This window comes from Bos grunniens, chromosome 6 (genome assembly GCF_055505025.1).
Source record: "Bos grunniens cultivar Pamir isolate PY7600 chromosome 6, Bosgru_T2T1.0, whole genome shotgun sequence".
Classification (NCBI taxonomy): domain Eukaryota; kingdom Metazoa; phylum Chordata; class Mammalia; order Artiodactyla; family Bovidae; genus Bos; species Bos grunniens.
The window spans coordinates 29612183-29684271 of NC_141170.1; positions in this window are offsets into that span (position 1 = coordinate 29612183).

The window sequence follows — 72089 nt, forward strand, 5'->3', positions numbered from 1 at the left end:
CCCTAATTCTGGGAAAGATTGAAGGCAGAAGGAGAAGGGGACGACAGAGGATGAGATGGTTGGATGGCATCACTGACTCAATGGACATGGGTTTAGGTGGACTCCAGGAGTTGGTGATGGACAGGGAGGCCTGGTGTGCTGCCATTCATGGGGTCACAAAGAGTCGGACACGAATGAGTGACTGAACTGAACTGAACTTGCTATGAGAATGAAGTCTAGGAAGGTCACCCTAGTTTGTGATATTTGAGCCTCTTTATTGGATATCTTATATCCTTTATCAGCTAGAAGGTTCAGGGTGGTTACAGTATTTTTGTCAGAGGCCTCTTTAGTATGAGAATGTCATCTGTGTACAGGAGGAGATCTGGCAGGTAGATCTTTTAGGTCTTTAGCTAAAGTTTCACCAAAGATGGTGGGGGAGGTAGAATTTTTGAACCATTGGGACAGGTCTTCTGCTGCATGCTTGGATCCTCCACTCAAAAGCAAAACATTTCTCATGACTCTGGAGCTAATGCAATGCAGAGTTATGGGTCTTTTAAATCTAACACAGATATCAGCTCCTGGTGGATAGTAGAGTGGCCAGTAGAATGTAGGGATTAGGGACTATTATATATATGTCCTAGTGGCTTCATTAACTGCCCCTGAGGTCCTGTACCACCCAGTATTCCCTACTGGGTTTCTTTACCCTTTTGGGGTATTACTGGCTGACTGGTATGGTCTAAGAAGGCCCTGGTGAATTAGATCCTGTCTAACAGGATCCACTCCACTCCAGTACTCTTGCCTGGAAAATTCCATGGATGGAGGAGCCTGGTAGGCTGCAGTCCATGGGGTCGCTAAAGTCAGACACGACTGAGCGACTTCACTTTTACTTTTCACTTTCATGCATTGGAGAAGGAAATGGCAACCCACTCCAGTGTTCTTGCCTGGAGAATCCCAGGGACGGGGGAGCCTGGCGGGCTGCCGTCTATGGGGTCACACAGAGTCAGACACGACTGAAGCGACTTAGCAGCAGCAACAGGGGCAGTGCCCAACAGGGCCTCCTGATGGAGAGGGTACCATTTTCTATTGAGACACATATGGCTGAATTTTAGATGGACTATTATGGGACTGGCTCCATCAGCTTGTCACACCTGTTCCTGGGCCCAGGCCTTGGGATTTATTTTATATACTTATTTTTTAAACTAGTTTCAAATATTTAGTATATTAGGAAATGACTTTTTATTTGTTAGGCTGCATTGGGTCTCAGTTGTGGCATGCAGGATCTTCATTGTGTCAAGTGGTATCTTTCATTGCGGTGCATAGACTCTCTCACTGTGATGCATGGACTCAGTAGTTGTGATGCAAGGGCTTAGTTGCTCTGTGGCATGTGGGATCTTAGTTCCGCATCCAGGGATCAGACTTTCATCCCCTGCATTGTAAGATGGATTTTTAATGGCTGAATCCCCAGGGAAGTCTCCAGACCTTGAGGTTTACTCCAGGTAGATTGACTTGCTCTATTTGTGGAGGTTTGTCCTCAGCCATTAACATTATCAGGCTTCCCAGGTAGTACAGTGGTAAAGAATCTGCCTGCCAATGCAGGAGATGTGGGTTTGATCCCTCGATTGGGAAGATACCTTGGAGAAGGAAATGGCAACCCACTCCAGTATTCTTGCCTGGAAAATCCCATGGGCACAGGAGCCTGTGTTATAGTCTGTGGGGTTGAAAACATTGGACACAACTGAACACAAGCACACACACATTAATATTATCACCTTGTGCACTTTGTCTAAGGAGATGTCCATCTCCAGTTTGTCTCCTATTAGGTGGATAGTAGTCCCCAGTTTATGTAAGCTGTCCCTTCCTAGCAACAGTAGAGAGCATTCAGGAATGTATAGGAAGGAATGGATGAGAATGTGTTCATCTGATTTGCATTCTAATGGCTCTGTGAATGCCCATTCTTGAAACTTTCCTGATACCCTCATAATTCTGTGACCGAGTTTGCCTGATCTGGTGTTCGGAACTAACTAAGCTCCACCAGAGTCAACTAAGAATTTGACAGGCTTTCCCCCAGTGTCCAGTGTCAGCTGGTTCTCCTCGAGGGTCATTTAGAGTGTCAGCTTAGGAGCCGACTGACCCATCATTCTTCATCTGTTTAGAACATCTGCCATCAAGGCTAGAGGTTGGGATTTACATCCTTCTTTGGGGCCACTGAGGACATTCTCTTTTCCAGTGTCCCTCTTGTTTATATGGGGTCCACTGACTTGGTCCTTGGTTTGCTATCCCTTGGAGGGGACTGGGGGTCATTCACCAGAGTTGAGAGTCTTTGTGAGCAATTAGTCCACATTCCCGCGCCAAGGAAGGCAATAGCCGGTAGGTGGGCTTGCTGCTGAGCCTTTTTATCTTCTACCTTTTTTCCCTCTACATCTTGGTTATTGAATACCTGGTAAGCAACCTCAATTAAGTAAGATGTAGGTTGTGTTATCTGGGTCTATTTCCAGTTTCTGAAGTTTATGCCTAATGTAGGGGGCACCTTGGGAAGTGAAATACAACCTCAGGATTGTATCCCCTTCCAGTGACTCAGGTCAATGGTAGACCAACTTGGTCTGTTAGGTAGTGGCACAGCTGTCTGAACAGGGTCTTCTCTTTCCTCCTTTTGGACAAAAAGGAGGAGTTTTCAGTCTTCCTGCCAGGTGAGGGCTAAAAGCACGAGGGATTCTCACGGGGTAACTCACCAGATTGCTGGAACAGCTGGTATTCCATGCTGATAGCAGGAGAGGAACCCATGGAATCTTGGTTGATAAAGAATCACCCAAGGTTCACCAGACAAGCATAAAGGGGAGGGGAAGTCGGGTGGTGGGTGTTTCCTGTTCTGTTCAGCATCTCACAGGGCTTCCTGAAATGGGGTTCATAGTCTTGTGGGCGGTTCATAGGGCTTCTCAGCTCATTTCAGAGAAACTAGTGTTGACAGGAAGAGGTCAAGTTGCTACATTAAAACACTTCTGCACTTAGGTGTCCCAGATGCTTTTTCCTGAACTCAGATCCTGCAGCCTCATTCATTCATTTTGTCTTTACCTGGACCTTTTCACTGTTTGGCTTCTTGGCTCAGGGGTGGCCTTTTTTCCTTACCAAACAGAAAGTGACTGTGGAAAATGGTACTGTTGACCCCTAGAGGTCAGAAAGAAGAGCAAAAAGCCTTGTAAAAAGTGTGGCTGCTGCTGCCTTGTACAGGGATCAAGAGGATGGCCCGACTGGCAAGAGAGCAAGCAGCACCACCAGGGCTCCCTCTGTTCCATAGGTGCTACCATCCCGGAGCATCTGGCGCCATGAGAAGGCAGCAAGAGCAGCAGCAGACATGTATGATTTTTAGTTTTAGACTCCCAGTGATGCCCCAGTGTGATCTCCTTGGGGGGCATGGTCCAGACTGCTCTGGGAGCTATACTGTGGGTGTACCACACCCAGGTACTGCATGCTGGGTTGTATTTGGTTGAAGGGTGTTGATGTTCTGCCTCATCAGAGCGTCCTCAGAGAACAGAGTCAATCCTCACCTGAACCTTCCAGAGCCTCTACTGTCCTCCTGCTAGAGCAGGGGCAAGTCCAGACTTTAGTGGATAGGTGCTAGTGAAAAAGGCCATCTGGCTTGCCAAAATTTGTTATTAACCTGCTTGAGTTGGGCACCCAAAAGGGTCCTCCTGCCTGGTGTTGTTCCAGGCAATAAAACAAGACCGAGTTCAGTCCAGAAGCCAAGGAAATCTTTCTTCTTTGATCAAAGAATAGAGAGGTGTGAGTTCATGCTCTAGAGCATACATTCTCCCTGAAAGGCCATCAGCAGGGAAGCTTTATAGGGTTCTTGTCAGCAGGGAGGGGGAAGGGCAGAATTCTTGCAAGTCAGGTGCAGCTATTTTTCTCACAGCGCAGCACTCCAGATTGCAGAGATGAGTATACTATCTCTGTACAATCCTGCCAAGCTAAAGTATTAGGCACAATCATTTCACACTAGAAACTCTGGTGTGAACTGCCAAGTGCAAGGCCTCTGTACACGGCACCCAATGAGCAGGTAAAATTAGACTCAGCACAAAGGAAAAAAAAATAGATTTTATTTTATTACCCAGATTCTATTTTTGTTTCCTTGGAATTGTTAATGGGCTTTGCCAGTGACACATCTCATTGATTTTCTTTCTTTATCAAAAACATTTGCTCTTGGACATTGATCACAAGAAAAGCCTGCTTTATATTTATTTCACCCAACAAATCACTTTGCATTAAAGATGCTCCTTAATGGAGTGCTTAGTTGCATATCCCAAAATATGTTCTGCAAATTTTAAATTCTGAACCCTGGTTTTTAGGATGGGAATAGTTTTTATTTAATGACTTCCCTAGTGGCTTAGATGGTAAAGTGTCTGCTTACAATGTGGGAGCCCTGGGTTCGATCCCTGGGTCGGGAAGGTCCTCTGAAGAAGGAAATGGCAACCCACTCCAGTACTCTTGCCTGGAAAATCCTATGGATGGAAGAGCTTGGTGGGCTACAGTCCATGGGGTCGCAAAGAGCTGGACAAGACTGAATGACTAAACTAAAAAAAAAAACACCTAAAAATGAAGATCTTTTATGATTAAGTAAGTTTGAGTGATTCTAGGAATGTAGAATGTCTTTCTCCTACTTCCAATTTAAAGTTACTTAGGTCTCTTGAGCCAGGTATCTGTTGGACGTGTGGGTCCTGGGGTGCGGGTGAGGCTTTAAGCACTGTTCGGTCCTTTGGTGAAAACTGGTTCAGGGTTTGCTTGGATTACAGAGTACTTTGTAAGTACTTTGTCTGAAAGTCAGGCACTCAACCCTGGAAAATTTGGGGGGAAGATATACCTTAATTTCAGGTGAGTGTGCTAAGTCTCCCCTCCCTAAGCGTCCACAGAACAAGAGAGAGCTAAAAGGCTAATCTGCACCAGACCTGCCATTCAGGGCAGGAGGTTGCAGAGAAATTCCACATGGCTAGTGCCCTGCCTTTTCTTTTCACTACAGGCCCCAGGTCTTAAGAACACTTTGCCTCTCACTGCCCATGAGTCTCACTGTCCTTTATGGTATCTCAACAATAAAATCTAAGTCCCAAAAAAAGCTACAGAGAAAGATAGCAGCCCAGTCAAGAGGGACCAGCTGCCCAAGAGGGAAGGAACAAGTTGAATCATCAGAGCACATGCCATGGAAATATAGAAATAGAAATACTAGGGAGGAGATTTCAGTTCAAGATGGTGATGTAGGAAGATCCCAGTCTCACTTTCTACTGGGAGGATACAGGAAATCTGTAACTATATATGGAAGGGCATTCTCTGAGCAACTGAGCAACTTCTACACATGTAGTGAATGAAGGAGGGCCCATATTAAAGCTGGTAGGAGAAGCTGGAACACAGTATTGCCATGAGCCCCATAGCCAGTACAGCAACCCACAAATGGGGAGGAACTCAGAACCTGGAGTTTTCCCCTGAGGAGTGAAGGCTTTGAACCCCACTTTCAGATCAGATCAGATCAGCCTCTCAGTCGTGTCCGACTCTTTGCAACCCCATGAATCACAGCACGCCAGGCCTCCCTGTCCATCACCAACTCCCGGAGTTCACTCAGACTCATGTCCATCGAGTCAGTGATGCCATCCAGCCATCTCATCCTCTGGTGTCCCCTTCTCCTCCTGCCCCCAATCCCTCCCAGCATCAGAGTCTTTTCCAATGAGTCAACTCTTCGCATGAGGTGGCCAAAGTACTGGAGTTTCAGCTTTAGCATCATTCCTTCCAAAGAAATGCCAGGGCTGATCTCCTTCAGAATGGACTGGTTGGATCTCCTTGCAGTCCAACGGACTCTCAAGAATCTTCTCCAACACCACAGTTCAAAAGCATCAATTCTTCAGCGCTCAGCCTTCTTCACAGTCCAACTCTCACATCCATACATGACCACAGGAAAAACCATAGCCTTGACTAGATGGACTTTTGTTGGCAAAGTAACGTCTCTGTTTTTTAATACTGTCTGGGTTGGTCATAACTTTCCTTCCAAGGAGTAAGTGTCTTAATTTCATGGCTGCAGTCACCATCCGAACTGATTTTGGAGCCCAGAAAAATAAAGTCTGACACTGTTCCCACTGTTTCCCCATCTATTTCCCATGAAGTGATGGGACCGGATGCCATGATCTTCGTTTTCGGAATGTTGAGCTTTAAGCCAACTTTTTCACTCTCCACTTTCACTTTCATCAAGAGGCTTTTTAGTTCCTCTTCACTTTCTGCCATAAAGGTGGTGTCATCTGCATATCTGAGGTTATTCATATTTCTCCCGGCAATCTTGATTCCAGCTTGTGTTTCTTCCAGTCCAGCGTTTCTCATGATGTACTCTGCATATAAATTAAATAAACAGGGTGACAATATACAGCCTTGACATACTCCTTTTCCTATTTGAAACCAGTCTGTTGTTCCATGTCCAGTTCTAACTGTTGCTTCCTGACCTGCATACAGGTTTCTCAAGAGGCAGATCAGGTGGTCTGGTATTCCCATCTCTTTCAGAATTTTCCACAGTTTATTGTGATCCACACAGTCAAAGGCTTTGGCATAATCAATAAAGCAGAAATAGATGTTTTTCTGGAACTCTCTTGCTTTTTCCATGATCCAGCGGATGTTGGCAATTTGATCTCTGGTTCCTCTGCCTTTTCTAAAACCAGCTTGAACATCAGGAAGTTCACGGTTCACACATTACTGAAACCTGGCTTGGAGAATTTTGAGCATTACTTTACTAGCGTGTGAGATGAGTGCAATTGTGCAGTAGTTTGAGCATTCTTTGGCATTGCCTTTCTTTGGGATTGGAAGGAAAACGGACCTTTTCCAGTCCTGTGGTCACTGCTGAGTTTTCCAAATTTGCTGGCATATTGAGTGCAGCACTTTCACAGCATCATCTTTCAGGATTTGGAATAGCTCAACTGGAATTCCATCACCTCCACTAGCTTTGTTCATAGTGATGCTTTCTAAGGCCCACTGGACTTCACATTCCAGGATGTCTGGCTCTAGGTCAGTGATCACACCATTGTGATTATCTGGGTTGTGAAGATCTTTTTTGTACAGTTCTTCTGTGTATTCTTGCCATCTCTTCTTAATATCTTCTGCTTCTGTTAGGTCCATACCATTTCTGTCCTTTATCGAGCCCATCTTTGCATGAAATGTTCCTTTGGTATCTCTGATTTTCTTGAAGAGATCCCTAGTCTTTCCCATTCTGTTGTTTTCCTCTATTTCTTTGCATTGATTGCTGAAGAAGGCTTTCTTATCTCTTCTTGCTATTCTTTGGAACTCCGCATTCAGATGTTTATATCTTTCCTTTTCTCCTTTGCTTTTCCCTTCTCTTCTTTTCACAGCTATTTGTAAGGCCTCCCCAGACAGCCATTTTGCTTTTTTGCATTTCTTTTCCATGGGGATGGTCTTGGTCCTTGTCTCCTGTACAGTGTCACGAACCTCATTCCATAGTTCATCAGGCACTCTATCTATAAGATCTAGGCCCTTAAATCTATTTCTCACTTCCACTGTATAATCATAAGGGATTTGATTTAGGTCATACCTGAATGGTCTAGTGGTTTTCCCTACTTTCTTCAATTTCAGTCTGAATTTGGCAATAGGGAGTTTATGATCTGAGCCACAGTCAGCTCCTGGTCTTGTTTTTGCTGACTGTATAGAGCTTCTCCATCTTTGGCTGCAAAGAATATAATCAATCTGATTTCGGTGTTGACAATCTGGTGATGTCCATGTATAGAGTTTTCTCTTGTGTTGTTGGAAGAGGGTGTTTGTTATGACCAGTGCATTTTCTTGGCAAAACTCTATTAGTGTTTGCCCTGCTTCATTCTGTATTCCAAGGCCAAATTTGCCTGTTACTCCAGGTGTTTCTTGACTTCCTACTTTTGCATTCCAGTCCCCTATAATGAAAAGAACCCCACTTTAGGCACCCCACATTTAAGACCTACACCTAAGAGATGAGCCCCAAAGCATTTAGCTTTGAAAATCACCAGGGCTCATGTTCAGAAGACTCACAAAGCTACGATGATCTATGAAACAACCCTTAAAGGCTGGCACACTTGGGCTCATCTGCACCAGGACTCAGTGCAGAGGCAGCCCTTTGAGGGGCCCTGACTGTGTGAATGAGGCTCATTTAGTAACTTTGAAGTGTCAACCTGAAGGGCAGACATCTAACTCAGTACACATCTAGGGGCCTGCTGGCTGGTGGACACCATCTATATGCTCTCCCTCTGCATCATTCCAGCTGATAGGCACCTCTTTACACTCTCCATCTGCAGCTCTCCCATGCTCCAAAATACCAGTATCTCTCAGAGGGGAGATTTATATGCTTCTGGTGCCTTGGTTTTGTGGCTGCCACTCAGGGAACAATTTTTGATTGCTTGTGTTTGGAGGCCAGGGGTATTATGGTCTTGGGTTCCACAGGACTGTAATAATTGGAGAGACAGTTCTTGACAGACTACCATACCATTCATGGCACTGCATAGATTGCAGACTGAAACACACTCCCAGTCTTTCTGTGAAACAGACTTATTTGCTTGTCCAGAATCTTGGGTCTGAAGGGTAGGCTTCTGGTTTACCATACATCTAGAAGTCTACAGAGGTGCCCTCAGGAAACAGAGGCTGGGGGACATAGTTTCTGCACCCTTCCTCTTCTTAAATACAGCTCTCTAGTCTTTCCAGAAAGGAGCTTACATACCCACTTGTAGCCCATGTTTTTGCAACTGCTAAACAGGTGATGTCACCAGATTGCCTGGGTCTGGTAGCCGACAGTTCCACAGGATTGTATGTAATATTTAAAGTTGCTGCCTAAAAGTTGGGTTTCCTTTCAGTCTTAACCTAGATGCTGACTGAGATCCTCTAGCTTTGGGACATTGATAGGTCTTGGCCTTCCTCAACTACTGGGAGCTATTAAAAAATAATAAGGCTGCTTGGGAAATCACAAAGGTTTGAGAGACAGCCAAGACCAGGGCAGAGTTGAGTAATAAGGTTCATCTACTACAAAAGGCCAACCCTTTAAGACTGGGCAAGGTGACAGTGTTAGCTAATGCATAGAAACCAACACAGAGAGTTAAACAAAATGAAGATGTAGAGGAATATGTTCCAAAGGAAAGAACAAGATAAGACCTCAGGAGAAAAAACCTTAATGAAAGTTAGATAAGGAATTAACCTGACAAAGAGTTCAAAGTAATGGTCATAAAGATGAACACAGTGTGAACTTCAACAAAGAGATAGAAAATATAAGAAAGCACCAAGTAGAAGTTACAGATATGAATAGTACAATAATTGAACTGAAAAAAATACACTGAGTGGTTCATTAGGAGACCTGCTGAAGCAGAAGAAAGAATCAGTGAACTCAAGAACAGGACAGTGGACCTCACCCAATCAGAACAGCAAAAAGGAAGGACAGATAAGTACTAGAAAGGAGATAAACACCTGAATTAAATTATTAGGGTATTTTAGGTGATTCATATGCTATATAGAGAAGAATTTTATAGCTTAAAAATATGACTTAAAAACAAAAATATTCAGGACTTCCCTGGTGGTCCAATAGTTAGGAATCTGCCTGCCAATGCAGAGGACACAGGTTTGATTCCTGGTCTGGGAAGATTCCACATTCTGTTGGTCAGCTAAGCCCATGTGCCACAACTACAGAGCCTGCACTCTCGTGCCCACGAACCCACTACTGAACCTACGTGCTGCAACTACTGAAATTCACATGCCCTCACAATGGTGTGATCATTGACCTAGAGCCAGACATCCTGGAATGTGAAGTCCAGTGGGCCTTAGAAAGCATCAGTACGAACAAAGAATTCCAGTTGAGCTATTCCAAATCCTGAAAGATGATGCTGTGAAAGTGCTGCACTCAATATGCCAGCAAATTTGGAAAACTCAGCAGTGACCACAGGACTGGAAAAGGTCCGTTTTCATTCCAATCCCAAAGAAAGGCAGTGCCAAAGAATGCTCAAACTACCGCACAATTGTACTCATCTCACACGCTAGTAAAGTAATGCTGAAAATTCTCCAAGCCAGGCTTCAGCAATATGTGAACCGTGAACTTCCAGATGTTCAAGCGGGTTTTAGAAAAGGCAGAGGAACCAGAGATCAAATTGCCAACATCTGCTGGATCATGGAAAAAGCAAGAGAGTTCCAGAAAAACATCTATTTCTGCTTTATTGACTATGCCAAAGCCTTTGACTGTGTGGATCACCACAAACTGTGGAAAATTCTTCACGAGATGGGAATACCAGACCACCTGATCTGCCTCTTGAGAAACCTGTATGCAGGTCAGGAAGCAACAGTTAGAACTGGACATGGAACAACAGACTGGTTCCAAATAGGAAAAGGAGTACCTCAAGGCTGTATATTGTCACCCTGCTTACTTAACTTATACGCAGAGTACATCATGAGAAACACTGGGCTGGAAGAAGCACAAGCTGGAATCAAGATTGCCGGGAGAAATATGAATAACCTCAGATAGGCAGATGACACCACCCTTATGGCAGAAAGTGAAGAGGAACTAAAAAGCCTCTTGATGAAAGTGAAAGTGGAGAGTGAAAAAGTTGGCTTAAAGCTCAACATTCAGAAAACGAAGATCATGGCATCTGGTCCCATCACTTCATGGGAAATAGATGGGGAAACAGTGGGAACAGTGTCAGACTTTATTTTTCTGGGCCCCAAAATCACTGCAGATAGTGATTGCAGCCATGAAATTAAAAGAGGCTTACTCCTTGGAAGGAAAGTTATGACCAATCTAGATAGCATATTAAAAAGCAGAGATGTATACCTGTGGCAGATTCATTTTGATATATGGCAAAACCAATACAATATTGTAAAGTTAAATAAAATTTTAAAAAAAAGAAAAGAAAAAAAAAAAAAGCAGAGACATTACTTTGCCAAGAAAGGTCTGTCTAGTCAAGGCTATGGTTTTTCCAGTGGTCATGTATGGATGTGAGAGTTGGACTGTGAAGAAGGCTGAGCACCGAAGAATTGATGCTTTTAAACTGTGGTGTTGGAGAAGACTCTTGAGAATCCCCTGGACTGCAAGGAGATCCAACCAGTCCATTCTGAAGGAGATCAGCCCTGGGATTTCTTTGGAGGGAATGATGCTGAAGCTGAAACTCCAGTACTTTGTCCACATCATGCGAAGAGCTGACTCATTGGAAAAGACTCTGATGCTGGGAGGGATTGAGGGCAGGAGGAGAAGGGGACGACAGAGGATGAGATGGCTGGATGGCATCACTGACTCAATGGACGTGAGTCTCAGTGAACTCCGGGAGTTTGTGATGGACAGGGAAGCCTGGCGTGCTGCGATTCATGGGGTCGCAAAGAGTCGGACACGACTGAGTGACTGAACTGAACTGAACTGAACTGAGAGGCCGTGCTCTGCAACAAAAGAAGCTGCCACGTTGAGAAGCCCATTCACTGCAACTAGAGAGTAGCCCCTAGTCACTGCAACTAGAAAAAGGCTGGAATGCTGCAACAAACACCCAGCACAAACAATAAATAAATGTTAACAAAAAACAAAAAAATATTCAGCACATGAATAATGGTCCCTGTTGAGACACAGGTTAGTGATCCAGAAAACCAAGTGCAAGAAGTAATATCAATACATAGAGCAGAAAGCTAGATGAAAATTATGAAGAAAAAGATAAGAGATTGGAGGGTAAATCTTGAAAAATGAACATATGGATAATAAGCATTGAGAAGGGGAAAATCTCTTCTCCTTTCCCCTTCTCAATGCTTAAACAGATGGAGGAGAAGTGGGATCCTCCTATGTCTGAGATCCTCCCCTTTGGGACATTGATAGGTCTTAATTAAATTCTAGGGCTAAACTAAGTCTTTTAAGATTTAAAGCACGCAAGGTTCCAGGATGGACTTATAAGAAAAGATATTTATCGCATTTTTTTCTGATAAAACTCCTGATACTTTAATAGATAAAGAAAAACTTTTTATAATCTTCCAGGAAGAAAGATTAAATAATAATACGATCTGCAAACAAAGGAAACTAAAAGACAAATGAGTGACATCAGAGGAAAATGATAGAACCTCAAGAATGCTATATCCAGCAGAAGTATTTACCTGCATAAAAATATTCACAAATAGGCGACAAAGCAGAATCATTCAAGAAACTCCTCTGAGCAAAATACTTGAGCTAATCTGAATACAATATAGATGAGTTCAAATTAAGAACTCAAAGCAGAGAAAAGATGAAGAGGATGGAAATAAAAGATGAACAATGAGTTTTGCCATATGAACAGATTCATTCAGTGACTATTTATTGTGTTCCTAATATATGCCAGCATGATTCAGCCACTTGGTGGCTCAGTTGGTAAAGAATCTGCCTGCAATGCAGGAGGCCATCTGCAGTGCAAGAGACCTGGGTTCAATTCCTGGGTTGGGAATATCTCCTGGAGAAGGAAATGGTAACCCACTCTAGTATTCTTGCTTGGAAAATCTCCTGGACAGAGGAACCTGGTTGGGCTGCAGTCCATGATGTCACAACAGTTGGACACAACTTAGAGACTAAACCACCAATATATGCCAACATAGTTTCTGACAATTAGGATATTTTTGTGGATAAGATAGATAAGAAATAAATCTTAATGGATGAAAGTGATTTGTCTGGGAATAAAGTAATGTTAATTGAGGATGACTGAATCACAGGGAACACGCTATAATGGATATTTAAATAAATGCTAAGATATGCCTGTAAAGCATGAGAAAAGGGGTGGGGATGAGTGAATGCGTTCCAAAAGCTTTGTGGAGGAGAGGGAAATGACAGGTGCTGAGGACTGGAGAAGTGGAATTAGAAGTATTCTAAAGAACGTTTTCGACTGGGGAGAAGTGAAAGAGTAGTTGTTTTACTTGCAGACATCAGCTGTGGTAGGCTGAAATCTAAAGATGCCCCCTCACAATTTCTTGCCCTAATCCCCAGGACTTTGAATATGACAGGATATCATGCAGTTATCTTGCATGGCCAAGGAGTTTTGTAGAGGTAACTAAAGTTACCAATCAGCTGACTTTGAGTACCTCAAAAAAGAAATCATGGGATAGACCTAATCTAACTCCTCGAGTACCACAAAAGCAGAGTTTTCTGTGCTGGTGGCAGAAGAGGAAGTCATTCAAAACACAAGAAGGATTTGATGCACTGTTGGTTTTGAAGATGGAAAGGGCCACATACAAGAACTGGAGAGTGGCTTCTAGTTATTGAGAGCAACCTCTGAGGAATAGACAGAAAATAAATGAAGATCTCAGTCCTACACATGCAAGGAACTGGATTCTAAAAGTAATGTGAATGAGCCTGGAAGTGGATTCTTCTCAAATCCTTCAGGTGACTCCACTATGGCCAACCTCTTGATTTTGGTCTGTGAGTGATTCCAACTGCCCAGACATCTGACATACAGAACTGTGAGCCAATAAATGAATGTTGTATTATACTGCTGAGTCTGTGGTAATTTGTAGTACATCAATACAAGACTAATACACCAGTTTCTAAAAGGATTAACTGACATTTGATTTTTATTACACATTTGAATGATTTTAACTAATAATTTTCTAGTTAAAATTTAATAGCGTTTAAATAATTAGTTTGTAATAACTAATATCTAAACTGAAATAAATACTAAAGTATTTGGAAGCCCTTTGTAGATCAAGGAATGTAATATATTCTGTAGAGTGTATAGAGAACTTTAAGGCATGAATACAGAGCCTTATTCTTCAGTTCGTTGACTCACTCCTCATTATGTCTCTTGTTAACATTAAATGTGTTAACTCAAATAGAAAATGACCTTTGACTAAATTAATATGAGGTTTTTTTAATGCAAAACTTTAACACAGAAAGTTGCTATATGCCTTTTGCAGACATTTGTCTGGTTAATAGATTTTTATCATGTTTTATCACCTTAACCTTTTATATTTAGGTATATATTTTTTAATTTAAGTTTTCATCATGTCATTCTCTTATCTTCAGCTTTGTTTTCACTTTTATTGTTTATATCCTCCTCAACTTTTACAGGGACTTCCCTGGTGGCTCAGATGGTAAAGAATCTGCTTACAATGCAGGAGACCTGGGTTTGATCCCTGGGTTGGGAAGATCCTCTGGAGAAGGAAATGGCAACTCACTCCAGTATTCTTGCCTGGAGAATTCCACGGACAGAGGAGCCTGGCAGGCTACAGTCCATACAGTCCATGGGGTCACAAAGAGCTGGACACAGCTGAGTGACTAACACTTCCCCTTTTCTTTCAACTTTTACAAATGCAAATTAACTGTGTTATTCTTGTCTGTGGAATATAGAATATAGTATTTCTCAAATAACTAAGATACTATTTCTGGGTTTACTTAATCTCACAGTTTCTTACTTAGAAGATATTTCAAAGTTATACAAAGCTGGAGAGGCAGTGTGGAACAGTGGAAAGAATGTTATACAGTATTAGAAGATGGAGAACTGAGTTCAGTCTTCAGACTTCCATTAGCTAGTATTGAGTACTTTTGACAAATGTCTTCTCTTTCCTTTCAGGCTCTACCTTTTAAATCTGAAACTCAAGGGAATGGTTTTCATGCTGCAGAACCCTGATTTCCCCCAATTTTGCTCTAGAGATAAGAAATCAGGAACCAGCAGGGTGGCTTTGGGTTGGCTACTCCTATTTTAATTGATGTTCAGTTCAGTTGCTCAGTCATGTCCGACTCTTTGCAACCCCATGAACTGCAGCACACCAGGCCTCCCTGTCCATCACCAACTCCCGGAGTTCACCCAAACTCATGTCCATCGAGTTGGTGATGCCATCCAACCATCTCATTCTCTATTGTCCCCTTCTCCTCCTGCCCTCAATCTTTCCCAGCATCAGAGTCTTTTCCAATGAGTCAGCTCTTCACATCAGGTGGCCAAAGTATTGGAGTTTCAGCTTCAACATCAGTCCTTCCAATGAACACCCAGGACTGATCTCCTTTAGGATGGACTTGTTTGATGTAATTTTTAAAAAGCTATTTCATATAGTGGCTTCTGTATCCTATTGGCTTCCCATAGCTCAGTTGGTAAAGAATCCACTTGCAATGCAGGAGACCCCAGTTTGATTCCTTTGTTAGGAAGGTCTGCTGGAGAAGGGACAGGCTAACTACTCCAATATTCTTGGGCTTCCTTGTGGCTCAGCTGGTAAAATATCTGCCTGCAATGCAGAAGACCTGGGTTCGATCCCTGGGTTGGGAAGATCCCCTGGAGAAGGGAAAGGCTACCCACTTCAGTATTCTGGTCTGGAGAATTCCATGGACTGTATAGTCCAAGGAGTCACAGAGTTGGACACGACTGAATGACTTTTATTTGACTTTGCTTTTCTGTATCATATTTCATTTCAAGAAATAGCTGTATGGCTTATTAAATATGAACACCTGGGGATTAAATGGTTTCTAAGATTTACCCTAGTTTAAATATAGATTTTCTTCTCTACTGAAATCTCTTTTTAGAATTCAGTAAGTTGAACAGATCAAATGTAAGGAAAAACAACATACTATGTATTAGTCATACTCCATAGGAATAGACCCAATAGGATATGTTTATTTTAAGGATTTGACTCATGTGATTGTGGAGGTCTTTAAGTCCAAATCTTCAGGGTAGGTAGGCTGGAAACTAAGGAAAGAGTTCCTTTTTGAGTCCAAAGGCAGTCTGCTAATAGATTCTCTTCATGGTTTTCATGGGCTGTTTTTGGTGGTGGTGTCTGCCTTTGTTCTATTAAGGCCTTCAAATGATTGGATGAGGCCCACTCATATTTTGGAGGGTATCACAAAGAAAGGCAATGCCAAAGAATGCTCAGACCACTGCACAATTGCACTCATCTCACACGCTAGTAAAGTAATGCTCAAAATTCTCCAAGCCAGGCTTCAGTAATACGTGAACCGTGAACTTCCGGATGTTCAAGCTGGTTATAGAAAAGGCAGAGGAACCAGAGATCAAATTGCCAACATCCACTGGATCATGGAAAAAGCAAGAGAGTTCCAGAAAAACATTTATTTCTGTTTTATTGAGTATGCCAAAGCCTTTGACTGTGTGGATCATCACAAACTGTGGAAAATTCTTCACGAGATGGGAATACCAGACCACCTGACCTGCCTCTTGAGGAACCTATATGCAGGTCAGGAAGCAACAGTTAGAACTGGACATGGAACAACAGACTGGTTCCAAATAGGAAAAGGAGTACATCAAGGCTGTATATTGTCACCCTGCTTGTTTAACTTCTATGCAGAGTACATCATGAGAAACGCTGGGCTGGATGAAGCACAAGCTGGAATTGAGATTGTTGGGAGAAATATCAATAACCTCAGATATGCAGATAACACCACCCTTATGGCAGAAAGTGAAGAGGAACTAAAGAACCTCTTGAAGAAAGTGCAAGAGGAGAGTGAAAAAGTTGGCTTAAAGCTCAATATTCCAAAAACAAAGATCATGGCATCTGGTCCCATCACTTCATGGGAAATAGATGGGGAAACAGTGGAAACAGTGGCTGTTTTTATTTTTCTGGGCTCCAAAATCACTACAGATGGTGACTGCATCCATGAGATTAAAAGATGCTTTCTGCTTGGAAGGAAAGTTATGACCAAGCTAGACAGCATATTAAAAAGCAGAGACATTACTTTGTCAACAAAGGTCCATCTTGTCAAAGCTATGATTTTTCCAGTAGTCATGTATGGTTGTGAGAATTGGACTATAAAGAAAGCTGAGTGCTGAAGACTTGATGCTTTTGAACTGTGGTGTTGGAGAAGACTCTTGAGAGTCCCTTGGACTGCAAGGAGATCCAACCAGTCCATCCTAAAGGAGATCAATCCTGAATATTCATTGGAAGGACTGATGTTGATGCTGAAACTCCAATACTTTGGCCACCTGATGCGAAGAGCTGACTCATTTGAAAAGACCCTGATGCTGGGAAAGATTGAGGGCAGGAGGAGAAGGGGACAACAGAGAATGAGATGGTTGGATGGCATCACCAACTCAATGGACATGAGTTTGAGTAAACGCCGGGAGTTGGTGATGGACAGGGAGGCCTGGTGAGCTGTGGTCCATGGGGTCGCGAAGAGTCCAGCATGACTGAGCGACTGAACTGAACTGAACTGAACTGAATCTGCTTTACCCCTAATCCACCAATTTAAATGTTAATTTTGTTCAAATCACACCTTCACAGAAACATCCAGAATAATATTCGATCAATTGTCTGAGCACTGTGGCCCAGTCAAGTTGACACACACAATTCACCTTCATATATTATAAACAGAAATAAAAATTGTAGCTCTACAGTTATTCTTATGCCATTAGACGAGACTATGTACTGATTAGATAAAATACTAAGTGGGTTTTATTTTATGGAAGATAACAGAATTAGAAAAAAAATCAAAGTTTTTTCCAGGAAGAAGTAAAGCACACTATTTTGTGAAGCTAAAACAGCTTCAGATTTTTTAGGTAAGTTGCTTTGAAAAAAATTTCTGTCCTTTGAGTAAACTGTGGACATAGTATTATAGAGAAGCATCTGCTCCCAAGTGAGACCTACTTCTTCAACCAAAGAAATATCTCATGGTCCTTAGAGGTCCATGGATTCAATTGCCCAGTCTTAATCTCTGCTCCTTTCTGAATCTTTTCTTCTCAAATCTATTTACTGTTTCCCTTTGTTTTTGTTCATATGTTGCTATTATCCTCATAACATTTTACAAGAAATAATAAACATGATCTTGGTAGATTGTGCTATATAAATAGTATATCTTTAAAAATATAAATTTATTATTTATTTGGCTGCACCTGGTGTTAGTTGTGGCACTCAGGATCTTTGATATTCGTTGTGGCATATGGGGCGTTTAGTTGCAACATGTGAGACCTAGTTCTCTGACCAGGGATTGAACCCAGGCCTCCTGCATTGGGAGCTCAGAGTCTTAGCTACTGTACTACCAAGGAAGTCCCAGTTGGAAGTATCATTTTTTACATTTTTTTCATCTGGTAATTTTTCAACAGGAAAGGGCAAGGTAATTCATTTTATAGAACAGTAGAGAAATGAGGAAGTTGTTCAGATTTACTGATAAACATTATGAATAACGAAGGTTCCCATTTCTCTGAGGTCCAAATGAAATTTACATAATTTAGTAACATGTATCATAAAATAAAAATAGCTTGTGTAGTGCTGGAGTTTCCCTTGAAATAGATATTTCAGTAGTACATTTTTATTGCTTATTTAATCATCTTGTTATCTGTGTCTTAAGAATTCTAGAGCTATCTAGATGTTAATATACATTTTTTAAAAAAGGAGCATTTCATTGTGAAATGACATGCATGATACATTTGCTTATAATCACACTATATTGCCAAATTCCCAAAGCAGCAACAGCAAAGTTTCTCAAGCCCTCCTAACAACTCATTTGTATTCTTTCAACATGAATCCTTGATTAAGCACTATTTCCTTGTGTTGGGCCAAGGTTTTAACTGATTTATAACAGATTTTGCAGCCTCAGGAAGAAAACTGTATTTTATCACTTAGAAAAAAAAGATGAATGAGAGTTTCAATATTTTTTAAGACTGAAAGATCTGACATAAAACTCTGGAATAGAGAGTAAAGATTTTTCATGCTCCCAAAGTAACTAAATTCAAGGAAAAAGGAATTGGTCAAAATGAGAAGTGAAGACAACAACCTGATGAGCAAGAGTGCCCCCTCCATCTTTCAGGAAGTGGTCAAGCGGTGCTCAAAATATCACCAGATTTTTGGAAAAACATCACCTGCTAACCACCCTGGTTTGAGTCACTTTAGAAAAGAGAATAGTGGCTCTGAGTTGCCCTTGAAATTGTTCTAGAAAAAACATTCACTTACTGCCAGAGGTTAAAGGAGAAAGGAACAGATTTTAAAAACTTGAATATATAGTGTTTTACACTTGTACTTCTCTGGCAACAGGAATATTTCCTTCCCTTCTGCTTCCCAGATTTATTAAGACAAGGACTGTGTTTTACTTATTGTTGTGTATCTGGAACCTCACATTGGTGTTGGGATAGGATTGAATGCTAAAGAAACATTTATTATGAGCAGACCAAACTAATTTCTTACTATTTGTATGTTATATTTTTTCCAAATTTGCTTATTCTGCTCTACTGAGGGATCATAGAATCACTATGTCATTCTTTTAAAACTCAGAGAGAAGCAACTAAACAGCAGTGTCATCTAAAGTGACATCATCTGCTTTTATGAATCAACATAGAGAAGAATACTTAGAGGCAAACTTCAGGTTTAAATATAGAATGTTCATTTCCAGTGAGTTCAGTCCATTACTTCCTCAGAATTTCTTTCCTAAACTTTCTCTTAAAGCCAACTAACGAATAGCTATGCTCCTCTGTACTTCAGTTCAGTTCAGTTCAGTCGCTCAGTCATGTCCGACTCTTTGCAACCCCATGAATCGAAGCACGCCAGGCCTCCCAGTCCATCACCAACTCCCGAAGTTCACTTAAACTCACGTCCATCAAGTCGGTGATGCCATCCAGCCATCTCATCCTCTGTCGTCCCTTTCTCCTCCTGCCCCCAATTCCTCCCAGCATCAGAGTCTTTTCCAATGAGTCAACTCTTCGCATGAGGTGGCCCAAATACTGGAGTTTCAGCTTTAGCATCATTCCTTCCAAAGAACACCCAGGACTGATCTCCTTTAGAAGGGACTGGTTGGATCTCCTTGCAGTCCAAGGGACTCTCAAGAATCTTCTCCAACACCACAGTTCAAAAACATCAATTCTTCGGCGCTCAGCCTTCTTCACAGTCCAACTCTCACATCCATACATGACCACTGGAAAAACCATAGCCTTGACTAGACAGACCTTTGTTGGCAAAGTAATGTCTCTGCTTTTCAATATGCTATCTAGGTTGGTCATAACTTTCCTTCCAAGGAGTAAGCGTCTTTTAATTTCATGGCTGCAGTCATCACCTAAACTGATTTTGGAGCCCCTCAAAATAAAGTCTGACACTGTTTCCACTGTTTCCCCATATATTTCCCATGAAGTGATGGGACCAGATGCCATGATCTTTGTTTTCTGAATGTTGAGCTTGAAGCCAACTTTTTCACTCTCCTCTTTCACTTTCATCAAGAGGCTTTTTAGTTCTTCTTCACTTTCTGCCATAAGGGTGGTGTCATCTGCATATCTGAGGTTATTGATATTTCTCCTAGCAATCTTGATTCCAGCTTGTGCTTCTTCCAGCCCAGTGTTTCTCATGATGTACTCTGCGTATAAGTTAAGTAAGCAGGGTGACAATATACAGCCTTGAGGTACTCCTTTTCCTATTTGGAACCAGTCTGTTGTTCCATGTCCAGTTCTAACTGTTGCTTCCTGACCTGCATACAGGTTTCTCAAGAGGCAGATCAGGTGGTCTGGTATTCCCATCTCTTCCAGAATTTCCCACAGTTTATTGTGATCCACACAGTCAAAGGCTTTGGCATAGCCAATAAAGCAGAAATAGATGTTTCTCTGAAACTCTCTTGCTTTTTCCATGATCCAGCAGATGTTGGCAATTTGATCTCTGGTTCCTCTGCCTTTTCTAAAACCAGCTTGAACATCTGGAAGTTCACGGTTCACATATTGCTGAAGCCTGGCTTGGAGAATTTTCAGCATTACTTTACTAGCATGTGAGATAAGTGAAATTGTGCGGTAGTTTGGGCATTCTTTGGCATTGCCTTTCTTTGGGATTGAAATGAAAACTGACTTTTTCCAGTCCTGTGGCCACTGTGGAGTTTTCCAAATTTGCTGGCATATTGAGTGCCGCACTTTCACAGCATCATCTTTCAGGATTTGGAATAGCTCAACTGGAATTCCATCACCTCCACTAGCTTTGTTCGTAGTGATGCTTTCTAAGGCCCACTGGACTTCACATTCCAGGATGTCTGGCTCTAGGTGAGTGATCATACCATCGTTATTATCTTGGTCATGAAGCTCTTTTTTGTACAGTTCTTCTGTGTATTCTTGCCACCTCTTCTTAATATCTTCTGCTTTTCTTAGGTCCATACCATTTCTGTCCTTTATCGAGCCCATCTTTGCATGAAATGATCCCTTGGTATCTCTAATTTTCTTGAAGAGATCTCTAGTCCTCCCCATTCTATTGTTTTCCTCTATTTCTTTGCATTGATTGCTGAGGAAGGCTTTCTTATCTCTTCTTGCTATTCTTTGGAACTCGGCATTCAGATGTTTATACCTTTCCTTTTCTCCTTTGCTTTTCGCTTCTCTTCTTTACCCATATATTAATATCTTGCTTTATCACCTGCATTTGGTTATTTATAACATTGACCTTATGAGCAGATAGAACTAGAATCAGAAGTTGCAAACTGATGGTCTGCACCCAAATGTGGCTCTCATAGTTGGTTTGTTTTGTTTTTTTAAAAATTAGTATTTGTGTTTGGAGGGGTTCCTGAAACCACTCTCTGGTTCTATGAGTGATTTACTAGGATTTACAGAACAAAGAAAAACTGTTATACTAATGGTTACAGTTTATTACATCAAAAGGATTAAAGATTAAAATCAGCAATGAAAAAAAGTGTGTAGGGCAAAGTTCAGGAGACACCAGGCCCAAGTTTCTAGTTGTCCTATCCCAGTAGTCATGGGGACAGTGTTCAGTTCTTCCAGCAACAACTTGTGACAGCCTGCTTGGTATATTGCTTTGTTGTTGTTGTTTAATTGCTCAGTCATGTCTGGCTGTGACCCCACAGACTGCAGCACACCTTGCTTGCATGTCCTTCACCATCTCCTAGAGCTTGCTCAAACTCATGTCCATTGAGTCAGTTATGCCACCCAACCATCTCATCCTCTGTTGTCCCCTTTCCCTCCTGCCTTCAATCTTTCCCAGCAACAGAGTCTTTTCCAGTGAGTCAGTTCTTTGCATCAGATGGCCAAAGTATTGGCGCTTCAGCTTCAGCATCAGTCCTTCTAAAGAATATCCTTTAGGATTGACTGATTTGATCTCCTTGCAGTCCAAGGGACTCTCAAGAGTCTTTTCCAACATCACAGTTTGAAAGCATCGATTCTTTGGTGCTCAGCTTTCTTTATGGTCCAACTCTCACATCCATACATGACTACTGGAAAAACTATAGCTTTGACTATGTGGACATTTGTCAGCAAAGTCATGTCTCTGCTTTTTAATATGCTTTCTAGGTTGGTCATAGATTTTCTTCCAAGGAGCAAGTGTCTTTTAATTTCATGACTGCAGTCACTGTTCACAGTGATTTTGGAGCCAAAGAAAAGTGTCACTGTTTTCCATTGTTTCCCCGTCTATATGTCATGAAGTGATGGAATCAGATGCCATGATCCTAGTTTTCTGAATGTTGAGTTTTAAGCCAGTTTTTTCACTCTCTTCTTTCACCTTCATCAAGAGGCTCTTTAGGTCCTCTTCACTTTCTGCCATAAGGGTGGTGTCATCTGCATATCTGAGGTTATTGACATTTCTCCCGACAATTTTGATTTCAGCTTGTGCCTCACCCAGCCTGCATTTCGTATGCTATAATCTGCATATAAGTTAAATAAACAGGTTGACAATATTTAGCCTTGACACACTCTTTTCCCAATTTAGAAGCTGTCTGTTGTTCCATGTTCGATTCTAACTATTGCTTCTTGACCTGCATACAGGTTTCTCAGGCGGCAGGTAGGATGGTCTGATATTTCCATCTCTTGAAGAACTTTCCACAGTTTGTTGTGATCCCCATGGTCAAAGGTTTTAGTGTAGTCAATGAAGCAGCAATAGATTTTTTTTCTGGAATTCTCTTGCTTTTTCTATGATCCAATGTTTGTTGGCAATTTGATCTCTGGTTCCTCTGCCTTTTCTAAATACAGCTTAAACATCTGGAAGTTCTCAGTTCACTCTTGGTACTGTTGAAGCCTAGCTTGGAGGATTTTAAGCATGATCTTGCTATCATGTGAAATGAGTGCATTGTGTGGTAGTTTGAGCATTCTTTGGGCATTGCCTTTCTTTGGTATTGGAATGAAAACTGACCTTTTCCAGTGCTATGGCCACTTATGAGTTTTCCAAATTTGCTGGTATATTGAGTGCAGCACTTTCACACCATTATCTTTTAGGATTTGAAATAGCTCAGCTGAAATCCATCACCTCCACTAGCTTTATTTATGGTGATGCTTATCAGCATAGTTATCTGAACCTTGGTATCTAGTGCTTTTCTTGGGTGGTCATGTAGGTATGACTGACAACCTATGTGGCAGGCCTTATTCTCCATTCTCTCTAGAGGTCAAGCTGATATCACATGACCCTAAGTCCCTATCATAAATCATATTGTTAGCATAGACTCTCTGATGTGGTCCAAGGTCCTTAGATAAACAAAGTAGTCCTATCAGACACGGTATTCCAAGGCTTAGAGGTTACTTTCTAGGAGCCAAGGGAAGCCAAATTCTTTTTTGGAAGGTAAAGAGTATATAGTCAACTCAGATCTGTTGAGTCAATACTCTGCTGCACAGTATTAATTATAAACATAGGAGCTTCAAGAGATTTCACATTAAGTATGGATTTTTGTGCTCTCTTGAAAAACCAGATGATCTGGCCCATATGTTAATCTGACATATTAATCAGATTAATCAGCCACTGACGGGAGCTGAGCCACATTCTTTGCTTTGGAAAAGGCATGTGCTTTCTAAAGATTACCAGAGTCCTGCAGTATTACACCCAGTTTGTTTCACAGAACAGTATTGTAACTGAAAGTGGGGGCTGACTGCTCACTACTCAAAAAGCAATAAAGAGGCAAGCTTGGTGGAAAAGAAAGTTTGCTTTATTTTGGAGGCCAGCAGTCAGTGGGGAGGGAAGACTTGTATCCAAAGGCTGTTCCCGTACCTGGTAATCACTGGGCAAGAGCTTTCATAGATGGAGGGAGGGGCCACATACAGAACAACACAACCAGTTCTGACAGTCATCTTGAAATTGGTCATTGGTGGTCTGACCAGCATCACCTGATGGTTTTAAGTACAGTTAATATTCAGTTCCATGGTTGCTGTGTTCCCATTTCTTTGAGGTGAATTTTCATAATGGTGGCAGCTTATGTGATGGCTCCAGTCTGGTCATCATGTAGTTAACTTCTTCCACGTGGTAGGGATTTCAGTATCCATCCAGGATATGGATCAGAATGATATCTATTGACCTTGGGGAGGAACTAAAGGTCCTTGACTATGCTTAATGACTGCTGCTTCTAAGTCACTTCAGTCGTGTCCGACTCTGTGTGACCCAATAGATGGCAGCCTGCCAGGCTCCTCCGTCCCTGGAATTCTCTAGGCAAGAACACTGGAGTGGGTTGCCATTTCCTTCTCCAATGCATGAAAGTGAAAAGTGAAAGGGAAGTTGCTCAGTCGTGTCTGACTCCTTGTGACCCCATGGACTGCAGCCCACCAGGCTCCTCCGTCCATGGGATTTTCCAGGCAAGAGTACTAGAGTGGGGTGCCATCACCTTCTCCGATGCTTAATGACTACACTATTATAATTTAGTCTTGCTGAACTGTTTTCCTTTGTTTCTGCATTTTTTCACTTCTCTGATTAAATTTATTCTTTGGCTATAGTTTTTCCACAGACTAGGCAGGAAGAGGACTTGCGGGAAGGACCAGAGGGTCTTATTTCATTTCAAAATGACTTGCATGGCTCTTAAAAGCATTGGGTTATAGATGGTTTGCAAACTAAGAGATTTGTTGAAGACTGAGAATCATAAAAAAAAATATTATTCTTTTACCTCCTGGATTTGTCATGCATCTCTTCGGGGTGCTTTTCTATGCTACTCTGTTCATCATTTCTTTGCTTAACCCATGGGGTAAATTGTTATTCTGAGAAACATTGTCATTATCCAAATAAAAGAATCAGAAGATTAGAGTAATAGTTTAAATTTCTTGTTTTAATCTGCAGACTAAAAATAATTTCTTTGCAGTTGTCTATTTCTTATAAACTCATTCATTCCTTTCTCTTACTACTCTTACCAGAATTAAAGAAATCAATATTGTTGTTTATTTTAGTCAACATCACGTAAAAGTTTTAGCTTGGGAACCAGGACATCAATTTTAGATTGCATATGACTACTGGTAACACTTTTTGGGGAGAACTGTCATAAGTTCAGTTCAGTTCAGTCACTCAGTTGTGTCCAACTCTTTGCGACCCCATGCAGCATGCCAGGCCTCCCTGTCCATCACCAACTTCCGGAGTTCACCCAAACTCATGTCCATTGAGTCGGTGATGCCATCCAACCATCTCATCCTCTGTCGTCCCCTTCTCCTGCTCCCAATCCTTCCCAGCATCAGGGTCTTTTCCAATGAGTCAACTCTTCGCATGAGGTGGACAAAGTATTGGAGTTTCAGCTTCAGCATCACTCCTTCCAATGAATACCTAGGACTGATCTCCTTCAGAATGGACTGGTTGGATCTCCTTGCAGTCCAAGGGATTCTCAAGAGTCTTCTCCAACACCACAGTTCAAAAGCATCAATTCTTTGGCACTCAGCTTTCTTCACAGTCCAACTCTCACATCCATTCATGACCACACATGACCACACCATAGCCTTGACTAGACAGACCTTTCTTGGCAAAGTAATGTCTCTGCTTTTTAATACGCCGCCTAGGTTGGTCCTAACTTTCCTTCCAAGGAGTAAGCGTCTTTTAATTTCATGGCTGCAATCACCATCTGCAGTGATTTTGGAGCCCCCCAAAATAAAGTCTGACACTGTTTCCACTGTTTCCTCATCTATTTCCCATGAAGTGATGGGACCAGATGCCATGATCTTAGTTTTCTGAATGTTGAGCTTTAAGCCATTTTTTTCACTCTCTTCTTTCACTTTCATCAAGAGGCTTTTTACTCTCCTGCAATCTGGCTGCTGCTGCTGCTGCTGCTGCTAAGTCGCTTCAGTCGTGTCCAACTCTGTACGACCCCATAAACGGCAGCCCACCAGGCTCCGCCATCCCTGGGATTCTCCAGGCAAGAACACTGGAGTTGGTTGCCATTTCCTTCTCCAACGCATGAAAGTGAAAAGTGAAAGTGAAGTCGCTCAGTCATGTCTGACTCCATGGACTTGCAGCCTACCAGGCTACCAGACTACCCCATGGACTTGCAGCCTACCAGGCTCCTCCATCCATGGGATTTTCCAGGCAAGAGTACTGGAGTGGGTTGCCATTGCCTTTTGCAGAACAAAAATGCCACACATTCAAGTATTTGTTAAATAGGCATTCTTCAGAAAATAGGCACAAAATGATTGTTTGGTAAACTTGATGAGTCCCAGTCCTGTGTTCTTTCAGATTCTTTTGTTGCCTTAATCATAAGAACATTTTGTTAAGGCACACACCCATCAGTACCGAGGCAGGAGTAAGGCAACTGAATTCCTTCTAATCCAAGGCATCCAAGCAGGACCTTTAGGGAGCAAGCCTGAGCCCTACTCAGAAAGGTGCAGGCCAGAAGCTTCCAAGATTCTCCGTCTCTGTTCAAGTATGTTTGAGGGTCATGAAAATAATTCATTTAATACACGTCTCGAATACCTTGAGCTCATTTCTAACATTTGTCTTGCTAATTAACAAACCAATAATTTCTCCAATAAAAACCATTTCTGATGCTTACTTCACTAGTTAACAAAGCCTCAGCTGTTGATGGAGATGTGGCTAACCAAATTGCCTGTAGTGGAGTGTGGCTTTTCTGAAATAACACTGACTGACTCTCCTTATAGTTTGAATTTTACAGAGTGATTGTAGAATTGAAGCTTGAACTGACTGGCACATTCATAAGAGCACACTGTCTCTGCTGAATTATTGTAAAATAAATTACAAATATCTTAACACCTTTCCAGATTTCTAGTGGTAATGATTTCTATATTACTCCTTGAAAAAGAGATATGACCTGTCCCCTACTCTGAAGCAGGAGTTGCACTTAAAATATTCACATCCATAGATGTCTGTCATATTCTTAAACTCTGGGATCCTTGTGAAGAAAGGAGAGACTGTGTTAGTGAGTTGGTGGCTTTTACAGTTTAACTCTTTTGCTGATATTTATTTTAAGAAAAAAAATGCCAAATTTTAAACTTAAAAAGTAATGATTAATAAAGGAATATGACTTATATTACATAGAGCTTAAGGTTGTTAAGCAATAACTCATAATGAAAAATTAGCACCCAGAATGTAAGGTAAAAAAATCACAGGTTGCAGCAGCTTATTTGACTGGCTTTGAGATTTGCTCTTCATAACAATGGGCAAAACAATTATTAAAAAATCTAAGAAATATTGTGTTAATCTTAGTGCAGTAATGTAAAAGCAAGGTCTTTCCCTTGAGTTAGTAATTATCAAGAAGTGAAAGTTCCCTTTATAGCTATGTCCTTAGAGCCATTAAAAAGTCAGCTTTATTACTGAAAGTCCTGCAGGAAAGTTAAATTTGTTATTAAGGCTCTGGAATTCTCTAACTCTCAATCTCTTTTTCCCTCCATTAAAACCGTTATTTTTACAGCATGGTTTTGGGTAATTGTTTTTTAGGAACATAAGGATCACATTATAGTAGAAGAGATGGTATTTAATGCAACATTAACAGTATATATAGGACTAGAAAGAGGAGGAGGATTTCTGAATATTTGAGTCATTTCCTTTAAACCTTGTGATTTCATCTTTCAAGTAGACTTTTATCTTATTTATGGTTCATTCTTTCGATGTTTAAAAACAGAATGATTTTTCTTTCTTAAAACTTATATCACACAATGGGTACTTGAGCTTACTGTTTGTTATAAACACAATATTAAATATTACATTTTGTATATTTGTACAGTCAGTTGTGTATAATACACATATGGTTATACCCTTGCATATACCCAGTTGTGAATCTAGTTTTCTTCTCCAAAGAGTTCTTCCTTCACATGTTCAAATTAAATCCATTTTAGGATTTCTCCTCTTTGCCTGCTCATTCAACAGCATTCACATTGAAAGATAAAAGTGATTTGGAACATATATAAAATACAGTGGGTAAAGGAGCAGTGAAAAAAAAAAATTGGAAAGAAATTCTGTCAGGAAAAGGGATGTTTTATGTGCAGGAACTCCAGAAGGCAGTAAGATGTTGGGTAGTATTTCTCCATCATTTGAAGGAAAGTCATAAAATGTGTTAATCATTAAGGGAACCAAACCCTTTTGGATACCTCATTCATGTGCTATCTTTAAATAAATCTGAAGCTGGTGCTTGTTCTGTTAGTGATTTCCTGTTTACAATGGGGAAAAGAGGTACTATTTTAAATTATGTTATAGTGAAACCCTTGTTGGTAGGGCACATTGCCTTCGAGAACCACTTTGCTATTTTGATTTCAGGGATGTTAACAGTGTATTTTATCAGTTTTGAAAGGTTTCCAGTTAAAGGTTTAATGAGGGTGAGGCTGAAGGGTGAAAGGGACAAAATGGAATAGGTCCCCAAATTCTCTTTCCAACACTAGCTAGAAAGCGCTCTGTACTTTGAATTCTCCCTTTAGGAAAAAAAAAAAAAAACAGAGAAACTGTGATGTGTGGTTGTTTTTTTTTTTTTTAATATTCATCAACTGAATAGGAAAAAACAGAATTCCAGGTTTTTTTTCTTTTTTTAAAATTTTATTTTATTTAACTTTACAATATTGTATTGGTTTTGCCATATATCAAAATGAATCTGCCACAGGTATACATGTGTTCCCCATCCTGAACCCTCCTCCCTCCTCCCTCCCCATACCATCCCTCTGGGTCGTCCCAGTGCACCAGCCCCAAGCATCCAGTATCGTGCATCGAACCTGGACTGGCGACTCGTTTCATATATGATATTATACATATTTCAATGCCATTCTCCCAAATCATCCCACCCTCTTCCTCTCCCACAGAGTCCAAAAGACTGTTCTATACATCAGTGTCTCTTTTGCTGTCTCGTAAGCTGGAACAAGGAACTAGCCAGTTTTTTTTTCATATAAAACTGTAAAGTCCCAGTATTTAGAAAAAAAGCCTCCAAGTTCATATTTAGATTAAGCCCAATGAATATATATCCATTGTTTGTATATTAAATTTTATTTCTCTCCCAAGTACATCCCTTTACATAACCAGATACATTTCCTGAAAACTTCTGGCACATACATATAACTGGTAGTCATCTGTAGGATGATGATGGTGATGATCTGAAATTTTATTTTTGTAGGTGATCCATTGTAGAGTCTGGTGGTTATTAAATAGGTGATCCACTGTAGAGTCTGGTGGTTATTAAGCTACTTATCAGTTTCACAAAGGTTGGGGAGAAGTGAACAAAACTGTGAGCTCTGAGATCTTCATCATCTTCATCTTTGTATGACGAAGGTACCCTGGTATGGTTCCTGGTATTTACATAGTAGGGATTCAATAAATGTTTTAGATTGAGTAACTGGAAAAGAGGAATTCATAAATGGTGATCGACACCAGCATGAGACAAAAGCTTTGTCTCATTGAATGCTCAAACCTTTGAGGCAGATAACATTTTTATCTCAGTTTTATTAAGGAGGAAACCTTGACTGGTGAGTTTCTGTAGCTTGTGCAGCATCACATAACATAAGAAATGGTGGAGCTGAAATTTGAAGGTACATTCTCTAACTGCCTGTTATACTAAATTGCTTTTGCCATGGCATTCTGAATACTTAAAAATTTTTAGAAGGAAAAAGTGAAAGTGGAAGTTGCTCAGTCGTGTCTGACTTATACAGTCCATGGAATTCTCCAGGCCAGAATACTGAAGTGGGTAGCCTTTCCCTTCTCCATGGGATCTTCCCGACCCAGGGATCAAACGCAGGTCTCCCTCATTGCGGGTGGGTTTTTTTTTTTACCAGCTGAGCCACAAGGGAAGCCCGAGAATACTGGAGCAGGTAGCCTATCCCTTCTCCAGTGAATCCTCCTGACAAAGGAATCAACCGGGGTCTCCTGCATTGCAGGTGGATTCTTTACCAACTGAACTATCAGGGAAGCCCTTAGAATGAAAGGGGAATTTCAAAGTTGGCCCTGAGAGTACTTTTGAGACCTAGTGGTTCTGCTATCCCAGCACAGTGATTGGTGCATAAAGATTTTAAATGATGTTTGAATGCTTTGAGTTTTTGCTTTGGGCAGGAGATTTTTTCTTTTTTTCCTTTTTTAATGCAAACATTTCCAAATGGGAAAGGCAGAAAAAAAGTCTCAGAAATCTTTCTCCTGTCTTGAAGAGTCTTTTGGAAACATGGGAAGAAAATTTCCAGCCCTGTGAGGCAGGGGCTTGCATGTAGATACCAGCAATTGTTAGAGCCGATTACCACATTATGCTAATAACAACATCAACTTATTGTCTTTCAAATTTCTATGCAATTTTCAGTCTAAGTTTAGATTTTTGTTACATTAAACTGTTTCTGAAGCAGTTTCTAAGGAAACCTCCCAGGCAAGGCACTTTAGTTAATAATTAGAAAGTCATAATGTGTAAATTCAGTGAAACAGGCTGTGTGCCTAGAGGAAAATAGACAGGAAGGGGCGGTTTCAAAGGTATCAGCTAGAGGGGCTGCTATGTTTGATCCCTTTCCCAACAACCCTCCCGATAAACAAGTTTTCCAAGGTCCCCACGAATCTTTAAGGTCAAAACATAGGAACAGTTTTTCAGTTATCAAAATTTGCGTGCCAGCTCTGACCCCCAGCGATCTTGGAGCCTCGCTTCATCCCTGAACCCTCTCTCTTTCGGTCACCCCCTTCCTCCCCACCTCCCCACCCCCACACTGCACACAGGTGATTTCAGTGGTGGGATGGGGAATGTGTGAGAGTGTCAGGGCTTGGATATTCTCCAAGTATGCCAGCTCTGGGATTATTTTATCTGTTAAATTTCACTGAAATGCATGCAATCCCCCATTCTTTAACCTCACATCTTATGTCTGGTGGGGATGCAAAACAGTTCCTAATATTTTGGGCAAAATAATTTTTTTTTTTTTTGTTATCGGGCAACGGGATAATGCAATATCCCTGACCACCCCTAGCTCTGAATTCCTGCCTCTACCCTTCTGAACTCTCTCTGCTCTGTATTTTGCTGTTCTCCATTCTATTCTTTGCTGACTTTCCCCAGATCAAAAACTACATCCTATTCTGTGATTCACAGCAATTCGATTTTCTGCAGCCATGACTGTGAATGTAACTCTAGACCTACTTATGCATATTTAAAAAAAAAAAATCAACAAATCTTGCTAAATGTAACTTCTGCGCTGTTAGCAGCATGAAGCACCCTCAGAAGCTTTGAAATCAGTTTTTCGTTTATCTTGGGCCAGCCCAAGTTCTTGGGCAGGACTTTCTCCTCCCTAGGAAGGCAAAAGGCCACAGTCCGTATTGTTTATTTTGTTAATAAAGAATACTCATTTCCCACGTTTCTTGTTTCCAGGCATAGAAACATTCAGTACTGCAGGGGAGGAAATTTTTTTTCCTCTCCCCTTCTTTGGCTGGTGTAATAATCAAATTAACAGAACAGTTTGGACTGATTAACAGGACCAAACCAATTTAATTACATATGTACACGGCCTCATAAAAATATATGACCCTCAGGTAGTCAGACAGTTGAGGCTTATATGACATCCGGAGTTAAGGAAAAGTAAGTAGGGGTCTGGGACTTCAAAATGGAAGAAGACAATTCACAGGGAGATGGGAAAAGTTAATGTTTGGTCAACAAATATTTACCATGCATGCCATGCAGAGACAATGGAACACAGAGAGAAATTTGATCTTGAGACTTGGCCAGCTCCCCTCCAGCTTACCACATCTAGCCCATATTCTTAGTATTATAGCCATCTATGGTGATAGTGCTTTTCCTGGACCAGGCCTTCTATCTAAATTCTAGGCAGTTAAGGGAGAGGTAAAAGTTTTTCTCAAATCTGCTGGGTCTTGGTTATTTTCAGCTCAAAATAGTCTCCATACCAAAGTGACACATTTTGGGGAGACTTGTTCTGATCCTCGTAATTATGGTAATACATTTGACCTCTCTTTGTCCCTTCATTTTGTTCTTTGGTGAATCTGGGACAAGCGACTGGGCTTGAGTGGCCCACATCCTTCCTCTGAGTCTCGGTGTTTGTGTTTGCCTGCCTAGAAGGACTGTACATCCCGCATTGGTCCCTCACCACCGCGGTCATGTTCCATTATTACCAATATCCTAAATCCCTAATGCCTGTTCCTCTCCCCTTGCAGTCTCAGAAGACAGTCTAATCTCTTTCAAAGGGAAAATCAAGCCAGTTGTGTCTTCCTTTGCCTTAAGTCATAAAACTCCTTCCCTTCTTTCTGCTAGCCTTCAAAGAAGGAGCTGCTCCACTCTTGGTGTAACCTCTTTACATTGTTTTTAAACGAGGTTATTGATTGCTTTAAATTAATATTATTTAAAGCAATAAATTAAAGCTGAGGTTATTGATACTGCTTCTGGAAATCTTGATTCCAGCTTGTGCTTCATTCAGTCCAGCATTTCTCATGATGTACTCTGCATATAAGTTAAATAAGCAGGGTGACAATATACAGCCTTGATGTACTCCTTTCCCAGTTTAATATTTAGAAATTTAATATTTATTGCTTTAAATAACCTCATGCCCTCAAGCTTGCCCTCAATAATAGGACATTACTCCATCAAGACAGTATATTAAAAAGCAGAGACATTACTTTGCCAACTAGTCAAGGCTATGGTTTTTCCAGTGGTCATGTATGGATGTGAGAGTTGGACTGTGAAGAAAGCTGAGCACTGAAGAATTGATGCTTCTGAACTGTGATGTTGGAGAAGACTCTTGAGAGTTCCTTGCACTGCAGGAGATCCAACTGGTCAATCCTAAAGGAAATCAGTCCTGAATATTCACTGGAAGGACTGATGCTGTGAAACTCCAATACTTTGGACACCTGATGTGAAGAACTGACTCATTGGAAAAGACCCTGATGCTGGGAAAGATTGAAGGAGGGAGAAGAAGGGGATGACAGAGGATGAGATGGTTGGATGGCATCACTGACTCGATGGACATGAGTTTGAGCGAGTTCCAGGAGTTTGTAATGGATGTGGAAGCCTGGCGTGCTGCAGTCCAAAGAGTAGACTAGGGTTGCTTGCTGGGGTTGTAAAAAGTTGGACACAACTGAGTGACTGAACTGAACTGAATGCATTTATTCTGATAAAAGTCTCCACTGAATTCTTAATTACAAAGTCCAGTGAATCTTTTCCATTAATCATTCAACTTTCCTCTTTGCATCAACTCATTTACCAACTCTTTCTTGAAATCCCTTCTTGGGTTTCATGGCACTACTCCACTGTGTATTTTCTGGAATCTATTAGACTGGGGTTTCCATTCTACCTCTACCACTTGTTGTGAGGCTTAAACTTTCAAAAACTCAGTTTCACCATTTGTAAAATAGTGGTAACAACAGTATCCTTCTAATAGAGTTGATGGGAGAATAAAATAGAAAACAATTAGGGTGACACGCTAAGCTGTCACCCTAGTCCATGGTACTAAAAATCTTCAGTCCTACTGCTCCACTGAAATGGTACAAGGTAGGGCTCTGTGTCATTGAATCCCACACATTTTTCATGGTTATCATTTTGAATTATCATAATATTCAATACTTTTGTAAACCTTTAAAACATTCTCTTCTCTTGGTTTCCTGGATACCATAAGCTCTTGGTTTTCCTCCTATCCCTCTGCCCCCACTCCCACCTTCCCCTTCCAGTCATCTTTTCTGACTCATTTATTTAATATTCAAGTGGTTAGAGTTTCTTTTTTTGAATACATTATTATTATCATTTTGGCTGTGCCAGGTATTTGTTGCAGCATGCAGGCTCTTCATTGCTGCATGTGGGATATTTCTAGTTGTGGAGAGGAGGGGTTACTCTCTAGTTGAGGTGCAAGGGCTTCTCTTGCTGCACAGGCAGTAGGGTGCGAGGGCTCAGTAGTTGCAGCACACAGGCTTAGTTGCCTCATGTCATGTGGGATCTTAATTTGTGGACCAAGGATCTACTATGTGTTTCCTACATTGTCAGGTGGATCCTTAACAACTGGACCACCAGGAAAGTCCTTGCTGCTACTGCTGTTTAGTCGTTAAGTTGTGTCTGGCTGTTTGCAACCCCAAGGACAGAGGAGCCTGATGGGCTACTCTAGCCCACCAGGTCCCTCTGTCCATGGGATTTCCCAGGCAAGAATACTTGGATGGCCATTTCCTTCTCCAGGGGATTTTCCTGCCCCTGGGATTGAACCCGGGTTTCCTGTGTCATCTGCTTGACAGGCAGATTCTTTACCACTGTACCACTTGGGAAGTCCCAGGGAAGTCCCTAGAGTTTCTTAAAACCCTCTTGTCTTCCCATGCCGTATTCTCTACCTAGGTGATTTCATCCATATTCATAAATTCAGTTCTCATCTATCCACTGATGACTCTTAAATTTATTTTTTCTAGCTAGCCCTGTCCTCTGAGCTGTAAAGCTATATATCAATCCATGTACTCCTGTATATCACAGGGTGTCCACAGACTCTCCACGTCTCAAACAAAACTGAAGTTGTTCTCTTCCCTCACCAAACCCTGACTTATCCAGAGTTTTCTAATATCACTGTTTTTCCCCAGAAATCTTTTCCACACTCATTAGTCTAGATCAAGCTCCCTGTTTCAGTGTTCTCTGTTTCTCTATCATAATATCATTACAGCCTTAATTGCATAAATAGTCATGCGGTATCTTCTTTCCCAGATAGTGCAAGCTGTATGACAGCTAATGTGTCTTCTTGTTAACAACTAAATAAACAGCTTGCAGCCTTTTACCTTATATAAACAGTTTTTTTAATTTTAAGGATAATTCAATTATCTGATAATTGCTTTACAGAATTTTGTTGTTTTCTGCCAAGTATCAACATGAATCAGCCATAGGTATACATATGTCCCCTCCTGCTTGAACCTCCCTCTCATCTCCCTCTCCATCCCACCTGTCTAGATTGTTACAAAGCCCCTGTTTGAGTTCCTTGACTCATACAGCGAATTCCCATTGGCTGTCTATTTTACATATGGTGTTATACGTTTCCACTTACATAAACGTTTAATAAAGAGGTGAAATAATAATATGTGAAAAGAAATTTACTGTTTCCTGACATACAGCTATTACTCAAAAATGTTAGCTATTACAATTTTAGCCCCCATCCTTTTTTTAGCCCCCAATTTTTAACTTCTCTTTTCTTCTCTAGCCCTTTAAATATTGGCATTTTCCAGTTTTTTTTTTTTTTCTCTTATTTGATACTTTACATATCCTTTCTAAGCAGTATACTCTGTTCTGTGGTTTTTAATCTGTCCTCATTGTGCTGATGTTATGATAAGGCACTTAATTTATACTAAAAGACCAGGGAGAGATCTCTGAGGAGTGACAGTAAGTGTTGAGACCTACAAGCCAGAGGGTGTACAACCACTGTGGGAATTAGTAGCTCTGGAAAAGGCTGCTTTGATTTTAAGTCAGCCACAAAGTATGAGGATCTGAAACTTGGCATTCCAAATAAGTCCCCCACGTACTACTACTGCTGTTTCTCCTTGTATTAAATTCCCCTTCTCTCTGATTTGCTGAAGCAGTGCCACTCAGCTTGACTCTGGCTTCATCTTCTGTTGCCTTCCAGGCAGGTCATTCATTAAACTGCAGTGATTCTTCAAGATGCTGAGAGGAAGAATGCATCTCACCCAGGTTCAGTGTTGTAAACAGTTAAGATGAGACACACCTATATGGTTCTGGGCTCCCACTGTTAAATCTCTTTTACTGAAAGTCACTCATTCAACCCTTTTTAACAAAGCAAAAATTATTAATAACATTTCCTTTCACTCTCAAAAATGTCTAGATTTGAATGATGTGCTATATGACCACCGTCCTTAAAGTCCACCCAACCTAGAGTGATTGGGTGATTGAAGAAAGAGAAAGGGTTCTATTTCTAGCCACTTAATATGCCCAAACCTAACCTCCCTCATACAACTGAGGCCCTGGCATTGAGCCAAGTTCATCAATCTTTGACCATCTCTTTCATCAGTTTGAATGCCTTCTTCAGAACCTTTAGTAAACTTTATAGACAGCTGGCCTCATCAGGGACCTCATCAGTGCTGTGGTTCTCTGTTTACATTGAATCCTAAAAGATGGGGAATAAATTTCAATCTCTTTCATACATGGGAGCTCTCAATCTCCTAAAGTGAATTCAAGCACTTTTTTTTTTTTTTCTGGGATCCTTTAATTCTGCATACCTGGAAGCCTAGAAGTTCTAATTTTACCTTTTACTTGTAAAACATGATTAAAGTAGTCCACTGATAAGATTCAGCTAAGAATGAAGATCTGTCCAAGGTTACAGATTATCATTACAGAGAGACTTAGAAGTGACTTACAACTTTTAAATGGCAAATTCTTGAGATTTTATTTATGCACATATATTTATATACCATACATGCACACACTCATGTATATAAGTATAGAAAGGTGCTTCAGAGTTATTTATGAACTGGTAAACTGGAAAAGCTGTTTTCAAGTCAAACTGAAGAATAAAGGCACACATAGAGATCATCCTGCTTACATTTTCCTCAGCAAACACTTTCTGAATACCAGCTACATGATTGCTAGGCATTGTGTGAAGAACTGTCTTTTAAATAATATAAGCAATAAAATGCTGTAATTTGGAGAAAAGTTGATCTTTCTTGTAGTTTGTAGTTCCTTGACCAAATTCTGCTGCTGCTGCTAAATCACTTCAGTCGTGTCCAACTCTGTGCGACCCCATAGATGGCAGCCTGCCAGGCTCCCCTGTCCCTGGGATTCTCCAGGCAAGAACACTGGAGTGGGTTGCCATTTCCTTCTCCAATGCATGAAAGTGAAAAGTGAAAGTGAAGTCTCTCAGTCGTGTCTGACCCTCAGCAACCCCATGGACTGCAGCCTTCCAGGCTCCTCCGTCCATGGGGTTTTCCAGGCAAGAGTTCAGTTCAGTTCAGTCGCTCAGTCGTGTCCGACTCTTTGCGACCCCATGGACTGCAGCCTACCAGGCTCCTCTGTCCATGGGATTTTCCAGGCAAGAGTACTGGAGTGGGTTGCCATTGCCTTCTCTGTCTGACTAAATGAATTGCACATTTATTTTTATGCCATAGAACATCATACTCACTCCCAGGATAACACACATCACAGTGTATTACAGCTATTTGCTTCCATTTCTATCGCCTCTGACAGGCTGATCTTCTTGAGTAGAAACTATCTTTTCATCTTTATAATGCCAACTACTGGCTCAATTTCTGGACTATAATAGGTGCTATTTTTTCCTCTTGATGCTAGATTCTTAACTCTTCTTTATATAAATCAATTTACAGCTAAAATAACTGAGTGGAGTTGAAAACTGTGTGGAATAACTTTAGCAGCAAACTAAGAAAAAAAACACCAAAATAACTTATTAAGTTAACTGAACTGAAAATAAACATATAAACCTTGATTTAAAATTAGTTTGGAGGACAATGTGTAAGTTTCAAAATAATGATGAAAAGTGAAAGTGTTAATTGCTCAGTCACATCCAACTCTTTGCGAACTCTTGGTCTGTAGCCTGCCAGGCTCCTCTGTTCATGGAATTCTCCTGGAAAGAATACTGGAGTGGATTGCCCTTCTCTTCTCCAGGGGACCTCCCTGATCCAGGGATTGAATCCAGGTCTCCTGTAGATTCTTTACACCAGGGAAGCCCCAGAATGATGACAGGTTCCAACACATTTATTAGAATTGGCATATGATGAACTTTATTTTGAGTAAGAACCATGTTTTATCATATCTGTCGAGTCCACCTAGATAATACCTTAAGGTAGGTGCTAAATAAATGCTCATAGAATAAATTGGCCTACATGTAAAGAATTTTCATTAAGTGTTCTGCTACAAGTAGCATTTGTTTTGGTGTTAAATACTTATCTAATAATAAGGAGTGCTAATGCTGAACTCCGGGAGTTGGTGATGGACAGGGAGGCCTGGCGTGCTGCGATTCATGGGGTTGCAAAGAGTAGGACATGACTGAGCGACTGAACTGAACTGAACTGAACTGAATGTTGATTATTAAAAGATGCTTACTCCTTGGAAGGAAAGTTATGACCAACCTAGATAGCATATTAAAAAGCAGAGACATTACTTTGCCAACAAAGATCCATCTAGTCAAGGCTATGGTTTTTCCAGTGGTCATGTATGGATGTGCGAGTTGGACTGTGAAGAAAGCTGAGCGTCGAAGAATTCATGCTTTTGAACTGTGGTGTTGGAGAAGACTCTTGACAGTCCCTTGGACTGCAAGGAGATCCAATCAGTCCATTCTAAAGGTGATCAGTCCTGGGTTCACGACTGACTGATTGAACTGAACTGAATGTTGATTATAAATAAAGCATATACTTAGAAGTTAATATTTCCTTATGAGCAGAGCAATTATTAAGCAATTATTTGGCAAAATAAAAAAATCAATTGACCACAGTGCTCTTCTCTGTGACTGGTCTAGCGAAATTGGGTATTTTTCCTATTGTTGTTTCTTCGTTTGTATCTGTTGTAGTTTTTATTTTTATGGCCAGGATTGCTTATACAGTAGTCCCCTCATTATTCATAGGGGATTATTCCAAGACTCCCAGTGAATGCTTGAAACCTTGGGTAGTACAAACTCTCCATATATTTTCGGTTTTTCCTATACATACATACTGAAAGTTTAATTTATAACTTAGGCACAGTAAGAGATTAACAACTGATAAAATAGACCAATTATAACAACATACTGTGATAAAGGTTATGTGAATGTGGTCTTCCTCAAAATATCTTATTATACTGTACTCACCCTTCTTGTGATAATGTGAGGTGACAAAATGACTGTGGGATGAGATGAAGTGATGTGAATGGCATAGGCATTTTGACTAGTTTTAGGCTACTACTGACCTTCGGAAAATGTGTCAGAAGGAGGATCATCTGCTTTGAGTGATCCTGGATCATCACACCATGACAGTGTAAATGGGATGTCAGGAGCTGACAACGTTAATGGTGGGGAACCCTGGACAAGACAGTGGGAGAGCAAGAGATTTCTGCACTCTACTTAGAATGGCATGTAGTTTAAAACATATAAATTGTTCATTTCTGGGATTTTCCACTTACTAGTTTTGAACTGCAGTTGACTACAAGTAACGGAAACCTTGGAAATTGAAGCCAGTGGATGGGGTGGCGAGGAATCTGCCATGGTTGATTTTCTCACCTGTTGACTTTATTCACTGTGGGCCCTTCAAGGGGCCAGTGTGCAGCTGCCTGAGACTGTGGCCCAGCTTCATCCTGGCTCTACGTCCTTTGATTCATTATTCAACTTCTGAGAGTCTCAGTTTCCTTGTCTATAAAGTAAATAATACCTTACCTCATAGGACAATTTTGGAGATTTATTGGGATTTTATGAATAAGCTGCTTCATGTCACCTTGATTTGAAGATATGTGAAGTCAGATTTTCTATTAAAAAAGTACCGACTCCAGTCAGATAAAGTAGGAAAACCAACGCCTTCCTAATATTTCTGTGGATTCCCAAGCAATGTTTGAGGAGGAGCTTCCATTCTCCTCCTGACACTTGAAGTCTGTGCTCCAGGCTTTTCCCCCATCATAACTTCAGCTACTATTCCCTGTCTTTTTCCTCAAGTTGCTGACCTCTCTCCATCCCTATATGAACATCTTCCCTTTTCTCCAAAACACCATTCATATGTCAGTATTGCAAATACCAGATTTTCAGTGGTTTTCTTGCTGATTTGGAGATAATAGAACTGGGGTATTAATTTCCATGCAGAACAAGAACAGCAAATTCAGTATCAGTTTTCACTTCCTAGACTCTGATCACCTTTGTTCACCCCAGAAAATGTCTGATATACTATTCCTGCCTCTCTTTAGGTCCTGATCTTTCACCAAACCACAGAACCCACAGCTAGGAATTGTGTATATACGTGTGTGTGTGTGTGTGTCTGTGTGTGTTGGGTGTGATGGAAGGAAAGGATGACTTGTTATCTTTTAATGATCTCAGACTTGGAATTTAACTCTGCCTTTATATAACCTTTAAGGAAAATTATTCTTCTTCAGTGTGTAGTCTCGTATACTGTTGCTTTAATCTTCTTAGGTATTCTGTGAGTTCCAAATATTTTTTACAAAAACATTTTCAGTTCAGTTCAGTTGCTCAGTAGTGTCTGACTCCTTGCGACCCCATGAATCACAGCATGCCAGGCCTTCCTGTCCATCACCAACTCCCGGAGTCTGCCCAAACCCATGTCCATCGAGTCGGTGATGCCATCCAACCATCTCATCCTCTGTTGTCCCCTTCTCCTCCTGCCCCCAATCCTTCCCAGCATCAGGGTCTTTTCCAGTGAGTCAACTCTTCACATGAGGTGGACAAAGTACTGGAGTTTCAGCTTCAACATAAGTCCTTCAAATGAACACCCAGGACTGATCTTTAGGATTGACTGGTTCCTTGCAGTCTAAGGAACTCTAAAGAGTCTTCTCCAATACCACAGTTCAAAAGCATCAATTCTTCTGCACTCAGCTTTCTTCACAGTCCAACTCTCACATCCATACATGACCACAGGAAAAACCATAGCCTTGACTAGATGGACCTTTGTTGGCAAAATAATGTCTCTGCTTTTGAATATGCTGCCTAGGTTGGCCATAACTTTCCTTCCGAGGAGTAAGCCTCTTTTAATTTCATGGCTGCAATCACCATCTGCAGTGATTTTGGAGCCCAGAAAAATAAAGTCTGACACTGTTTCCGCTGTTTCCCCATTTATTTCCCATGAAGTGATGGGACCAGATGCCATGGTCTTTATTTTCTGAATGTTGAGCTTTTTCACTCTCCTCCTTCACTTTCATCAAGAGGCTTTTTAGTTCTTCACTTTCTGCCATAAGGGTGGTGTTATCTGCATATCTGAGGTTATTGATATTTCTCCTGGCAATCTTGATTCCAGCTTGTGCTTCTTCCAACCCAGCGTTTCTCATGATGTACTCTGCATATAAGTCAAGTAAGCAGCGTGACAATATACAGCCTTGATGTACTCCTTTTCCTATTTGGAACCAGTCTGTTGTTCCATGTCCAGTTCTAACTGTTGCTTCCTGACCTGCATACAGGTTTCTCATGAGGCAGGTCAGGTGGTCTGGTATTCCCATGTCTTTCAGAATTTTCCACAGTTTATTGTGATCCACACAGACAAAGGCTTTGGCATAGTCAATAAAGCAGAAACAGATGTTTTTCTGGAACTCTCTTGCTTTTTCCATGATCCAGCGGATGTTGGCAATTTGATCTCTGATTCCTCTGCCTTTTCTAAAACCAGCTTGACATTTTTATTGAGGTGTAATTTACATTCAGTACAATTTATGCATTGTAAGCTTACAGTTGTTGAATTTTAACTGTGTACCTGTTTGTAATCACCAACATGATCAAACTATAGATCTGTGATCCCCAAAATTCCCTTGTGCCCCTTTACAGACAGACCTCTTCCACCAACCCTCAACTCCAGGCAACCACTAATCTGCTTCCTGTCATTATAGATTAAATTTCCCTTTTTAGATATTTATATGAATGGATTTTTCTGGCTTTCTATCATTTTTGAAATTAATCCACAGGGTTGCATATATCAGGAGAGCATTCCTTTTTATTCCTGCATAGCATTACACTGTATGACTATACTAAATTTTATCTATGCATTCACTTTCTGATGGACATTTGAGTTGACAATTTTGGACTAATATGAACAAAACTTCTATGAACATAAACTAGTATAAGTCTTTACATAGCAAAATGTTTTTATTTCTCTTTGTCAAATATCTAGGCATAGAATTGCTGAGCTATATAGTAAGTATATATTACACTCTATCAGAAATTTTTTTCCACAAAAGTGATACCATTTTAAATCCTCACTAGCCACATATGACAGTATGGTTTCTCTGTCTTCTCACCAATCTTTGATATGGTTAAGCTTTTAAATTATAGACATTCCAGTGGGCATAGAGTGATATCTAATTTAATGGTTTTAATTTGCATTTCCTGACAACCAAAGATGTTGAGCAGCTTTTCATATAGTTACTGGTGAGTCTACATATTCTGTTGTGAGGTGGCTACACAATCTCTGTAAAAACCAATTGGATGCTTTCATGTGTCTCTCTGCTAATTCCATTAACTCTGTTATTTCTCTATTTGTTTCTGTTGATTGTTGATTTTCCTGCTTATAGGCCATATTTTTCTGCTTCTTTCTATGTCTGGTCAATTTTTTTGTTGTTGTTAACGTAAGACATTGTGAATATTTTGTTGTTGGCTGCTGGATTTTGTTATATTCTTTTAAATATCAGTATTTGGGGGCTTTGTTCTGGAAGGTAGGTAAGTACTTGAAATCTATTTGACCCAGTTAAAACTCTGTTTGGGTGTGTCTAAATATAGTCTTTGGAAAAATAGCCTATGGACTGAAAGTGAAAGAAGTGGAAGTGTTAGTTGCCCAGTCATGTCTGACTTTTTGAGACCCCATGGACTATGTATAGCTCGCCAGGCTCCTCTGTCCAAGGAATGCTCCAGGCAAGAATACTGGAGTGGGTAGCCATTCCTTTCTCCAGGGGATCTTTCCTACCTGAGGATTGAACCAGGGTCTGCTGCACTGCAGGCAGATTCTTCACCATCTGAGCCACTGGGGAAGCTCAGTCTATAGACTAATGCTATAAAAATACACTTATGAGGATTCTACCTGTGGACCCCTTTATTATGAAATCTTTTCAGTCTGTCTTGTGGGACAAAAATCCCCCTAGCACTGGGTGAGATCTGAGAATTGTTAGATTGTGTTAGAACCACTGCTTTTCGGTTGTCCTTTACCCTACTTATGGAGTGTGAGGGTTCCCTGGTGTCTCAGATGGTAAAGAATCTGCCTGCTATGCAGGAGATGCAGGTTCAATCTCTGGGTCAGGAAGATCCCCTTGAGAAAAGGAATGCAACCCACTCCATTATTCCGGCCTGGAGAATTCCATGAACAGAGGAGCCTGGCAGACTATAGTTCGTGGGGTCGCAGAGTTGGACACGACTGAGCGAATGACACTTTAACTATGGAGTGTGAATCCTAGTAGGCACAGACCAATAGTCAACAAAAGAGTTAAGGTGAACTCCCTCCTCTTCTGTACTCTGTCCCACAAATTTTAAATGCTTTCATCCTCTCATATTCTGATCTCTATTTCCTCAACTTAGTATGGTGGCGCTCTGTCTGTGCTTCCTCTCCCTGTGCTGAGGCATGGAGACTTTTCCAGGCAGGAAACTAGGGCTTATTTAATTCATTTCTGTTCCATCAGAGATCTCAATGGTGTACTCTCTGTTCCCCAGTGTCTGAAAGCATTTGTTGATATAGTCTGTCTAGTTTTCTAGTTGTTTCTTGAGGGAGGGTAAATTTAGTCACTGCAGTTTCTTCATGGCTAGATGCAGAGGTTTATGTATCAAGATCATTGACAAGCTTGAGGGCTATAATAGGATTAACAGATTAAGAATTTTAGCATATGCATTTTTAGATTGTGTCTTATGAATGTAAATTTTAATGTGGTGCTTTCTTTTGTAAAGATCATTGAATTATTAACTCCGTAACTGAAATTTAAAAATCATTTCCAAATATTTTATATTCACAATAAAAGTCTATTTAAAAAAAAGAATTTTTAATTTTCTAATTAAGCGGACAAAAAGAAAATTTATACTTATTATCACCATCATTTTATGAAAGAAAGTATATTTAATGGTAAAAAGATAAGAAACAGTTATTATCACTATGTGGGATAATCCTTTCTATTAATATTAAATAAATGAACTTCATGAAAAAATTACATTATTAATTTCCCTCATTTTGTCACATGGGGGTAGAGTTTACTTATTAACCAGCTATGATCTGTGTGATTTATGTTCAGAAACCACTGATCCAGGCCAGGCCATCCTTTTCTTATATTCACTTTATAGAAAAAGCACTGAGATTCAGATAAATTAATGAGAAAGTGATAAATGTTGAGCAATATAGCCAAGTCTAAGACTCAGATTTCCTAGGTCTTAGTTCAATCCTTCTTTTCTTGCATCACAGTGAGGTCTTCCTGTATGTGTAAAGATAGTAAAATTGAACTGCTGGACACTCTAGATATTATCTTTCCATTGAAGTATAACATCTCATAAAATTATCTTGATCCTTTGTTACTATCCTTTAATCTGAGTTAAGTACAGTTACTATTATGATAAAAATGCTATCTATTATTGTGTAGTGCTTTATACTGCTTATGCTGAGTACATGTTATTTTTGACTTCTAGAAAGTATGCTCAATGAAGCAATTAAAATAAGAACATTAATACTGCATAAAATGCTTAAACATATTCAGATAATATTTACTGAATTGAATTGCATTTGATAAACACCAAACTGAAGACTGTTAAGCTTGAAGAAAATAATTCACTAAATTCTATTCTTTTTTTTTTTTTTTTTTTGACTGTGCTGGATCTTTGATGATGCACATGCAGGCTTTCTGTAGCTGTGGTGGGAGGGGGTTACTCTCTAGTAGTGGTTCATGGGCTTCTCATTGCAGTGGTTTCTCTTCCTGCAGAGCACAGGCTCTAGGCATGCGGGCTTCAGTAGTTGCAGCTCGTGGAACACTGGCTGGAACTTGCAGCTCTGGAACACTGGCTCAATAGTTGTGGCACATGGGCTTAGGTACCACACGGCATGTGGGATCTTCCTGGAGCAGGGATCAAACCCATGTCCCCTGCATTGGTAGGCAATTCTTAACCACTGAACCACTAGGGAAGCCCTCTACCCCACATATTCTATTTAATAAATTACTGAGAAGTTACCTAAAGAAATGGCTTTATCTTACAAAGCACTTGATGTTTTTACTTGGATATGTCCAGGAAATTAGGATTTATTTTCTGAAACTAAATTCATTTTTCCCTTCAAAAATCTCTTTTTTTGCCACTGCTCAATTGCTCATTTCAAGATCTTAGAAAGTATATTTGATTCTTCCCTCTCCCTCAACTTCTACAATCAAGTCTCTAAATTTTGACAGTTTTACTTTCAAAATGCATATCAAATCCTTGTATTTTTCGTCTTCATTACAAACCACTATCATTTCTCACTCTTAGATGGACCTCAACTATTGTTTGATTTCATCACATCTATGTTGGTTCTTATTCTTTACTCAGCAGACAAGGGGATCTTTAAAAGATTCAAAACTGTTCATGTAGCTGGAGTTCACAAAACCCTCCATCTGCTCTCTAATGATTATTAGCTTCCCAGATTTAGACCCTGATGCTTGAAAAGATTGAGGGCAGGAGGAGAAGGGAGACAGAAAATGAGATGGTTGGACAGTGTCAGTGACTCAATGGACATGAGTATGAGCAAACTCCGGGAAATAGTGAGGGATGGAGAGGCCTGGTGTGCTGCAGTCCATGGGGTTGCAAAGAGTCGGACGTGACTCAGTGACTGAACATCAAGAGTTAGGGAGGCCATGTGACTAGTTGTAGCCAACTGACTGTGGGTAGAAGTGATGTGTCAGTTTTAGGCAGAAGAATAGAAAAACTGGAGTCTGACTCATGAGCTGCCTTTCCTCTGCTGTGGGGACCATGCTGTCAGCACATTCCTGATGGTGAAGTTACCAGTCAGTCAGATTTCCTTCAGCCTGGATTTTTGAATGACTCTGGGGAGAATAGTCCCTATCAACCTGCAATGGACATATAGTATGAATTAAAAATGAACATTTTTTCCTTAAGCCACTGGGATTTGGGGGTTACTACAGCATAATTCAGGGCTTCCCTGGTGGCTCAGATGGTAAAGAATCTGCCTGCAATGTGGGAGACTCAGGTTTGATCCCTGGGTTGGGAAGATCCCCTGAAGGAAGGCATGGAAACCCACTCCAGTATTCTTGCCTGGAAAATCCCATGGACAGAGGAGCCTGGTGGGCTACAGTCCATGGGGTCACAAAGAGTCGGACACGACTGAGCGACTAATACAACACACAGTATAATTCAGTCTATACTGCATTCTCATTGGTTATAGGATACAGTCCCGGATTACTAATGAAGCCTTGAATGATTCTGAACATACCTGCCACTCTCCATCATCATCACAGTTTGATCACATCAGTTTTTCTCTTTTTTGTTAAATATTCTTTTCTCCTTAAGCTATTGCACACCCTGGCAACTTTGAGGGTAACCAAGTGTTATCTTTTGTATACTGCCAGTCACTGTGATTGTGCTAATAGATTGGGTTAATTATAGCATGTCAGCATACTTTGGGTGAAATTTTTACTAAATAGAGTATTTTTCTTAGCTGGTATAGAATTGGTCTCGTCAGGCCATGAATTGACTTAGGGGTAAATGGGAAACACAGTATAATATTAATTTTTAATCAAAAAAGAGACTAATCTGAAGTAATTTTATAAGTCAACAACATCAAGTAATATTTATTGGAAAGATATTTGGGTATCTCAGGGAAGATATTTGGGTATCTCTTAAGAAAGCCATTTGGGTATCTCCTAATGTACTGGGATAGAATCTAAAAGTACATCTTAACTTAGGCAATACTTTTCCCCTTCAGTCTCTGGTCTCTGATCTACTTACTATACTGCTTTACTTTTTTCTGTCAAGTGCAATTATCTGCTTCTTTTTGTGCACGGGGTAGATGGCTACCCCTGGTTCTCAGGTTGGCATTATCTTGGTTCTGGTCATGTAGTGGAAGCTAATTAGCTATCTCTGAGCCTTTTCTCCAAATTCCTAAGAAAAATATGTTTAGCCTAGTTAGGGTCAGTTGTGTGTGCTTGGGAGGGGTATGTGTGGTATGGGAAGTAGTTCTTAAAGAAATGGACTTATTGTGAAGTAAGAAGAGACCCTAAAGTTATTTCCATCCATTTGAAATCTGGGAAGCAGTGTCAAGAGCAGATCAAATTGTTGGAAGGTAAAATCCACCAAGTTTTATCTAGGAAAAATAAAAAATCTAAAACCAGAAAGTTTAGTTAAGAATCAAGAGAATTACTATTATTTTTCAGGCTGTTTATTTTGCATTGTAGTTGATTAACAATGTTGTGTTAGTTTCAGGTGTAAGGCAAAGTGATTCAGCTACCCATATACATGTATCTATTCTTTTTCAAATTTTTTTCCCATTTAGGTTGTTATATAATATTAAGCAGAGTTCCCTGTGCTATATAGTAGGTCAAGAATAAAGAGAATTATTGACTGAAGATATGAACAGAGGATGGGAAAAATGCTAGATTTTGCTTAATTTTTAAAGGCTTATTTTGATTAGCCAAATGCTTATTAATTTAATGAGCTATAATACACAACATGGACAGCACTCAGGAAGCACTGATTAATTCCAACTCCTCTCTCATAGGTTTCCAACTTAGGTTGCTTTAAAAGAAATGCATAAATGCTGGAAGGGTTATTGGTTATATGAAGAGGAAAAATCAAGGAGATAATAAAAAGACTAAAAGTTTTCAGAATTTCCAAAAAAGGAATTCAAGGTATCTCACAGGCAGCAAGAGTGTTGTCAGAGTGAAGGAGAGCTTGATATCTTATCCAGAGGGCTCCAAAAGGCGTGCACACTCCCAAGGATAAAATGCTGGAGTGCAGAAACAGAACATAATTTCTGCTTATACTTCTTCTTTACCTAAAAGTTAAGAAGGGAATGAAACTTTGTTAATATTTCATATGCAGATCAAAGCCTAACTTGAACTGTATGTTAGACTAGAGCTGCCATGTGTTATACATGATAGAAAGGGAATAGGCTATACGGCAAATATTTTGAACTTTGCGATCATACTCCCTGGGTTAAGTCTCATCTCTTAGACAAACTACCTGTGTGACTTACATGAATTACTTAACCTCCTTCTGCCTCTTTTGCCTCATGAGCGAAATAGAAATGAAAATAGTATCTCATAGGATTGTTCTGAAAATAAATGAACCGATAAATGTAAAGTGCTTGGAAGCATTGTTGATACACAGAAGCATGATACGAGTGTTAGGAACAAATACGAACCTGAGAGAAGAATGGGGTTCTGTGCCACGAAGAGGCTGACAGTGTCGCCTTCCCTCTTCTGTTCAGTTTCAGCACCATGTGATATATTGTGATTCGGATGCATTTTATCAAATGGAATCATACAGATTACATCATTTACTTTTAGTGAGAACAGAAGGCCCCTTGGTATCTTTAACATATAGAAATTAGCAACAGATTATTATTTTTCATGTAAATGTAGAATAAAAACTCTTGATTTTGGCTCTCAGTGACTCTAAGTTATTTTCTTCTTTGAAGTGATAGTTTCTTGGCTATTCACATCCAATTTATTTGAGCCTTTTTAAGGCCTTTAACTTAATGCAAGAAACTGACCAGAAAAGTACTATTTGATTAATTGTGTTGGGCATTGGCACTATGATGGGATTTTCAATTGGGGTCAAATTAAAAAGCCAACATCATCTTTGACTTGAAAAATAAAAACAGACCCCAAAGGTAGAATGTGTGCTCATAATTGTTATAATTATTAGAAGGCCCTGAATAGGTTGGATTGTTCAGATTGTTCGGTCTGGTTGGGAACAGGAGCAGGTGATTGAGAGAATCTTCTTAGAGGATGGGTTAGATTAGATCAAGGAACTAATCATGTAATGAAACTTGTACATATAAAACCCTCTGGGCACCTATGCCATTGTCGCATAGAAGGGTAGCTGAGAAAGCATTTCATGTTTTGCAGAAAAGGCAAAAACACAACTGAACTGATATTGAGAATGTTTACAAACGGTGGAAAGTGTTTTCACATGATTTCCTAGGATTTAGAACCAGGAAGACCATCCTTAGTTGTGGTCCCTTTGGCCTCCTTCTGTTTCCCTTCACTATGTTTGGAGAGTCAGAATTTGGAGAAGAAAAACAACCACATTGAAGGATACGCTCAAATTTTGTTATGGTTAGTTTCGTGTGTCAACTTGACTGGTCCACATGATACCCAGGTATTTGGTCAAACAGGTTTTGGATGTGTCTGTGAGGGTGTTTTTGATGAGATTTACACTTGGAAATGGCAACCCATTCCAATATTCTTGCCTGGAAAGTTCCACAGACAGAGGAACCTGGCAGGCTACAATCCATGGGGTCTGAAAGAGCAAGCATGCATGCACACACAGTTGAAATTTGTAGACTGAATAAAGCAGGTTGCCCTCCCTAAGTGGGTGGCTCTCATTCAATCTAGAGACTTGAATAGAACAAAAAGACTGATGATTCCCCAAAATAACAGAGAACGTTTCCTACCTGAGCTCTGAGCTGGGACAATGGTCTTTTCCCTGTCTTTGGACTTGAATTAAAACATAGATTTCTCTGGGTCTCAAGCCTACCAGCTTTCAGACCGGAACTCTCACCAGACTCTTAGGAGTCTGCAGCAGAGTGCAGATCTTGGGACTTCTTAACCTTATAACCATGAGTCAATGCCTTTATATGATAAAAATACAAATATAAGTTGGAAAAAAACTCCTATTGGTTTTGTTTCTCTGGAAAACCCTAATACAAGTTTCAATAGAATTAGGAGTATCAGAATAAATAAAAATGGCCTACATACAGGCTTAGGCAATATACACTTAAAAATTGAATTCAGTGGAGGAAAGAAATGTAAGTCAAACTAAAACAAAGTTTGTATTCATATAAAAAGTGAATCATGTATGAAACGAGTTGCCAGTCCAGGTTCGATGCATGATACTGGATGCTTGGGGCTGGTGCACTGGGATGACCCAGAGGGAGGATATGGGGAGGGAGGAGGGTTCAGGATGGGGAACACATGTATACCTGTGGTGGATTCATTTCGATATTTGGCAAAACTAATACAATATTGTAAAGTTTAAAAAAAAATAGTGAATGCATCTTTTAATAAGACAGCCTACTCTTCAGAATCATTCCTTACATTTCTGGTGTATTTTATGGAGCTGAATATTAACAATAATATTTAAAATAGGATTTTAAATTTGTGTTTGTCTTCTAAACTTTCATTAACACAGACTCCACCATTTACTTAACAGTGTGGCACTGTGATCTGGCAGTGCAAGAAATAAACACTTGTTGCATGGCTTTTTATTATTCCCTAAGCAGCCATGAAGCCAAATAAAGGAAAGATGAAACCCAGTGTTTTGAATTTCACTTCTTTTCCTATGTGCAAAATAGTCTGAGTTTGCTGAGAAAATAGTCCCTTAAAGCCTTAAAAAATGTTTACTTGGATTGAACCTCAAGAAAAATTAGAGTTGGAAAAATGAGAAAGATGCATTTAAATTTTCTGAATTAAAAAAAAAAGCATAGGTATGATAAGTTCTCAAGTGGGACACACTGCATATTTTTGATGAGTTCTGTTATCTTGGCCTTTGAAATAAACTGGGTAGGTGCCTTGATAAGCAGGGGGACAATGGCATTAGTGAAAGTCAAGCAGCACTGAGCCTAGCTCCGGCTTTACCAGTCTGTGTTTGCCCAGGCTTTCCACCCGTCTCAGGTATGCTTAAAATAGTTGGAGATTCTGGGATTGATTTCCCTAGGCTTCAAATAGCCAAAAGTCAAATACTATTCATATTTCATTCCCAGTTTCACCACAAGTCCAAGCTTTTGCCAAATATCCCAGTACTTGAATCCAGAATATATTCCTTACACACTTCTTCTCATAAGGTGTTTTTTATGGGACTGTCTTGGGATCGTATAACATGACTTTTGATTTAACCAAAAGGTAATAACAATGCACTAGATGCTGTTTTGAGACAGTGTCTGTATGAGAACAGTGGTCTTTTGAGGAAGAATTAGATGTGCATGTATGGGAAAGCCTGCCAATTTCTAACAATAAAATCAGAATTCTTGGCAAAACAAGTTCTGGGTAGTATGTAGCTCTTACTTACAGGTTGGAGGGGTCCAGCTCTTGAGCACTAAGGAAAATAAATCCAGGAAGGTGGAGTGTGAGGGAGATTGTTACTATTTTCCCCAGACAAGCAATTTTCAGTGCCAATGGGAGTGCACAGTTCTGAGAACTGCTTTGGTTTCTTGGTAGGGGCTAAGAAAGGAAGGTTAGATGATGTATTTTATGTCAACATATAAAATGAAGCTTTCAGACTGAAGTTTAACAGTTAGATTAAACCTTTTGGGGAAGGGGAATCGAGGGGTTTCAGTTTCATGTGTTAGAGAATTTCAGCCCTGTCTTTAAAAGCATGATATTTGTATGAAACCAGAAACAATAAAGTCACAGGTAAAATAGTGAACTGATCAAATAATTTTCCTATACTTCCTTCTTCTTCTTTTGCCAAGCTGCTCTCTCCTTTCCTGTTACCCAAAGTCTTTATCTTTCATCATAATTACTCTTCCTGTGTCATTTCCCCTGAGGCTTTTTCAGGGTCTAATGATAAAGCTACAAATTCTACATGGGTGATAATTCCAATGACCAATTGTTGTTTGATATGCTATCCCTCCTAGGTAATATCTGTAGTTTAAATAATAGCTTTCTGCATCTCTATCCAAAGGAGCAACCCATGATAAACAGTTCAGACTCTTTCTTGTTATTCTAAATACTACTATTTGACTCAAAAAGGCAGGTAGGTTAAAAAATCACTCTAGGTCTTGGAATTAATTCAACACATATTTAATAAAAGTCTACTACTTGCAAGGAACTGTTCCAACTCCTGGAGAACTAGAATGGAGAACACAGGAGAACAAAGATGATAAAATACAATGCTTGTCCTCAGTAAGCCACTGTTAGTGGAAGGAAAGTGTTAGAGTCCCCAGGTGGGAGGAGATCGTGAGGGTGTGATGCACCTAAGTTAGAGGTAAGACTTGGGAGATTCCAAATGCCTTGGACTGCAAGGAGATCAAACCAGTCAATCCTAAAGGAAATCAACCCTGAATATTCATTGGAAGGACTGATGCTGAAGCTCCAATACTTTGGCCACCTGATGCAAAGAGCCAACTCTTTGGAAAAGACCCTGATGCTGGAAAAGCTTGAAGGCAGGAAGAGAAGGGGGTGACAGAGGATGAGATGGATGGCGTCACTGGCTTAATGGACATGAGTCTGAGCAAACTCTGGGAGCTGGTGATGGAGAGGGAAGCCTGGCGTGCTGCAGTCCATGGGGTCGCAAAGAACTGAACATGACTGAACAAAAGTGACACGCGAATCCACTCCCCTGTTGCCTGCTGTACCACCCACACCTTGTCTTCCTGACTCCACTGTGAGGTCCTTGCTCAGGAAACAAGTCTATCAGTGCTTGGAGTCAGGAAGCCAATCAACAGTTCAGATTTTGCTACTACAACTTACCGTGACCTGGAGCACATTCATTTACCTCCTCAAGCCTCAATTTCCTCATCTGTTAAAATGAGGGAATAGTATTTCTTAAATTGCCTATCTAGGGAAGGCTTTAATTGGATAATTCATGCAAGGCACATAGTGAAGTTCCTAGCACATAGTAAGCGTTCAAAAAACATTGTCAAATGTAACATAAATAAAAACTGATGTACCACAATAGAAGAAGACATTGAGAAGAGGTGGCAAGAACACACGGAAGAACTGTACAAAAAAGATCTTCATGACCCAGATAGTCACGATCGTATGATCACTCACCTAAAGCCAGACATCCTGGAATGTGAAGTCAAGTGGGCCTTAGGAAGCATCACTACGTACAAAGTTAGTGGAGGTGATGGAATTCCAGTTGAGCTATTTCAAATCCTGAAAGATGATGCTGTGAAAATGCTGTACTCAATATGCCAGCAAATTTGGAAAACTCAGCAATGGCCACAGGACTGGAAAAAAGTCAGTTTGCATTCCAATCCCAAAGAAAGGTAATACTAAAGAATGCTCAAAGTACCCCTCAATTGCACTCATCTAATGCTCAAAATTCTCTAAGCCAGGCAATACATGGCTTCTTCAGCAGTACATGAACCGTGAACTTCCAGATGTTCAAGCTGGTTTTAGAAAAGACAGAGGAACCAGAAATCAAATTGCCAACATCCGTTGATCATCAAAAAAGTAAGAGAAATTTCAGAAAAGCACCTATTTCTGCTTTATTGACAATGCCAAAGCCTTGATTGTGTGGATCACAATAAACTGTGGAAAATTCTAAAAGAGATGGGTATACCAGACCACCTGACCTGCCTCTTGAGAAACCTGTATGCAGGTCAGGAAGCAACAGTTAGAACTGGACATGGAACAACAACTGGTTCCAAATAGGAAAAGGAGTACGTCAAGGCTGTATATTGTCACCCTGCTTATTTAACTTATATGCAGAGTACATTCTGAGAAATGCTGGGCTAGATGAAGCCCAAGCTGGAATCAAGATTGCCGGGAGAAATATGAATAACCTCAGATATGCAGAGGATACCACCCTTATGGCAGAAAGTGAAGAAGAACTAAAGAGCCTCTTGATGAAGGTGAAAGAGGAGAGTGAAAAAGTTGGCTTAAATCTCAACATTCATAAAACTAATATCATGGCATTTGGTACCATCACTTCATGGCAAATAGATGGGGAAACAGTGGCTGACTTTATTTTTGGGGGGGCTCCAAAATCACTGCAGATTGTGATTGCAGCCATGAAATTAAAAGATGCTTACTCCTTGGAAGGAAAATTATGACCAATATAGATAGCATATTAAAAAGCAGAGACATCACTTTGTCAACAAAGGTCTGTCTAGTCAAGGCTGTGGTTTTTCCAGTGGTCATGTATGGATGTGGTTGGACTATAAGGAAAGCTGAGTGCTGAAGAATTGATGCTTTTGAACTGTGACGTTGGAGAAGACTCTTGAGAGTCCCTTGGACTGCAAGGAGATTCAACCAGTCCATCCTAAAGGAGATCAGTCCTGGAAGGACTAGAAGTCCTAGAAGATCATTGGAAGGACTGATGTTGAAGCTGAAACTCCAATACTTTGGTCACCTGATGTGAAGAACTGACTCATTTGAAAAGACCCTGATGCTGGAAAAGATTGAGGGCAGGAGGAGAAAGGGACAATAGAGAATGAGATGGTTGGATGGCATCACGGACTCAATGGATATGGGTTTGGGTAGACTCTGGCAGTTGATGATGACAGGGAGGCCTGGTGTGCTGTGGTTCACGGGGTCGCAAATAGTCGGACACAACTGAGCGACTGAACTAAACTGAACCACCTGGCTCCACCTTTACAATGAATGAAATCAAAGGGAATCAAAGGGAATCCAATCCCAGAAGCCATGATGAATAATGTAGAGCTCTGATGTCATTTCCTTAAAGAAGCTGGTTCAGAGATTTTACAGTCTAATAAATAAAAAAAAACTTCCAAGAAATACACTAGAGTATGTCTAGTCATTTGTTCCATTGTTGCCCCACATTCCATAGCATTCATGACAATTGCTAAAACTTCTCTCACTTTCTTAGGTAAATTTATCCTCCCATTAACTTCCCCCTCCTCTCTTCCCTGAAGAGCCAACTCAACATTCATCCTCATGGCCACACTTGCCACTCACTTCCCCACCCAGAAGTATGACCAGCTCCACTATGCACACATGTGCGTGCTCAGTTGCTTCAGTTGTGTCCAACTCTTTGTGACCCTATAGACTGTAGCCTTCCAGGCTCCTCTCGTCATGGGATTCTCCAGGCAAGAATACTGGAGTGGGTAGCCATCTGCTTCTGCAGGGAATCTTCTAGACCCAGAGATTAAACATGCATCTCTTGTCTCCTGCATTTGCAGTCAAGAAACTAACCCCACTCGGGAGGTTTTCTCTTATATGTATTTGTTTTCTCATAAGCATTAGTCCTCCTAAAACTGTGGTGAATCAGTTGCTATATCTTGTTGCATAATACTAATAACTATATTAGTGAATGAATAACCAACTTATGTCTGCTGTTGTAGCATGAAAAGAGTCCTAGATAATATGGAAACAGATCAGGTGTGGCTGTGTCCCAAATAGAAAACACATTTTAAAAAAGTAAAATCAGGTGGTTTATAGTTTACTGGTATCTGATGTAGAAGTTTGTCAACCACTGTAAGGACTTTGGGTTTTATTCTGTGGACAAAGGATAATGTTAGAGGGTTCAGGGCAGAAGGCTGGCATAATCTTACCTTGAAAAGGATCCTCTGGGTCCGTGTTGAGAATTAGCTATAGGGAAATCCTCGTATAGGTAGGGGGACTATTGCAACAGAGAATGATGGCATGAAAGTGAGAAGTTATGGGATTCTGGTGATATTTTGAAGATAAATATTACAGGATTTGCTGATGGATTGCATGTGGGTTGGTGGTTTAGTTGCTTAGTCGTATCCCACTCTTGCAACCCCATAGCCTGTAGCCCTCCAGGCTCCTCTATCCATGGGATTTCCCAGGCAAGAATACTAGAGTGGGTGGCCATTTCCTTCTCTAGGGGATCTTCCTGACCCAGGTATCAAACCTGGGTTCTCATGCATTGCAGGCAGATTCTTTACTGACTAAGCCATACTAAAAGTCTAGCAGTGGAATGGTTGTTTAGAAAGCAGTTCAGGAGTCAAGATGAGGCCTGATGTTGGCCTGAACTAAGGCAATGGCTTGTTGACTTTATGCAAAAAGCTGGCACGGTGTAGTTTTGAAGGGGTGTGGGTGGGGCAGATATTTACTCACTGATATTCTTTTCACATGGTAAAACTATTGATCTGCCTCATTTCATGTCAACACATTTCTTCTGGGCTGCTAAAGCAACTTAAACTCAAGAGAAAATATGAGAGGTTGCAAATAACCTCCCTCCTCGCTGTGTCTGAATGGTGAGTACCTTCTCAGCCTCTAGGGGGTGATGGTTGCATGCCTAATACAAAGGCAGCGAGCTAATATGTGACTTGGTTTCTGTCTTTATTCTACAATTTATTATGTGAGAATTTGAGCCTTAGTTATAGTCCTAAGAGGTTTTCCACATATATTACCAGGTTTATAATCACCTGATTATTTAATACATATTTATTTTTATATTTTATATAACACACCTTTGTTTTTATATTTTTATTTTGTCATATATCATAAAAGGAAAAAAAAATCACTGCCATTTGAAACACCATGCTTCCCTTCACCTCAGTGGTGAGATACATCCTGATTTTAGAGCTGTTAGTCAGTCAGTCAGTTCAGAGCTCAGTCATGTCCAACTCTTTGCGACCCAAGGACTGCAGCATGCCAGGCTTTCTGGTCCATCACCAACTCCTGGAGCTTGCTCAGACTCATGTCCATTGAGTCGGTGATGCCATCCAACCATTTCATGCTCTATTGACCCCTTCTCCCACCTTCAATCTTTCCCAGCCTTAGCTTCTTTTCAGATGAGTCAGTTCTTCACATCAGGTGGCCAAAGTATTGGAGTTTCAGCTTCAGCATCAGTCCTTCCAATGAATATTCAGAACTGATTTCCTTTAGGATTGACTGATTTGATATTTCTCCTGGCAATCTTGATTCCAGCTTGGGCTTCATCCAGTTCAGCATTTCGCATGTTGTACTCTGCATGTAAGTTAAATGAACAGGGTGACAATATACAGCCTTGACGTACTCTGTTCCTGATTTGGAACCAGTCTGTTGTTCCATGTCCAGTTCTAACCGTTGCTTCCTGACCTGCATATAGGTTTCTCAAGAGGCAGGTCAGGTGGTCTGGTATTCCCATCTCTTCCAGAATTTTCCACAGTTTATTGTGATCCACACAGTCAAAGGCTTTGGCACAGTCAATAAAGCAGAAACAGATGTTTTCTGGAACTCTCTTGCTTTTTCGATGATCAACGGAGGTTGGCAATTTGATCTCTGGTTCCTCTGCCTTTTCTAAATCCAGCTTGAACATCTCTAAGTTCAAGGTTCACGTACTGTTGAAGCATGGCTTGGAGAATTCTGAGTATTACATTACTAGCATGTGAGATGAGTGCAATTGTGCGGTAGTTTGAGCATTCTTTGGCATTGCCTTTCTTTGGGATTGGAATGAAAACTGACCTTTTCCAGTCCTGTGGCCACTGCTGAGTTTTCCAAATTTGCTTGCATATTAAATGCAGCACTTTCACAGCATCAAAACATAGAGCTGTCAGCATGTTAAAAATATGTATCTTAAAAATCAATGGAAACCGCAAAACAACAATTTAAGCTGAAAACCAAATGAATTACTCTTTTGCATTTTTGCCCTGGGCACCCACAATGCGTCAGAATGCTCTTTGGAAACTCTAGTATTAACAATATCTTAATTTCCAAAATAATTAGTGTAACTTGTAAAGTCTACTTAAATTATATTTTCAGTTCAGTTCAGTTGCTCAGTCATGTCCGACTCTTTGTGACCCTATGAACCACAGCACACCAGGTCTGCCTATCTATAACCAACTGCCAGAGTCTACACAAACCCATGTTCGTTGAGTCGGTGATGCCATCCAACCATCTCATCCTCTGTCGTCCCCTTCTCCTCCTGCTCTCAATCTTTCCCAGCATCATGGTCTTTTCCAATGAGTCAGATCTTTGCATCAGGTGACCAAAGTATTGGAGTTTCAGCTTCAACATCATTCCTTCCAATGAACACCCAGGTCTGATCTCCTTTAGGATGGACTGGTTGAATCTCTTTGCAGTCCAAGGGACTCTCAAGAGTCTTCTCCAACATCACAGTTCAAAAGCATCAATTCTTCAGCACTCAGCTTTCTTTATAGTCCAACTCTCACTTCCATACGTGACTATTGGAAAAACCATAGCCTTGACTAGATGGACCTTTGTTGACAAAGTAATGTCTCTGCTTTTTAATATGTTGTTGAAGTTGGTCATAATTTTTCTTCCAAGGAGTAAGCGTCTTTTAATTTCATGGCTGCAATCACCATCTGCAGTGATTTTGGAGCCCCCCCAAAATAAAGTCAGCCACTGTTTCCACTGTTTCCCCATCTATTTGCCATGAAGTGATGGGACTGGATACCATGATCTTAGTTTTCTGAATGTTTTAAGAAAAGCTTTAAGCCAACTTTTTCACTCTCCTCTTTCACTTTCATCAAGAGGCTCTTTAGTTCTTCTTCACTTTCTGCCATAAGGTGGTGTCATCTGCATATCTAAGGTTATTGATATTTCTCTCAGCAATATTGATTCCAGCTTATGGTTCTTCCAGCCAAGCGTTTCTCATGATGTACTCTGCATATAAGTTAAATAAGCAAGGTGACAATATACATCCTTGATGTACTCCTTTTCCTATTTGGAACCAGTCTGTTGTTCCATGTCCAGTTCTAACTGTTGTTTCCTGACCTGCATACAGATTTCTCAAGAGGCAGATCAGTTGGTCTGGTATTTCCATGTCTTTCAGAATTTTCCACAGTTAATTGTGATCCACACAGTCAAAGGCTTTGGCATAGTCAATAAAACAGAAATAGATGTTTTTCTGGAACTCTCTTGCTTTTTCCTTGATCCAGTGGATGTTGGCAATTTGATTTCTGGGTCCTCTGCCTTTTCTATATCCAGCTTGAACATCTGGAAGTTCACAGTTCATGTATTGCTGAAGCCTGGCTTGGAGAATTTTGAGCATTACTTTACTGGCGTGTGAGATGAGCGCAATTGTGTGGTAATTTGAGCATTCTTTGGCATTGCCTTCCTTTGGGATTGGAATGAAAACTGATCTTTTCCAGTCCTGTGGCCACTGCTGAGTTTTCCAAATTTGCTGGCACATTGAGTGCAGCACTTTCATAGCATCACCTTTTAGGATTTGGAATAGCTCAACTGGAATTCCATCACCTCCACTAGCTTTGTTTGTAGTGATGCTTTCTAAGGCCCACTTGACTTCACATTCCAGGATGTCTGGTTGTAGTGGATATTAAAAAAGTTATACATTTTAAGAGACATCATTTGCCGACAAATGTGTGTATAGTAAAAGCTATGGTTTTTCCAATAGTCATATACAGATGTGAGAGTTAAGTGCCGAAGATGAGGGTTATAAAGTGTGGTACTTCAGAAGACTCTTGAGAGTCCCTTGGACAGCAAGGAGATCAAACCAGTAATCAAGGAGATTAACCCTAAATATTCATGGGAAGGACTAATGCTGAGGCCCAATATTTTGGCCACATGATACGAAGAGCTGACTCACGGGAAAAGACCATGATGCTGGGAAAGACTGAAGGCAGAAGGAGAAGGGGGAGGGGGAGGATGAGATGGTTGGATGGCCTCACTGACTCAATGGACACAAATTTTAGCAAGCTCTAGGTGATAGCGGAGAACAGAGGAATCTGGTGTGCTGCAGTCCATGGGGTCACAAAGAGCCGTACAGGATTCAGTAACTGAACAGCAGCAACAACAAAGTCATGATTATAATGGCCATTTGTGTTTCAGATACCATTCTTTATGTTTTATTCCTACACTAGTGGCTTCTCTGTCTCCTTTGCCAGTTTTTTTCTCATTTTCTTATATCCTAACTTTCAAGTGCCCTGGGGCTCAATCCTTGCATATCCAGTCTTCTCTTTCCATACTTGGTCCTCAGGTGAGCTCCCTAACTTCTTGGTTTTAAACATTTTAAATATCACCATTAGCACCTCTTTCTGGACTTCTTTCGTATAACCAAATTATACAGTCTTCTCTTCTACTTGGATGACTATTGGGCATCTCAAACCTGACATCTCCAAATGAATCCTTCATTTTCCTTCTAAAAGTTCTTCCTCTGAACTTCTCTGGTGGTCCAGTGATTGGGAATCCACCTGCCAATGCAGGGGACATGGGTTCAATCCCTGGTCAGGAAAGATTCCACTTGTCATGGAGCAACTAAGCCCGTGTGCCGCAACTACTGGTCCCAAGCTCTAGGGCCCACATACTGCAACCATTGAAGCCCACACACCCCAGAGTCAGTACTCCACCACAGTGAGAAGCCTGTGCACCATACCTAGAGAGTAACCCTCACTCTTTGAAACTAGCAAAAGCCTGCATATGGCAAGGAAGACCCAACACAAAGATAAAAAACCATAAATAAAAGTTCTTCCTCCTGCAGTCATTTTTATTTCAGCAAATGATATTTCCATTTTTCTGTTCGCTTAGGTCAAAAACTTTGGTGTCCTAGTTTTTGTCCTTAGGTCAAAAACTTTGGTGTCCTAGACTTCTCTGTTTCTCTCATCTCACACACCCAAGCCCTCAGTGAGCTCTTCTTACTCCATCTGCAGAATATATTCAGAAACCCACATGTCTCCATCTCCACCATGATGACCACTGCCCCTCACTTGGCACTCAATAGCCTCTCCTTGCTTCCACTCCTGCCTCCCTAGCACCCATTCTCTAGCTGGTGATTATTGGTGATCAGGCCTTTAAAAATGGGATCAGCCTATGCCACTTCTCTGGTTAAACCTCTCTGATGGCTTTGAAACTCTTTCAGAGTAAAATTCAAAGTCCTCACCCTGATCTACAAGGTCCCACATGGCCTTGGCCTCTGCCTCCTCTCTGACTTCATCTTCCATCTCTCTTGCATTGTCCTACACTGTTTTGTCACAGGCTTCCCTGGTGTGTTCCTAATACACTCTCCAGGCTACTGGCATATGCTCTGCTGTGGCGGGGGAGGGGGGTTGCTCTGTACATTGTAGAGTGTTTGATAGCATCCCTAGGTTCTGCAGATGGTGACTGCAGCCATGAAATTAAAAGATGCTTACTCCTTGGAAGGAAAGTTATGACCAACCTAGATAGCATATTCAAAAGCAGAGACATTACTTTGCCAACAAAGATTCATCTAGTCAAGGCTATGGTTTTTCCTGTGGTCATGTATGGATGTGAGAGTTGGACTGTGAAGAAGGCTGAGCACCGAAGAATTGATGCTTTTGAACTGTGGTGTTAGAGAAGACTCTTGAGAGTCCCTTGGACTGCAAGGAGATCCAACCAGTCCATTCTGAAGGAGATCAGCCCTGGGATTTCTTTGGAAGGAATGATGCTAAAGCTGAAACTCCAGTACTTTGGCCACCTCATGCGAAGAGTTGACTCATTGGAAAAGACTCTGATGCTGGGAGGGATTGGGGGCAGGAGGAGAAGGGGACGACAGAGGATGAGATGGCTGGATGGCATCACTGACTCAATGGACGTGAGTCTGGGTGAACTCCGGGAGTTTGTGATGGACAGGGAGGCCTGGCGTGCTGCGATTCATGGGGTCGCAAAGAGTCGGACACAACTGAGCTACTGAACTGAGGCTCTACTGAATAGATGACAGTAGCAGTCCCGCATTGTGATGATAAAAAAAAACATCCCCAGACTTTGCCAGATGTCCTCTGGGCGTGGTGGAGCGAAACAACCCTGGTCAAAACCCACTGCTTTGACATATCAGGAATGCCTCTTCCTCAGGACCTTTGTATCTGTTCTTTCTGCCTTCTCCCAGGTACCGCAGGACTAGCTCCCTCACTTGGGCATGTCTGTTTCAAGCACCATCTTAACATAAACTCGCTGTTCCCACTCTCATTCCTTATTGACCTCACTCTGCTTTATTTTGCTCTGTTCCACTTACTGTTGCCTTATTTTAACCATGTGCTTTACCCGGGGGTTTCCTTCAATGTGCAGGAAGCACAATTAGTAAAGCTCTTGGCCTCTTTGTTCACTCCACCCCAGGAAAATGGATTGATTTATCTGATTGGCCTATTGGGTAAGAACAAAATGGGTGTTTTTGGCTCAGTGTTCTTTTTTTTTTTTTTTTTGCCTCTTGGAGGTGTATCTCCCTCCATGGCAGGTGAGAGGACCTGCTCCACTTATGCTGTCTGTGACAGCGTGGGTAAGCTTTCCTCAATCTGAAGTTCAATGACGTTTAGTGTTTTTAGCTAGACTCTCTTATTTAGCCTTTATCAGTAACAAAGGTGCTATTTTGTGCTCTTTATTCTATGTCATCTTACATTTCAATTTATTCAGAACTGAGAGATGCAGTTTTGATCTCTGGGTTGGAAAGATCCCCTGAAGAAGGAAATGGCAACCCACTCCAGTATTCTTGCCTGGGAAATCCCATGGACAGAGGGGCCTGGTGGGCTACAGTCCATGGGGTCACAAAGTATCAGGGACGACTTAGAGACTAAACAAACAAACGAGAGATCCCTGTGCCCTTGCTGAGGCCCAAGAAGCCCTGGCTCTCCGAGGCCCAGAATCCACAGTCTTGACCCTGTAGAAACAGAGTGGACTATGGAAACATCTGTCCACAATGAAGTCATCACCAAGGGTAAAATATTACGTGGCCAAAGGCTTAAAGCCTCTTGCCCAGGCCACGGTAATTAAAAACTGCCCAAGTATAATCCTCTACAAATGGCTGAATTCGGTATACCTACCCTCACAATAAAATCTCAAACCAGAAGCTGTATGCTCTCACCACACCAGAATCCTGCCTTGCTCACAAATTATTGCACTTCCCCAACTTCCAATCCTTTCTTTATTTCTCAGTGCATCAATCATTAGGGCCTCAAGGGATCTGGTAAATATCACTCCTTTTCCCTAGTGAAAGTGAAACTGTTAATTGCCCAGTTGAGTCCGACTTTTTGTCAAAATGAGTTCTTTCTCACTATGTTGTCTTGAGTTGATTCTTGATTGGTTAATTTTGTATGAGGGAGAAAATGACAGGAAGCTAGGTTTTTAGGTCTAAACAATCTCTTGATGAGTAGGAGAAACAGCCATTGTAGCCGTGAACCAAGAAGTAGCTATTGTAGTCTCGAACCACATTCACATTCCAAGGGAGTGTGAGCCTGATGATCCTGAGTAGAGCCCACACTCATTTTACAAATGGAGTGCTGGAACAGAGAAATGGAAATTGGATAAGCACAGTGGAAATGTAAGGATCCTTGACAAAGAACTGGTGAGTGGTGCTCTTACCAATGTGAAATTTCAGTCTTGTAAGAAGACAGCAACTTGTCAGTGCTACGTACTGAAAGGAGACACAGGAGGGAGGTGGAGTCCTTCCTCCACTGCATGTTGAATGTTCAATTAAAGCTAACTTCTTACTGAAATGAGTGAGTGAAAGTCACCCAGTTGTGTCTGACTCTTGAAACCACATGAACTGTAGCCTGCCAGGCTCCTCTGTCCATGGAATTCTCCAGGCAAGAATACTGGAGTGTGTTGCCCTTTCCTTCTCCAGGGGATCTTCCCAACCCAGGAATCAAACCCAGATCTCCTGCACTGCAGGTGGATTCTTTACCAACTGAGCTATGAGGGAAGCCCTATTCTAATCCTAAGTCCGCAGGCTTCTCTGATGTCTCAGCAGATAAAGAATCTGTCTGCAGTGTAGAAGATGCAGGAGACTCTGGTTCGATCCCTGGGTTGGGAAGATCCCCTGGAGAAAAAAATGGCCGTCTCCACTCCAGTATTCTGGCCTGGAGAATCCCATGGACAGAGGAGCCTGGAGGGCTACAGTTCACGGGGTTGCAAAGAGTTGGACACAACTGAGCACAGCACAGCAGCAAGATGAGTCCCGAGGTACTGGGCTTTGGGCATCTGCTTTAGACTGACTGACATTCTGGCAAAGCTAACTATCCCCAGTTTTTAAAAAAGATAACATTGAGTCTCTGCAACACTAAATATTTGGTTTAAGATACATGGGTTTTCCTGAGATAATAGTTTTGGAGGGACTTGTTTATCTTCTAATTTAGTGGGTGCTGGCTGGTTCTGTGTCATACTTATGTGTCCAATTAACTTTTTGGACTCTGTAATAAGGGAACTGCATCAAAGACTTGGCAGTGGACTTACGTAGCCCCTCGGCAACCACTTCTTATAAGAGACAGCACACACTGCAGCTGATTAAAGGACCCCCAACTATACCCTGACCACTGAGAACCCCTTTCGAGCAGAGTAAGAGACTTTGGTGAAAAAATTTGGATCTGAATTTTATTGACCTTTAACTCTCATGGGCAAGAGTGTTTGATTCCATTGAATTTTAATCCTTTTGGACATTAAATTGCAGAGATTTAACCTTTGAGCTTTTAATTTTTCTCTGAAATTACATAACAGAAGAGAGTTTGTATCTAACCACAGATCATCTTTATTGGGCATGTTATTATAGACTGTCTTAAATTGTTTATTTTTACTACAGAATCTCTGGTATGCTCTTTAGGACAACATGGTTTATCACAGTTGGGCGGGAGAAATAGGTTACCAACCTTGGTATAGACTGACCTTGGAGTTAGTTTAAATAATTTAGGGTGCCAGTAGCTATCTCTTGGCGGTATTCTTAAACACCAATACAGTATACTAACGCATGTATATGGAATTTAGAAAGGTGGTAACAATAACCCTGTGTACGAGACAGCAAAAGAGACAGTGATGTATAGAACAGTCTTATGGACTCTGTGGGAGAGGGAGAGGGTGGGAAGATTTGGGAGAATGGCATTGAAACATGTAAAATATCATGTATGAAATGAGATGCCAGTCCAGGTTCGATGCACGATACTGGACGCTTGGGGCTAGTGCACTGGGATGACCCAGAGGGATGGTATGGGGAGGGAGGAGGGAGGAGGGTTCAGGATGGGGAACACATGTATACCTGTGGTGGATTCATTTTGATATTTGGCAAAACTAATACAATTATGTAAAGTTTAAAAATTAAATAAAATAAAAAAAAAAAGAAAAACCTTTTTATTTTATATTGGAGTATAGTTGATTAACAATTTAATGGAATATATTTATGGGCAAGATATCTTTACCCCAAATATATTTACCTATCCACCTTCCTGGGCACCCAAGGACTTTCTGAACTAATCTAAGGGAATCAATTTTAATGACAAAAGTATTTTAGGGTTTTTGGGGAGCAAATTCTAAACCTCCCAAGAATATACTCCCTAAAGAAGTCAGGGTAATAGAGCAGTTGCTTCAAGAAGACAACAGCAGGATTATTCTAATAAATTGCTTTCCTCTCCTCTGAGATGGATAGCAAAACCCATGTTTAGTCATAAGCTTAATGGTTAAGCCCAATGGATTAAAAAATCAAAAGGTTGGTGAATGTTGAAGAAGAGGGTAGAAGTATCTTCAAGGCTTCCAAGTGGAGGGAGTTAAATAGGTGTAATACTATTGGTGTCTCCTTAATCCTTTTCTCAGTGTCCACCTAAGGATGAGAAACTGACTTATCTAATTTAAATGTTTGGGAAGAATACATTGTGCACACTGGTGTTCAGTTCTTCCATGTCTCCTGAGTGGTCGGTGTCCTCCTGGTTCTACATGCCAGAAGTCTTAGCCCAGGCTGTTCCTCATAAGAGGTCTTCCTTGTCTAGCATTGCCTGTGACTGGGTGGGAAAGTCTGTCCAAGTGGTGGGTTCAGAATTACGGGTTAACATACTTGTCAGGCACATCCCTCAACCAAACCTTTGTTAGTAATAAAGGTAATACTCGATCTATTCATCTCTCTTTCATTTTAATCTTATTTTTCAGTTTGCTTGGAATCAGAGCAGAGAGATGTTATTTATTGAACTCCTTTGTGAATACCCTTAGTTAGCACTCCCTGTTATATAAACTTTCTTTCTTTTAATGTCTCTCCCTGGTAGAATCCAAGTTCCATGGTAGGAATGTGTTTTACTCTCTGGCATATACACAGTGCCTAGGACTGTGGATAGGTGTTCAATAAATATATATTATGAGAATATCAACTCTTATCCCATAACAAACTAGGGTGCTAACCTCAGGGATGGCTGGGGTATTTCTGTATTAAATTTCTCGTTTGTATTGTGGATTGTTAATCTTCTATCTCTGTTCTTTCTCATGAATAGTGTGAAAGTACATTCTTGCTCCCTACCATCTTATTATTTTCTAAACTTTTGTGCACTTAGAATAAATAACTTTAAAATATGAGCCTAACAATCTTTCCTTAGTAAAGTACAAGGACCTAGTGTATTAACTGAGGCTATTTTGTAGTAATTCTCTTTCTGACATTTAGCTGAGTTTCAATGACTTCAATTTGCTGGGTAAATGACATCTGGATAAGTGAGTTGCTACATTTCATTATTATGAAATTAATAATGGTGTATACATGATTTGAGTTGACAATAAGGAGTTTCTGTTTTGCCTCCATCAAGGCCAACAAGCAGTCATATTATCATATTTACATATTTGGCTTTAGTTCACGTTGGGCTTTGTCTTTCAGATGTCCTATTCAAACTCTCTTTATTCATAGGACTCATTTCTTCCTTTGCTTTCTGGATTTAGGCATGTATACATTTGGGCACTCTCGTGTTCATTCTCAGGCACTTTCATTTCTCTGGTTTCCTTTCTTCCTATGTGGCCAGCCCTTAGCAATGTTAGAGTTTTGAATTAGGAGTGATTATGAGGCAAAACCACAGGCTTAAACTTAATTTCGTGTGTGCATATATATGGGTTTCAGTTCAAGCCCAGTTAAGAAAAAAAGGTTTGCATTGCCTTTTTGTTGTTGTTGCTGTCCCTCATGCATACAATTCCATTTGGAACCTCAGGAAAGGGGTAGCTCTGTTAGAATTCTGGTATCCCTGCATTTCAGTGGTCATAATGCTAACTTAATATCATCAAAACTTCACGGAAAACTCAATTAGAACTCTTTCTGTTAAAGGCAACAGAAACCAATCTGTGGTAGGCAACCGCTGAATGTTCCCACGGACCCCATCTCCTGGCCTTTATACCTTTCTGTGGTCCCTTCCTTCCAAGATCAGGCTAGTTCTAGTGACTCACTTCTAATGAACAGGATGACAGAAATAGTGGGAATCACTTCTGAGATTAGATTATAAAAGACTGACTTCCACCTGCCACATTCCCACTCTCTCCCCTGCTCACTCTGGTGAAGGCAGTTGCCATGTTAACAGCTGTCCTGTGGAGAGGCTCACAAAACAAGGAACTGAAGCAGCGTCTGGCCGACAGCCAGTGAAGAACAGAGACCTTGAGTCCAAGAGCCTGTGAGTGATAAAATCTTACCAATAACCACTAACTGAGCACAGAAGTGGATTCTACCCCAGCTGAATTTTGAAATGACATTAGCACTGCTGATACCTTCATTGCAGCTTCTTGACATAGCTTCACTTGGAGGATCTAACTAAGCTATGCTTGGACTCTGAACCATAGAAACCATGAAGGAAGAAATGTGTGCTGTCTTAAGCGACTAAGTTTTGATGAAATCCGTCGCCCAGCAATAGATAGAATATACACTCTAAATCTACTGTGGAAATTGATATTTAATGATTTATTAATTTGCATCTTCTTCAATTTTAATTAAAAACAAAAAAAAGGAAATCATTTGACTTGTAAAAGGATTTGTTAATCATTAGAATAGTTTACTTTCTCACTTTCTGGGAATCATACCAAAATGGTTTTAGTAAGACTTAACAAATAATTATGGGTAATATGTGCTGCTTTTTAATTTAGAAGCTCCTTGTTTAATTCAATATACTAAAAAAAAGTGGGAAATTTGGAATGGTTATTTCTTAATCTTTGTCAGTTTAGCATTTTTATATATATTTTAATCTTTTAACATTGCCTTAAGTATATTTTTTCTCAAAATATTGAAGTTGCAAATTTAGTTCATTCAAGTTATAGAATATATCTGCCAAAAACCTAATTTCCAAAGTCATATTTTATGTTCAAATTAATGAAGCAAATTGGATTTATGATCTGTTGGAAAGAGCCTGAATTTATTTAAAAATTTTAAGCATGAAAACACACTTTTTAAGATTATATAAACCATTAAGAAGTAAATTGTGTTACACATTATTTAAGATCCTCTTCAAGAACCAACTAAAGAGTGCTGGGTTTATTTTTGTCTCAAACAGCAGAAAGACAGTCTCTGATGGAAGAAAGAAGAAAATATGTTTTCGTCAGGTGTTTACCTGGAAAAATGGGCTCTGGGAAGAATTTCTCAATTGAGTAGTAGAGAAGATTAAGTTTCATTCCTTATGACAAGTGTCTCAATATATAACTTTCTTAGTGAAGCTCAAATCTCATTTCTGGGTTTAGGGAAGATGAAATTGTTGTGTAAAAATACTCTTATTCATAAAATTAAATTATTAGAGTTATTTCATGGAGAAAAATATTCTCCATAGAATAGAAAGACATCCTCCAGAAAACATATATATATATGTTTACATTTTTTTCACATTAGGTCATAGGAATTTGATGGGATGCTCAATGTGAAGTTGTCTCATTAAGTCCTAACACTTTGTAGATACCAGTTTTGTTTCATTTTGTTTTTTAATTCATTGATTTAAGGCCTTTAGTTTGTGTTCTGCAAGTAAAGACAAATGGCAGAAAGTGATTAGGATATCTAGAAAACAAAGGTTTTGAGCAAATCTTAGAAGTTGCTGATGATATTTCAACTTTAGTAATATATATGTGTTTATGTTTATATATAAACATATAAGTATATGTGCAAACATATAAACATATTATCTATCTATCATGTCAGGAGCCTAGACTTTTCTTTACTAGAAAGAACATAATACTCGCTCTTAAGACAATATGGGAGGGAAAGCTGGGTGACCCAGGGGACTGCTTAACTTTGGAATGGACTACTAAATGAGATTGTGAAATCTCTTCCTCTGGCTGCCTACAGAAGTAGTGTTTTCTCAACTGTCTGGTATGTTAAGACAGAGATGGGATATGCTTGCAGGAAATGGAGATGACCTCTCAAGGTCCACTGAGTCCTAAAAGTGACTAATTTTGCAAAGGAATGCATGGTGTTGGGTAATGGGGAAATAAAAACATCTATCTAGAAAGCATGTTATGAATTAGAATTTGTAATTCTTGGGAATTTTCTTAGGAACTGATTAGTAAAAATTTTTGTAACCTTAATTTTAAAATGATCGTGAGACTTTCCTTGTGGTCCAGTGGTTAAGACTTCGCCTTCTAATTCAGTGGGTATGGGTTTGATACTCAGTTGGAGAGCTAAGATTTCATGCGCCTGTCTGCCAAAACAAACAAACAAACAACAGAACATAAACAGCAGAAGCAATATTGTAACAAATTCAATAAAGACTTAAAAAAAGATTTATTTAAAAAATAAAATGATGGTGCCTACCTTTACACTTTGTACATTTTATATTTACATATGATTTGTATATAAATATAAAATTTCTTCTCAGTTGGTGCTAGTGTTAAAGAATTCACCTGCCCAATGCAGCAGACATACGAGACACGGGTTCGACCCTGGGTTCGGAAGGCTCCCTAGAGGAGGGCACGACAAACCACTTCAGTATTCTTGCCTGGGGAGTCCCAAGGACATAGGAGCCTAGCAGGCTACAGTCCATGAGTCGCAGAGTCAGACACGACTGAAGTGACTTAGCATGCATATATATGATTTGTATAATGCATCCTTTTGTAAGCAGTATATACACAGATCCCTTTTGTCTATTAGCTTGTGTGCCCTTCTAGGCAGACACCGTGTGAACTTTACCTTCATGTGCCTAGAACCTGGCATGGTGCTGGAACTTAGTAGGGCCTAAATGAACTTTTGATGGACCAGCTGACCTGGACAGACCTCTCCTGCGCCTACCCCTTTAACACTCTGTACCTTTCCTCGTAGCATTTATTTTACTCATATTGGGGCACTGTCCTTTCTATTTACGTTACCTTCGGCATTAAGTTTGCTCTTCTTTTGTCTAAGAGAAACAGTGTATTTTAGTGGCAGAGGCACATACTCTACCAGACTAAAAAATCTTCTCAGGTAATCTGCTGTGTAACCAGTGGCAAATTCCTTAATCTCTCTGTGCTTCAATGTCTTCATCTGTAAAACGAGGGTGTTGACAATAGCCGTTTCAGGGTTTCTTTTTTTTCTTCCAGCTTTATTAGGCTATAGCTTACATACAGCACTGTGTAAGTTTAAGGTGTGCATTGTAAGAATCTGACTTACACACATCATGAAATGATTCCCAAAAGGAGTTTTTAGTAAACATCAATCATCTAATATACATATAACAATAAAGAAATAGGAAAAAAATTTCCTTGTAATGAGAACTCAGGATTTACTCTTAACTATTTTGTTGTATGTATATAACATACAACAGTGTTAATTATATTAATCATGTTGTTCATTATATCCCCAGTATTTGCTTATCTTCTAATTGAAAGTTTGTACCCTTTGACTACTTTCATACTATCCCCTCACTTGACTGCACCTCAGGTAACCACAAAACCTGCCTTCTTTTTCTATGATTTCTTGTTTGTTTTTATAGTATGACTGACCAGTAACACTGTGAGTTTCTAGTATACAATGTATTGATTTGGTATTTCTGTATATTTCAAAATGATCATCATGTTACTTCTAGTTGTCATCAATCACCTAAATGATATGACGTTATTATTGACTATATTACCACATGGTATGCTTCATAACTGTGACATTTATTTTGTAACTGAACCATAGAGTTTTGTGGAAGACTAACTGAGATGCTTCCCAGGTGGCACTGGTGGTAAAGAATCCACCTTCTGATGCAAGAGATGCAAGAGACAGAGGTTGAATCCTTGGATCGGAAAGATCCCCTGGAGTAGGAAATGGCACTCCACTAAGTATTCTTTCTTGCCTGGAGAATTCCATGGACAGAGGAGCCTGGCAGGCTACAGTCCATGGTGCCGCAGAGAGTCAGACACAACATGACTGAGCACCTGATGCTGATGCAGTATGTAATGCATTTAGCGTAATACCTGCAGGTGGTAGTTCAGTTCAGTCGCTCAGTCGTGTCCAACTCTTTGTGACCCCATGAATCGCAGCAGCCAGGCCTCCCTGTCCATCACCAACTCCCGGAGTTCACTCAGACTCATGTCCGTCGACACAGTGATGCCATCCAGCCATCTCATCCTTTGTCGTCCCCTTCTCCTCCTGCCCCCAATCCCTCCCAGCACCAGGGTCTTTTCCAATGAGTAAACTCTTCACATGAGGTGGACAAAGTATTGGAGTTTCAGCTTCAGCATCAGTCCTTCCAATGAACACCCAGAACTGATCTCCTTTAGGATGGACTGGTTGGATCTCCTTGTAGTCCAAGGAACTCTCAAGAGTCTTCTCCAGCACCACAGTTCAAAAGCATCAATTCTTTGGCGCTCAGCTTTCTTCACAGTCCAACCCTCACATCCATACATGACCGCTGGAAAAACCATAGCCTTGATTAGACGGACCTTTGTTGGCAAAGAAATATCCCTGTTTTTTAATAAGCTATCTAGGTTGGTCATAACTTTCCTTCCAAGAAGTAAGCATCTTTTAATTTCATGGCTGCAATCACCATCTGCAGTGATTTTGGAGCCCCCCAAAGTAAAGTCTGACACTGTTTCCACTGTTTCCCCATCTATTTCCCATGAAGTGATGGGACCAGATGCCATGATTTTTGTTTTCTGAATGTTGAGCTTTAAGCCAACTTTTTTAGCATGTGAGATGAGTGCAATTGTGTGGTAGTTTGAGCATTCTTTGGCATTGCCTTTTGTTGAGATTGGAATGAAAACTGACCTTTTCCAGTCCTGTGGCCACTGCTGAGTTTTCCTAATTTGCTGGCATATTGAATGCAGAACTTTCACAGCATCATCTTTTAGGATTTCAAATAGCTCAACTGGAATTCCATCACTTCCACTAGCTTTGTTTGTAGTGATGCTTTCTAAGGCCCACTTGACTTCACATTCCAGGATGTTCAGCTCTAGGTGAGTGATCACACCATCGTGATTATCTGAGTCATGAAGCTCTTTTTTATACAGTTCTTCTGTGTATTCTTGCCACCTCTTCTTCATATCTTCTGCTTCTGTTAGGTCCATACCATTTATGTCCTTTATCGAGCCCACCTTTGCATGAAATGTTCCCTTGGTATCTCTAATTTTCTTGAAGAGATCCCTAGTCTTTCCCATTCTGTTATTTTCCTCTATTTCTTTGCATTGATCTCTGAGGAAGGCTTTCTTATCTCTACCTGCTATTCTTTGGAACTCTGCATTCAGATGTTTATATCTTCCCTTTACTCCTTTGCTTTTCTCTTCTCTTCTTTTCACAGCTATTTGTAAGGCCTCCCCAGACAGCCATTTTGCTTTTTTGCATTTCTTTTCCATGGGGATGGTCTTGATCCCTGTCTCCTGTACAATGTCACGAACCTCCATCCATAGTTCATCAGTCAGTCTGTCTGTCAGATCTAGTCCCTTAAATCTATTTCTCACTTCCACTGTATAATCATAAGGGATTTGATTTAGGTCATACCTGAATGGTCTAGTGGTTTTCTCCACTTTCTTCAATTTAAGTCTGAATTTGGCAATAAGGAGTTCATGATCTGAGCCACAGTCAGCTCCCGGTCTTGTTTTTGCTGACTGTATAGAGCTTCTCCATCTTTGGCTGCAAAGAATATAA